The sequence below is a fragment of the Cornus florida genome, unplaced genomic scaffold (genome assembly GCF_030987335.1).
Source record: "Cornus florida cultivar Cherokee Brave unplaced genomic scaffold, ASM3098733v1 CherokeeBrave_3.0.0_Hap2_Chr06, whole genome shotgun sequence".
Classification (NCBI taxonomy): domain Eukaryota; kingdom Viridiplantae; phylum Streptophyta; class Magnoliopsida; order Cornales; family Cornaceae; genus Cornus; species Cornus florida.
In genome coordinates, this window is record NW_026775576.1 from 17,608,534 (window position 1) to 17,680,622 (window position 72,089).

The following is a 72,089-nucleotide window of genomic DNA, read 5'->3' on the forward strand; positions in this document are numbered from 1 at the left end:
AGGTGGTATGGTTTTTGGGTGGAAATGACTCATTGAGAAAAACTCACAGCTTTTGCTTGCAGGCCTTGTTGGTTTTCTGCTGAAAACCTTCGTTTAGGGCTCTGAAACGCATTTTATCATCTTATAAGAGGCTGCTAACTATTTCGGGATTTTTGTTCAAGGCATAAACGACGTTGGATTGCTCTCAAATTTTAGATGTAGTAGTTTTTGTTGATTAGGTTTCTTATTATATATTTTTTAGAATTTGAGAGAGAAATTAGTTTTAAAATTATTTTTAGGATTAGTTTCCTTATATTTTTAGTTTCCTCATAGTGTTAGTTTTCTATATTATAAATATATATGTACTGCAAGAGCATAATTTAACTTTTGATTAACAATATTTCAGACTGCTTTGCAATTCTTATTAACTTTGTGGATTCAAAGTAACCTTGTTCCTTGTGAATGAATTTTATCACTTCCGCTACGTCAGTTACGGTTAACAATGAAAATCTATTGATTTCTAGGGTTTCAAATATCTGAAAATTAGATTTCTTTTTTCTAATTGAGTATGTATGCTGAGTTGGGGTGATGAGGATGAGAAACAGGGAATATACAGGTTTTCCGGCAATGTTGAGCATATCTCTACGTGTATCTATATATCTATATATATAATCCCTTTTGTGTACTCTCTGTGTGTCGCTTCCCCTCCGTATACTCTCACTATTTGTCGCTCTATTTCTTGACTGAGACCGATTCCAACTAAAAGTTTATTTGTTATTTCAGAAAGCAGATGAAGAAGATGAACAGTGATGTGTGTGTGTGTGTGTGTGAGAGTATTGACATAAGGCGTGTTTGAGAGACAGTGGGGCATGCTTTTTATTGGGATAAAGGGATGCCAAAGGTTTGTATATAATGTCAGAGGGTATAATGGTCTAATAGTCAACATTGAATCAGGTGCAAAAGCATGGCTTGGGGCTTTTGCCTAGTTGAAAACTGATTTTGGTGGACTAATTATTAATAAATTTGAAGAAGAGAGGGAATAACGAGTTTCAAAATCTAACAGGGGTATCTGATAAAATATGAAAATCCAAAGGAGTATTTCTTGCAATTTATCCGATTATAATATGAATATAAATAATATCCCCCAATGTGTGAGAGACGAAGACGCGGCATAACAACTGTTTGCGGTATCAACTGCACCTACTAATTTGCGTCGACATTGTTGCTCACACACACTCTCTCTGTGCAGTTTAAAGACAAGGCTGGTGGCCACAGATACCTCAAATGTTGATCCTCAAACCCTTTATTTCAGCTCCATCCACTAGCAATTGGAGGTTTGTCGACTTCGAAATTTCTTCATGTTTGCAATTTCATTTCATAAACGTGTATATTTACATTTATATATGCAGTCATATATATATATATATATATATATATATATATATGTATGTTTTCGCAGGAAGGACTCTTCATCTGCTGACAAGATGGGGAAGACGAAAAGAGAAAAGCTTCGTAAACAGTTCTTACAAATTATTTAATGTAATAAAACTATGGCTGTTGTAGCAAAGAGTACCTTAGGCGAAGCCAAGTTTTTTTTTTTTTTCAAATTCTTTTTGTATTCCTACACTTTTGACAACAAATGGTGATAGAGAAAATATTAAGGAAGAAATCCACAGTGTTTCTGATGACTAATTTGAATTTATGCCGAGTAGATCCACAATGGAGGCTATTTATTTAATGAGACTGTTGAAGAGTGTAGGGGTAAGTAAAAATTCTACATATGATTTTTATTGAGTTAGATAATACATATGATAGATTGATACGGTGCCAAGAGAGATAATTGGCAAAGAGATCAAGTAAAAAGATCTACAAAGAAAACAATTTCTTATCGAAATGATAAAGATTATTCAAGGTGTGTATGTTACAGGAATTAGAGTTCACACTATATCTGATGACACTAATTTTTTATTTTTCATATATGAAACATTGTACCAAGGGTCAGCGTTCAGTCCATATTTATTTACGATAATATTAGATGAGATCACAAAAGACTTAACAAAGAAACATTTCATGGTGCATGTTGTTGGCAGATGAAATGGTGCTGTTGGACACTTCTTAACAAAATATAGTAATAAAATTAGAAATGTAGAGAAATGCATTAGAAAAAAGGTTAAAAAATTAGTAGGGCGAAAACTGAATTTATGGAATGTAAACTTAGTAAAAATTCGGATGTTAAAAATATAATGATCACGCTACTAAACCAAAGATTATCCAAAGTTACCAATTTCAAGACTTAGGGTCACTGATATAAAAGGATTGTGAGATAGATGGTGATATAATTAGTAGATTTGGAGCAGGTTGGACAAATTGGAGACATGTTACTGTGATTTTATGTGATAAAAGAGTAACAAATAAATTAAAAAGAAAAATTCATTGAATAGTTACTAAGCCATCTATTTTATACTGTTTAGAGTGTTGGGCATTAAAAAAAAAATATGAGCAACAAATTCACGTAGCAAGAACAAGGAAATTGTGATGTATGATAGGGGTGACTAGAAGAGATAAGGTTCCTAATCAAGGTGTGAGGGAAAATTTAGGAGTGGTTCCTACTAGTGATAGGAGAAATTGAGAAAATAGACTTAAGTGGTGTGGATATATCCAAAGAAGATCTATAGATGCTCCAGTAAGAAGATGGAGAATAATTTGCATAGAAGGTAGGAGGCAAAGAGGGTGACCGAAGTTAACACAATAAAATCATTAGAAATGAGCTAAAAAAGTTAACTATTACGGGTGAGATGACTTATAATAGAAAAAGAATATTGCAGAGATTTCACGTGGCCGACTCTATTCATATGGGAATAAGGCAAGGATGATGATGACAACCATCTACTGTAGATGGTTGTCAACACCTATTTATGTGAAGAAAAAAAAAAAATCTGCTCTAAAAGCTTAAGCTTTTAGAGAGGGTGTAACCTAAATATATAAATTCTTCAACAATAGGCAGAATGACAATGCTCTTAAATTATATATGGTCGTGCAAGTGTTTATTGTTGTTTGATCACTATTATTATACTGTGAATGCTGTCTGCATTTCTCATACTATTAGTTTGTTGCTCTTTTGACCATTTTTTAAAATTTCTTCTCTGTTCATTCTTTTTTATTTTCTCTAGCTTAACATGGAACTGTGTAAAAGGTCATCAATTTGCATCCAGATATTTTCTTGGATACTTCTTGAATAATTTTTTTACTTTTATCTTTGGGTGTATTCATGGTTTTGGGGGTGGAACAATAACATCACATTTCTTTACTCCAGTAAACATAATATCTATGGAGATTCAGTTGACGTCAACATGAAAGTCCATAGAAGAGTGGAGGTAGTTTGTCTTGGTATGTTGTCACCAAGAAAATTCATGCAAAAGAGGAAGAAAGTAGATGTTTTCAAAGATGCAGCTGATGAAGCAGATCAGAGGAGTTGGAGGAGACTGATGAAGGAAATTGATGAAGCAGGTTCTGCTGTTCTGATTCTCAGAAGCCAAAGGACCAAGAACCAGGCTCTTCCTAGAGACTTGGTTCTGGGTACCTTGGTTAGATTTAAGCAGCTAAAGAAGTGGAACCTTGTTAGTGAGGTATACACTTTTTTCTTTTTGAAGTCATTTCATCAATTGACGAGGAGAATCATAGGCGAACCATTAAATTATAGTATTAATATAGAATGTCCACCACATTACCAATATTCAACTGTAGATATATCTATATATTTTTAAGGTAAGCAGGGATGGAAAATTATGCGTTTTTAAACACCTCAGGACGCTAGATCCCAAGAATGTGATTTTTCACCAGAATATCTCACCAACCAAGTATTCTAGCATCTTCTTTAAAGTGTAAAAATTAAAATAGAGTTTTATACAAAGTGACTGCTCTTGGAAGTGTAACACAAAGTTGCTCTTGGATGATTAATCAATCCAAAAAATTCTACGAGGGGCATGCTCAAATGGTGTGGAAATTAATTATCTCAAGCATTAAATATAATCCAAAAGCACAAGGAGCTAAAACATGGGTGGTTGTGTATAAAAAATGTTTTTCATATCCTGGTGATCATCTAATTATGGATTGTTGCAGAACTCTGGGGTTACTGGTTGTATACAATTGGAGGCATCTCTCATCTGGGTGGCAATTTGGTTTTTGTGTTAATAATTCTTTATTTTCCATATTCAGAGAGGAAGAGATTCTGCTCCCTGAGCTCATTAGCATCTACAATTAATATAAGTTGTATTTCTCATTGCTTCTAGATTCTTGAATGGCTTCGGACTCAGCATTGGTGGGATTTTAATGAAATGGATTTTCTGATGCTTATTACGGCTTATGGAAAGCAAGGAGACTTTAACAAGGCTGAAAAGGTTTTAAGCTACATGAACAAAAAGGGTTATGCCCCAAGTGTGATATCTCACACTGCTCTTATGGATGCATATGGAAGAGGAGGTCAATACAATAAGTCGGAGGCAATATTTCGAAGGATGCAATCTTCGGGCCCTGAACCCTCTGCTTTAACATATCAAATAATTCTTAAGATATTTGTTGAGGTATGTCATCTTTGTTAGCATCTGTTTCGAGTTTTCAAGTTCCGCCAGGTTACTTATCTAATATGATTTATTCAACTCATTTTTTGTAATTTAAAGCTACAACTCTTATAAAATGACATATGCGCACCAAAGTACCCATAAGTTTGTATATTATTGTACTGATGCTCTGGAAAGAAGAAAAATGGAAATTTACGAACTCATGAGACACACACACACACACACACAAAGGGAAGAAGAACCCTATTTATAATAATTAGGACTTCGTTTTCTTCTATTGCCATTGCTTGGTTCAAAGATGAGAACATTATCTGCAAGGATGAGTATGTAAGTTTTGAGTTTGAGGGCAGCCAATTCATGAGAATAACGTTGGGAGATATATATGTAGGCAGACCACTCCTCCCAGCATGCCGCATTGGTGGAACGAACACTGTGTAATGACCTGCAGCGATTCTTTTTCTTTTATATATCAGACCCATCTATTGTAGCACGTGGCAGATGTATGATCTGCATATACCTTAGGTGTGTCTTTAGTTTTAGAGGAACACAATTGTCACCCAGGTTAAAAAAAAAAAAAAGAGAGCACAATTGTCATGATTAGGATGCCTTTTCTTCTCTATTTTATAGTTTACACATGTTCTGTTCCTTGCGAACTATAATGGGTTGAATGCTTACCCTAAGGTGCTAATTCTACTGTTTCTCTCTTCTTAGGAGAAGTTATTGTAGAATGGATATATAGAATAACTTACCAGAGCATATGTGTTAAATAACATCTTTTTTAATTGTTTGAGTTACTCTTTTATACCTTAGAATTAAATTTTAACGTGGACTGTGGTCTGGTTATAATTTGTTTGTTTCAGAAATCATGATTGGAGACTAGAACAAGATGCAGGTAAATAATAATATTACAGATGTCATAGAAGAATAAAGTTTTATTTATTGATATCCCATTAGTTTTAAACATGAAAAAAGTTGTGTTCTTAAATTATGTATTGAATTCTTTGAACTTACAACGTAATTGCAACGTCACAGTATGTACCTTGTAAGAGGATTAATCCTGCTTCCACCACCCAGCTCCGTCCCATTCCTCCTCCTCCTCATTTTTTATAAAAACTAATTCGAACGAACTGCCTTTCGCTATAATTTGAATTTTCTGTGAAACTTTACAACTATGTGTGTGTATGTGCTTGTGTGTGTGCACATTTCAGGTAATATTGTCATGCCATTTTCTCAATACATGCTTATGTCTATCATGGGACACAGGGAGGCAAGTTTAAAGAAGCTGAAGAAGTCTTTGAAAACCTTCTGAATGAGGAGATTTCACCTTTAAAGCCAGACCAGAAAATGTTCCACATGATGATTTACATGTATAAGAAGGCTGGGAGTTATGAAAAAGCTCGTAAAACTTTTTCATTGATGGCGGAGCGTGGTGTTCAGCAATCTACAGTTACTTATAATAGTTTAATGTCATTTGAATCTAATTACAAGGAGGTGGCGAATATCTATGACCAGGTAAATTAATACAGTTATATGTTTTTACTTTTGATATTCCTCAATAGCAAATTTACAATCAACTATCATTTTAGCGGAAGTACTTTTGATAATAATGTATGAGCTTACAGCAATAATTCCTTAGTCTTCTGTTTTAGAGAAGCACAAAGTGGTTTAGTTCCACTTCCTAATTTTTTACATATATATTTTTATTTTTTTTATTCTTTTGTTGTTTTGGAATTTTGATGGGAAAAATCTAGTGTCGTTTTGAGTTTGAGATATTAAATTTCATCAATTTTGACCCATTTCTGTGCAAATATTTTTGACATAAGATGAAAAAAAATTTCATCCCGTTTGATTGAGTATCTGATGGGTTTCACATATCTGTTACCACAAAAAGTCATATATTTCTATATTTATACATCATGAGTATATAAAAGTGATCCCCTGTATAAGTTATTGGGTAAATAGACTAAGCAGAAGAAAATACATAGAAAAAAGTGTGATTGGAGTGAGCGGAGAGAGCATCCCTTCAATGAGGTTAGCTCATTTATTTTAGCGAAAATTACTATCAAGTCCTACATTTCTTATTGAAGGACAAATAAGTCCTACAAACTTTCCTTTAGGACCAATAAGTCCTACTTTTGAGATATTTTTCCATTTAAATCACTAAATCTTCCATTTGTACCATTACTAAATAAAAGAAAATTTTTGTAATAAAAAATATATTCATGAATTGATATATAATCTATTATATATATATATATTCCTTCAAGTTTTAGTTACTTAATAATATTTTATTAGGAGTTTAAATAATAATTAATCTACTTTAAATTCAATTAAAAAACTCTTGTGTAGAATACACGATTTTAGTACAAAAAAATTAATTATTCTATAAAAACTTCAATAAAATGCATATATATATATATATATATATATGTTTCTTTTAATCAAATTTTGTGTCTAATTTTGTTAGGGTATACAAAACTAATTTATATCTAACTTAGCAAGAGTTTATCTAATTTAATAAGGATATCAATGGAAGATTTAGTGATTTAAGACTTAATTGGAAAAAATCAAGAGTAGGACTTATTGGTCCTGAAGGGAAATTTTTGGGACTTAGTTGTCTGTCAATGAGAAAAGTAGGACTTGGTAACAGTTTTCCCTTTATTTTATGGAAGTGATTGTAATGCCTCAATTCTTATAGTCTTATTTCTTACAGTTTGATGTGTTGACAATTCCCCTCAAGCTGTGTGTAGATATATATTATGCCTAGCTTTTTACATGAGTTAAAGAACCAACCTTTTCCAAGCCTCAACAAGCACCTTTCCTCCTAGGCTTCAACTTGACAAAAAAAATCACAATTTTTTTCTTGTCACCCTGTGCTTTACAAAATGACAAGCTGCTTCATTGTATTTTTGAGTTTTTCTCTACCATCTTTTATATCTCCAGATTGTTGAGGAACATTACATTGAAATTTTCTACATAAGAGCATTCCAGCTGATGTTTAGGGAGTTGGGATATCAATGGCTGGAGAGTCGCTAGATGGGTGTTGTTTTTATGATATTAATTTGTGTATTGACGAATTTCCTTAATAAACATGGTTGAAATATTGAAAACAAATGTCACTACAAATCTTAAATGATATGCATTCCCTGGAAGGACATTGATTGAGTGAACTGGAGATGAAGGTGGATCCCAAAGCATTTCAACTTGGATACTTCATTGGATTTAATCACATTTAGAAGTGGTAAAATGTTATTATTACTGTGTGGGGATTCATTAAGTCATTCTAGGAGAAATCAGGAATCATTAGAAGTTAAATAATATAAGGTACAGTCCTCTCTCTGCCGCAACAAGTCTTAGTCAATATAATTTTGAGATTTTTTCTGAGTAAATACTTCTCTTAAGGCTCTCATCAAATTTTCATTTAGAAATCTAGGCTCTGACATTGATTGGAGTAATTCTAGTCTTTCTTACTACTTCAAGTGGTATGAGAGATAAACACAAGTTTTCTTAGATCATTATATTGTTATTCGGTAAGCTTGGTTGGTTGGGCATAGCATTTGGATTTGGAGTTTTAATATGGCCGTGTGACAGAATAGTTCTTAGCTTTCTGGTTCTGCTTTCTTTCTGTTTCACTAGAAGATTTTGGAACTTGCTATCCTACATTGGTGGGGTTATATGCTTGCTCGCTCTTTGTATAACTCCGATGCTCTTTGCTCGGTATAACCTTATTAGGCCTTATTTGGACAGGGTGGATCTCTGGTTGGGGCTGCTTTCTGATCATTTGGGCCGGAATCGGTGGTGGGCTACCCCAACCAGAAGATTTTCACCTTGACAATTCATCAGGCCTGGTTTACTTTTTGCCTGTTGACATCATGAGGAGGCAAGGGCTTGGTACCGAAAGCAGGTCAACGATACCCTTGTCCCAACTAATTCTGTTGATTTTTTTTTGGTTTGGTTTATTATGGTGTTGCATGTATGTTCCTGTTAAGGTTGCTTGGATTTTTCATCAGCATAGTCTTGCTATTTCTGTGTTGTTTTTGCTTTTGGGCTACCAATTCAAGGTTTTATTAGTGTTCTTCCTTTCTAATAACATTGTTCTGCTCACTATCCATTTGTATTATAGTTCTATTCATTGGAACAGTTGGGTAGGGTTCTTGTACTTTGTTTGTAATGTACTAGGGACGTACGCTTCCTGAAACCATTTACATGATTGTTTTTGTTTCAATAAAATTGCTTGCTTTTTCTTTGACTAAAAAACAGTTGCATCACCTGGTTCACTTCTATTTTTTTCCCCCTACAGAGTATGTTCCTATTGTAATCAGGAGCGGAGCCATTGAGGCCCCAGTGTGGGCTGCCGCCCCCACTCAATTATTTTTTTTATATATTTTCTATACATATATTTTCATAATTCTAAAACCTCCCTTTCTTAAAATCATCAAAAACCTTAGATGCCCCTACTCAATTTTTCTTATTTTAATTTTGTATACTCATCTTTTTCAGATATCTCATGCCACCCTTTCTTTTCATATATTTTTATTGTTTCATCTTTTCTTGTCTTCTTTTTTCTTTTTCTTCTCTCTCTCTCTCAGTGCATCTCTAACTTTCTTTTCTGGGACTCTAAAACTTGCTCGCTACTTAAAAATTCAACCATGAACCAAGTCGTTTTTTCTTGGACCCTCTCACTCTTTCCTTTTTATTTATTTATTTATTTGTTGGATAGATAAGCTACTAACATATCCAAACTCAAGCACACACACATCAATTATTGCCTCTAAGAGGACTTGAACACTTAGATTTTTATTTGGAAAAAAAAAAAAAAAAAAACTACCACCGAGTCAATGGTTAAGTGGTAATTCTTTCTCTTTACAAGAAGTGTGAAGAGTAAAGTTCAGTCTATTTCTAACATTCAATCAATGCTCAAGAACAACCACCAACAGTTGTAGCCTAGTCGTATCTCATCTGCCTTCTAAAGTGGAAGACCAAGGGTTGAAGTCCCTAGTGGGACAAAAAGTTGGTGTGCGCATTACTTGCCATAATAATAATAATATTTTCCCTTCTTTAAGAAGTGACGTTATCATGCAATGCTTTCAAAACATGAAAAATTGTCAAGAATAATTGCAAATGTACGAAATGAGAATTATTAATCAATAATTAAATTTTCTATTTGTTATTGTGGTTTAAATTTTTTCTCTTATTATTGTCCAAACTTTGAATGCCCCCACTAATTCTAACTCTATGTTATCAAATGATTCATATTTATATATACGGAATATATTCCTACTGGAACAAGATAAATTTATTCTTTAGATATGACTTATATAAAATGCTTGAGTGTGCAAATAATTACCATTTTTTCTCCACCTCTACTAGTATATGGAGTAAACCTTGAGGCTGATTCGTCCAATGCAGATTATGAAGGAGGGTGAAGTATATGTATGAAGGTGTGTCCTTGACAAAGAACGAGATAGGACTCGCACGCATGAGCAACTCATGATTTGTCTCTACTTATGAAGAACGAGATATGACTCGTACGCATGAGACAAACGCGATTTGCCACTACCATTGAGAAGGGGCATGGAGAAGGGTTTTTTTTTCTTCTTATTTTGGTAATATTAAATTTTAGGGATATTTTAGGACGTTATTATTTTAGGGTTTCTTAGGGTTTGGTTATAATTTTGTACATAAAAGCTCTTATGTAACCAAAAAATGCACTTTTGATTATTGGAATACTGTCATGGTTCAAAATTATCTCTTGGGTTTTCTCCCTCCCTTATTCTTGCTCTTCTTGACCCTTTAGTGTATCTAGCCTATCTCTTCTTTTTGATTTTCATCCCTTTGCAATTTATTGGTCCTACATCAATTGGTATCCGAGCATTCCCGCCTACATCAGTTGGTTGGTCCTACTTCAATTTTGGTTGGTTCTTCATCCGTTCTACTCTCCATCCATTATCAAATTGCATATGCAACATTATCTATGCTTACTACTGCACACAATTTAAGTACACATCTTCATAATTTAAGAAAACTACCTTTATAGTTCCGTAAATGATTGTTGGATCAGCAATAACTGAAAAGTATTGAAGCTCAAGTTTGAACATTTAAACTCTATGACCTTTACAACTCAGGAAGAAGAGTTGAATTTTCCATGTATCTGAACAATATATATTTTTTATAAGTAAAAAGAATGTATCTGAACTTTATAATTTATAGATTTCTACAAATCTGTGTATATGTAACAATGTGTACATCTGTAATTCAAAACATGATGCTAATTTTTTTTAGTCGATTTTTCATAATTTGCTAAAGTTCTGCTTGGAGCTGAAGTTAATAAATACAGCCAATCTGAATTTACTAGCATTCAATATTTTATTCATGCTGCTTACATGAATGGTTTTCATGCCTGAGCTTAAACAAGTGTGGCTAACATGCACATAGCAATTCACGTACATAGTGAAAGCATAGTCCTTGAATGCTCATTTCGTAATTATCTTGGATCAGATTTTTCTGCTCTTTGGAAAGGGAGTTCTATAGAACTGCTATTAGACCAGCCTTTAGTATTCCTAGTTCCTTGAGGATCTTCTCTGTGCTTGTTTCCACAATATGGATCCTTGGCTAGCTTTTTTCCGCTGATAGATGATACTTTATGTTACTGAATGTTGGGCAGCTATGAAACAACATTTGCATAACATGAGTGACTGAAATGCGAATGTTGAGATGGATGTGCAGTAAGACTAGAAAGGATAGAATTAGAAATGATCACATACGGGAGATGGTTGAAGTAGCGTCAATTGGAGATAAAATGAGAGAAAATTGGTTAAGATGGTTTGCACATTTGCAAAGAAGACCTTTAAGTGTGCCGCTTAGGAAAAGTGACATAGTTCACATTGAGGGTAACACTACTAGGGGAAGAGGAAGAGGAAGAGGAAGACCAAAGTTAACTTGGGTAGAGTTAGTAAAGAAAGATATGATAGCATGTGGATTGACTAAGGCTATGGCCTTAAATAGAGTGGAATGGAAACATAGGATTCATGTAGCCGACCCCAAGTAATTGGGAAAAGGCTTGGTGGTGGTTGTTGTAGTAGATTTTTCTTGGAAACTTTTTCCTTTCCCTTTTCGTTTAATTTACATTGGTAATGATTTCATCAGACTTCTAAATTAAATACCATATTTTAGATGCAAAGAGCCGGTCTTCAACCTGACGTTGTGAGCTATGCCTTACTCATTAATGCTTACGGAAAAGCTAGAAAGGAAGAAGAAGCCTTAGCTGTTTTTGAGGAGATGCTCGATGCTGGTGTCAGGTGTGTAGTTTTTATTATGATTTGGCAAGTCCAAGTTTCAAAAACTTTAATTACAGAAAAAGAATTACTCTTTTATCCTGATTTGATTTCTCTCAATCGATTGCTTTAAGTTTTTTATTTTTTTTGTTTTATAGAGAAGTTGCTTTAAGATTTATTAAATGCCATGTAGATGCTTTTGTATATTAATGAATACAACATTTTGTGTCACATATTCTTTTTGTTCCATGTGCTTGTTCTTTACTTTCCTAACACTGAATTATTGAATTTAGCTTTCATGTTTTTTTCCACTGAGAATCGTGGCATGATCATTCTTTTCTTTTCTAATTTTATTTTGTTTTTGCTACACTCTAAGAGAAAGTCACCTCAGTGGCTTTGCCAAAGGTTCTTAAAAGAATTTAGTGGTGACTTTGCCAGATGTTCTTAAAAGAATTTAGTTTAACTTTTTTTTTTTAGTTGAGTTAGGAGTGTTGGCCTAAAGTATTAGATGTTGACTTTAAGAGATAATCAAATCAAGAGTAAAGTATAAGAAGAAGAAAAAGAGAAAAAATAGGATGAGAGAAATTGAGAGAGAGATCGGGAAAGAGAGAATGAATGAAAGAATACTTTCATCCTTCCACCACATTCTATTTATACTTGCAAGTTTCAGAAATCACACATAATCCCCTACATTATATAAGTAATAATAAATAAGCCCCTGACAACACTCCCCCTCAAGCTGGTGCAAAGATATCTATCATGCCCAGACTAACATGTTTTGCAAGTAAGTCTTGCTCACACCCTTAGTCTCATATGTGTTGATGTATGGAGTACAAATCAGCCCAAGACGAAGCTTTTCCTTGATTAAGTGTGTATCGACTTCAATGTGATTTGTTCATGTTGAACTGGATTGTGGACAATGCTAGTAGCAGCCTTGTTGTCACAATACAACTTCATTGATTCACGAACAGGATAACCCAACATCGTTTGTAGCTATAACAACTCACAAACTCTATTTGCCATGGATCTGAACTTAGCCTCTGCACTGGATCTAGCTACTATAGATTGTTTCTTGCTTCGCCATGAAACAAGATTACCTCCAACAAATGTGCAATATCCTGAAGTAGATCGTCGATCTATCATAGACCCTGCCCAATCAACATCAGTATAGGCTTCAACACACAAGTGGCCATGGCGGCCAAATAATATCCCCTTACCAAGTGAACTCTTGAGGCAACAAAGAACATGATGAGCTGCCTCAAGGTGAGGTGTCCGTGGCACATGCATAAACTGACTAATCACACTAACATCATAGGCAATATCCGGGTGCATGAGAGATAGGTAAATCAGCCTCCCAACCAATCACTGAAATCTTCCCACATCATCTAATGGGTCTCCATCTACATCATTAAGCCAATGGTTCTGCTCAATGGGAATATCAATAGGTCTAGCTCCAAACCTGCGTGTTTTAGCCAACAAATCTAACACATACTTCAGTTGAGAAATGAACACCCCTTTCTTTGATCTGCACACCTCGATGCCAAGAAAGTATCTCAATGATCCGAGGTCTTTAACCTCGAACTCTGTCCCCAGGAATGACTTCATTCGATGAATCTCTTCTGGTGATAACAATATCATCAACATATACAATAAGGGCAGTGGTGCAGCCCTGGTGCTTCTTGATGAAAAGAGTATGATCTGGCTGACTCCATGTGTACCCTACTCTTTCCATAGTAGCGCTGAATCTCTCAAACCAAGCACGTTCCGAATATCCTACGACCAGTGATATGCGTTCAAGCAGATTAAGCCTGCTCCATATAATTCCTCTTATCCTGCCTAATAGTTGTAATACAAAGGCCTAGATGGTGGTCACTACTACCGCCCATATTGGAGTCAGACTAGGGGAAGACCCAACTTCTTTTGAATTCACCTCTGAGCCGGACATTTTATCAAACAGTTTCTGGGTATATAATCCTCAAAAACAAAAACAACAACAAAATACGTAGAGAACCACCTTTCTAACACACAAAAACTGCAACTAGAAAGATTACCGTCTTCTGAGATGCATAAAAAAAAGACCACATAGTCACCACACAAATCCTAAAAAGCAACAAAGTAGACCATACCAAAATCGCAAATGACGAAGAAAAGGCTGTTGTTGCAGAACCACACGAACATGGAAAAAAACGTCAATCAAGACTGCAATCGATAAAAAACAAGTCCAAAAAAATGTTTTCGGGGCTTCATAGCAAAATACGTAGAGAACCACCTCTCTAACACACCGCGTGTTGTAATGCAACAAACCTGAGCAGGGGCGCGTTGCCCTGCGACCCCAGCTAACTCACCGCGGAGTTGGATCCGCGGTACGTGTGGATGTGATTAACACTACTTTCTTTCAAACAAATCCCATCTTTGAATCTCTTCAAAACCCTTCACACCCACTAAGGTTTACACAAACTTGCCCTAGGATTTCAACTACACACCTAGAGCTTTGCAAACCTTGCTCTGATACCATGTTGACTTTAAGAGATAATCAAATCAAGAATAAAGTATAAGAAGAAAAAGAGAAGAAATAGGATGAGAGAAATTGAGAGAGTGATGGGGAAAGAGAGAAAGAATGAAAGAATACTTTCATCCTTCCACCACATTCTATTTATGCTAACAAGTTTCAGAAATTACACATAAGCCCCAATATTATATAAGTAATTACAAATATGCCCCTGACAACACTAGAATTTACAGATTTTTTTTTCTCCAAAATCTATAAACTTTAATCATTATCAAGAACTTGGATATAGGTCAACTACAATCTCTCTCTTTCTCTCTCTCTCTCCCTCTCATCAATCGTATGAAGGCTCTATGTCCAAACAAAATTAGAATATTTCTTTCTTAAATTGTCAGCCCTCGCTCCTGTGATTGGTTACAAAACCATCTCGTGTTGGTATATGAATTTAAATATGTCCTAACTTTTAAAATAATTAGTGCCATTTTAAATTTAGCATATGAATAGAGTATTGCTGCTTACATTTTCAACTCTAAAAGATCACTAGATGACCAAATATGTCTCTTCCTGCTGAAGATAGAGTCCTGTTGCTTGCAAATTTTACATTTATAACAACTCCAAAACAATTAAAAAAAAAAATTAAATTAAATTTTGCATGATGACAAAAAATTACACGATTATTTTACATTCAATCATATGTTAATATGATATTTTACAAATCTTTAGAAACTTATACTTTTTTTTTTTTTTAAAAATTTTTAAAGAGAGGTAATGAGGGCCTCTCCAAACAACACGTGATAGGATAAAAAAAGAAAAAAGAAAAGAAATCAACACGTGATGATTATGTAACCAATAACATGTTTAGCCACAATCGTGCTAGTGACTGTGGCTAGCAAACCTCTTAAATTGGATAAAGAAATCCAACCTGGTCTCAACACTCAGATGAAATTGCTACAGATGGCTTCAATTAATGGTTGCATTATTGTTGCGTTGGGAGTGGTTGGAACCTTTATTAATTGTAATTTATGAAGCATGGATACAAACTCAAGATATTGATATGCCACGTCTCGGACAAGTTAGCACGAGGAATCTTAAAGTAGGACACAGGGCAAACAGGGAAACAAGTTATATTATTATATAAAATGGTTATATATAACAATTATTTCATTCTAGTAACATGAATTTTTTAAACATATTAATCATATAATTTGTAAACTATGGAACTTTTTCTAGATCTCTAATGGGAAATCTGGGAAAAGCCTGAAGAAACTGTTAAAATCTGATAATAACTCAATATATATTGATAAAGACTTGAATACAACTGATAAGAGACTCCTCCTTGTATAAGACAACAATTAATGATACTACCTTTTCCCAAGACTGACTTTCAAACTACCCAAGTGTATTAATAATAGCTTCTATGTTTTCCAATACATATTAAGATTTCCCATACCATAATTAATCCCTTGACTAGAGACTATTGACTGACACAACTGACTTTATTAATGAGACAGAACTGACTGCATCATACATGGACAAGAAATAGAAATTAAAAGGTCAAGTGAAACCTTCTCTCTTTTACAGCCTAAGATAGAGAAACCTTACAATAGCTTTACAAGCTTCCGTTGCCAAGAGCACCTCTTGGTCTTCTTCTCTCAAGAATATATATTGAAGTTTGAGAATTACGATGGGTGTCTCTCAAATAGACAATTATAAACAATTGAAATACAACAATATCCCTTAATGGATAGATATATAAATACAAGCTCAAATCCTAGAGTTAAAGATGAAGAACTCGAATGAAACCTCAACTCTAGGTTTGCAATATGAGTTTCAATGGTGATTCCTATAAAAGATTTCTATCCAAAAATGATAAACACGTTTCATACCCAAAGGGAGGTCTGTCTATAGCACTCTTGCATGCTTGCAATGTCAAAAGCATTGTGTATTTATAGCCCTTTGAAGAATATAGCCGTTGGAGGGCATAATGGTAATTATAAGTGAGGTCAAACTAGCCGTTATCTCAAATCTGGAGACTTTTGGTCGGCTAAAAGAGAGCTTCGGTCAGCTAAAACGTCTCTTTAACTTAGCATGACTACTGTCCACAGTTAAGTGCTATTTCGGTCACTTTTAGTTGGCTAAAAATATTTTCAGTCGGATGGTTTACCACTTTTGGTCGGCTGCAGTGTTGTCAAAGGCGTGCGCCTAAGCTCTAGGCTCATATAGCGCAAGACTTGTGCCTGTTGTGTGCCCAGGTGCGCCTTTGACAACATTTGCGCCTTTTATATGGAATTTGAATACTTTAATTGTAATTTAATTTTTTCCACTGTGTGCTTCACTTCACAAAGCGCCCCTCGCCTTGCGTCTAGGCTCTAGATGACCTCTAGTGCCTTGGGCCTTTGATAACACTGGACTCAACTGAAATGTTTTCAGCTTGCAGAAACTGTATTCAGTCAGCAGGAACATGCCAACTTCAAACGGTCATATCTTACTCATTTTAATTCAAATTTGTGTCCAAATTGAAGATCTCGAAGTCAGCTTTCCAATGGCACTGGTCTTACTCAAAAACTCCAACCACAGAAAAAGTTATGGCAGTTTAAGTGCAATCTGGTCATGGATTCTCTGAGCTGAAAATTACCTATTTGTAAGATAGCCATCTCTCTAGCAACTAGGACTTTGTTGGATGGTTTAATTAAGTACAAGGCCTACTGCTAAGAGTCTTGGGACCATTTAAAATGATATACACGAAGTGCATTAGGTCCCAGAGTCTTAAATCAACTCAAGGTAATTAAGGCCTTATAAAATGAATAATTAATTCCATGGCCTATTATCAAGTGGACATTAACAAGATCAATCAAATTGATTCAAGGTCCTTGACATCTCTAAGTATAAATATTGAGATTATGATGAATATTCCAATTTAGGAAATTTCTCAATATTTGACAAAGGCTTTTCAAGATTGAAACAATTAAGTTCAAAGCCTTGTACAATATTCCTAGAGACCAGTCAATGATATGATTGAAATACATGGTCCTAGTATATGTAGCTCAAGTGTTGAGTTCTTTCAAAGCTTATAGAAACTTGAACTAACTCATCTTTAGCAAGGGCCTCATATACTAATTTTGTATATAATGAAGTTCATTACCTATTGCTAATGGTTTAAGGACTCGTAAATGATGTGAATGATATGCATGGTCCTATAGTCCACAAGTCAGCACTCACCCAAATTAAGTTTTCAAATAAAGTTACTTCAAAAATAACTTCACAAATTAAGTTAGCACTCACCCAAGACTATTCTAGCCAATTCTTTTATCTTCCTTTTCTTTGAGCTTTGAGTTGATGTCTCCATCTTTGTCTTCAATGTCTTTTGAGCTTCAAGATATCATCTTTAAGCATAGGATCCTTGTTGCTTTTGCCATAGATCCACAAGCTCTCTTGAGTTCTTAGATGTATAACTTGTTAAACATAACTCAAAAAGACATTAAATTCAACACCTTCAATAGTTTGTTATCTTCAAAATATCTCGTTTACCCTTGGTTAGATACCTTGGGTCAACAATGTATTTGTACAATACAAACTTTATTCAGTGGTTCCTCTCCTACTCCGATGGCCATTCCTTCAATGAAACCTTCCTACTTTTCCTTTTTGTATTGTCAAATTCTATATGGACCATTAATTCTTATGCTTCGTTTCCATGTTAAAAGGAGTTATCCAATGTTCAAGCTTCACTGATGGCATTTTAGTTCAAAAAGTTTCGACCATGTGTCGGAAATTAAGAATTTTGTTTTCAAAATTATTGACACGTGTCGGAAAATGTGTGTCAACCATAGTTTCAAACTACTAATTTTGTTTTAAATTTTTAACAGACAAAAACAAATTGTTGTTTGTTTCACTGGATTTGTTCATATGTTGTTAGTTACTGCAAAAGATCAAGTATGTGGAAAACGAATCAACATGCTGTACTTGCGAAAAAGCCTTAAAGCTGATTTCTCATCATTGCTTGAGAAGATTAATATACACTATAATTGTTTCTCTTTTCCAGGCCAACACAAAAAGCTTATAACATCTTGCTTGATGCATTTGCAATCTCGGGAATGGTGGAACAAGCTCGGACAATCTTCAAAAGCATGCGAAGAGACAGGTAACAATTCCTTCTCTGAATAACGAGCACGCTCCATGGGCTTTGCTTTGAACTTGTTTCATACTGATAATGGAAATATGACTTTTCACCAATAATATTTCCTCATTCTTTTTTTGTTTACTCAATTTTCTCTTTTTTTCCTTTTGAGATTTATCTACCATATAGAATAGCTAATTAACAGCTTATATCCCCAAATTATTTTGTTATTTTGCATTGTCAATCTTTTAGTTTAGACAACTTAGTTATTTGGTACTAGTCTTTTGTAATGGCACCTTTCTTTCAGCTTACTTCTGAAGTCTTAGTCAATATATCTTTACATTATTAGTGATGTTTTCATAATAGTATAATAGTACTTTTAGTATGTATTTATTCATTATCTTTTTGGCTAAGGAGTATTTGGTTTTGCGTATTGCTTTGCATAGTGCTTCCAATGTTAGGTTCATGATTTGGGTGGAATGTGTGTGCATTTGTTGTTTGATGGGAGAAGCTTCAATTTTCTTTTGTAGAACTAGGTGTGTGCATTGTGTGCGTGGTTGATATGAGAGAGACAACGGAACGAGGGTATTTGGGAAAGAAATTGAGGGCGTGCAAAACAGTAGGGATATTAGTGTTGCCATTTTGCCTGTTATTTGACAAAAAGACGTCGAATAATAAAGGGGAGAGGATTAATTCATGGAAAATAACACAGGTCATCTAATAACTAGCCTTTTAAATAGAAATGTTGCTTTGCTATTTATTGTGTAGATGAATTCATCTCAACGGCTTGTTTCTTATGTATAACTCATTTCTTTCTTTATTTTTATTTTTATTTTTTTTGTTTTTTTTTTTCCCCCCCTTAACATAAGAGCTTTGTTCTTTATACAATAAATATGTAAGCTAAGAAGCACGGACACTTAATAAGTTTCGTGTCTGTGTCGGACACCAACACTTCTTGGACAATCCTGGACATGTCTCCAACACTTCATGGCTGTGTCCACAATTTAAAAATTATTTTTGTTATTTCAGACACTTGGTTGACACACCTTGGACACTGGCCAACATATCTCGGACGCTTGGTCACACATTTCAAACACACACCAACACATCCCACACCCTTCCTCTTATATAAAACAATCACATGACAGTCCTGAAAATAAATTATGAACATACATTAAAGTACCCAAATTCTTTTTCTTTAAAATTTTGATATTAAACACGTCACAGTATGTAATGAACAAAAACATAACTATAATGACAAGATAGGATAGAAATATCATATATAGTAGGATATATATATATATATATATATATATATATATTCAAATAGCTTCATCTTCTACTTATATAACTTTAGGATAGAAATTATAAATTAATTAAAGTTGTATAATTATCTTATACAACATATGTATCAATGAAAATTTATATTTATATTAACTGTGTCCACGCCATGTCTATGTCCTACTTTTTTAGAATTTGACGCTTCAGTGTATTCGTGTCCTATCGTGTCCGTGTCTCGTGTCTGTGTCCATGCTTCTTAGGCTGTAAGTCAATAAAATAGCAAATCTATGAACAGAAACATTAGTGACTAACTCCTGACATTACCGGATTAGTCATTCTATCAGAGAGAGAGAAGAAGAAAAAAAAAAAAAAAGGGTAAAAGAATGAATATTGAAAGACCAACCATTCTTCTGAGATCTCATATCTTCCTTGTAATTTTGCTTGGGGTATTGTCTATGCATTTCACTAATGCTAGACCAGCCTGAAAGCTTTACCTAGTACATGGACATCTGTGGGACAACTTAGTTTATAATTCACTGTTATAATGAAGAAAAATTCAGAAGGTTTATGATTTGGAGGGTATGTGTGATATGACAGCATGGGGTTTCTTATTGTTTTCTTTTCCCCCTTTTTTTCTTTGGTGAGTGGGGGGCATTCAAGTGTCTGTTTGAGGTGCTCTCTCCTTGCTATAACCGACCTTCCATAAATGATATTAAGCTCTTGAATATAGCACCTTGTTTGAAATAAAATTAATGTCTTTACATTAATGCAGAAGTAACTTTCTTGTTGCTGTCCTTGCTGTTGCTGCTATCTTTTGTTTTCTTCTGGAAAAAAATATAATTTCTTAATCTTTATTTTGTATGATTCACACCACATAGATGCATTTGACAAATGTGCTATATTTATGACTCAGATTTTCACCCCTTCCCCTCTCCCTCACATTAGTATCATGTTGTATTATCAATTTTTTGGTTTCCAGTTTCTTTGTTCTTCGTATATTTTCATTGATTTCAACCATTTGTCCCTCTTCCATTTTAGCAAAATGATTCTCTATTGAGTTAAAGAGAGGAAAGTGGTGGAGGTGGAATCAGATTCAGTTATGGAAAATGATTATGGAAATATAATTAATTGGGATGGAGTAGAAGGATGATGCTTGCAGAATTGTGCTTAAGTCTTACATTATTCCCCTTCCTAATTTTGTGTAATATGTATGCGTAGATTAACAAGAATCTTGGGTTGCCATGCGTGTGAATGGTTTCGAGTATAAGGAGTGTCACTTTGGCCCTTTTTTTCTCCTTGGCAAGAAACTCACTCACCCATTTGTCCCTACGGGGACTTGAACCTTCATCTTCCACTTTGGAAGGTAGAGGAGATACCACTAGGCTATAGCCATTTGTGGTCTTCTATATATGTGGAATGACAATCAGTCACTCAAGCGATGCTCATTTTCTTAATTGGGTGATATAGCTGATTGCAGAATTCTTTGAATTAATATTTGAATTCAAGAGTAATTTTTCAAACAAGTGGAGTTAGGTAGTTAATAGTGTCCAAAACATTTATCATTGCTTAAAGAAATATTACACTTGCATGTCAGCTTGAGCAGTAAAAATGAACTCAGAATCACTTTAGACTTTACTGACAAAAAGAATCCTTCCAACAGTCCAACTGATGCCTTTATGGCTCTGAAGCTTGCATGTGTTTTATTGGCACATTAGTCTGGTTCATAGGCAACCTCATGTAAGCTGCTGAGACAGTGACTTATATAGAAAAAGTTCTGTTGCATTCTATACTAATCCTCTCCAAGATAAAGAGATTAAGCTACATCTGCGCTTACCATGAAACTCACTTTTTTCACAATTGCTGCCACAAACACTCCGTTCTTATCCAAAATACAAGTGCTGTGTGGTCTTTAAACTCCAATCATCCCATGCTCTCTACATGTTTATCTTGAGCTCCAATCTTGGCAGGGCTACTCTGCTGTGCACCGTCCCCTTTACTGAATACGTTTATCTTATGCTGTGCTGCTTTGCTGGGCCGACACTGACACATCTCATGTTCTATATGTTTATCTTATGCTTTATATTAATGAGGCTATATATATATATATTTTTTCTTTTCTTTTCTTTTCCATTTTTTTTTTCTTTTGAAATTGTCTTTCTAATAAAATTTTGCCAGTCTTCCTATTCTCTTTATATGTTTGTCTTGGCGCTCCTATTTTTGTGGAGCTATGCTAAACAAAATTTTGCAATTTGTACCATTTAAAAAATAAATTTTTGATCTTTCTGGGAGACCGAACCTTTGTTTTTTGTTAACGAACTTGCTCGCATCCTCCTCCCCCTTTTATACAGGGATAGTCACCTATGCCCCTTGAAATACTAGAAAGATGAAGAAAGAGGTATCTCAGGGCGCACTGCGCCCCCTTCTTTACGCTATCTATTTCACCCACCGATGTCTAAGCCCTGTCCCATTTGGATAGGAAAGGACTTATCCCCATGCTAGTTAATAAACAGGTGGAACCCCGACAGCTGATGCTTTTTGCTAGTTTGAGAGTATCATTGATCACAAAGTGGTCGACTTTTTGTGAAGCTTTAGGATGTTTCATCTTCTTGATCCTTGATATAATGCTCAAGCAGGTGTATAATGTTGGAGTGGATATTATACCATATTTAATTCATAAGTTTCTCTCTATAATGGGGAAATTACCATTGTCTGTATTTTGCAGATGTAGTCCAGATCTTTGCTCTTATACAACCATGTTATCAGCTTATGTGAATGCATCTGACATGGAGGGTGCTGAAAAGTTCTTCACAAGAATAAAACGAGATGGATTACAACCAAATATTATCACTTACGGGACACTGGTCAAAGGGTATGCAAAGGTAAATGATCTTGAGAAGATGATAGAGAAATATGATGAAATGCGGGCTCATGGTATCAAAGCCAACCAGACCATCTTAACTACAATCATGGATGCATATGGTACAAACAGAGATTTTGATGCTGCTGTAGTTTGGTTCAAAGAGATGGAAATTTGTGGGGTTCCTCCTGATCAGAAAGCAAAGAATATTCTTTTGTCTTTAGCAAAAACCGTAGAAGAACAAATGGAAGCTAACCAGCTTGTAGGACATAGCAATCTTTATGCCAATCAGCAATTGGTTGATGGGTTACCCAAGTATGTTGATGATGATGAGGCCAATAGTGATGAAGACGATGACCAAGAGGATGATGCAGGACAGATAATCTCTTTTGAAGAAAAAGATGACTCGACGACAGCTATCTGTGGTTAGCTTCAACACAACCAAGTGTTGTGCATGCTCTAAATTTTGTATCTGGATTCTTGCATTTAGTAGTTTAGCAGTACACAGATAGTTCCTCTTTTTTTTTTTCTTTTTTTTTTTTGGTTTTTTGGGTAGTTGTTTCGATGAATTTAGTTGCAAAACGTTGTCTGGAAGTTCTGTAAAGATGAAATCACTCAAATGTGCTATAGCATTTGGAAATAGATCAATCCTACTTTTCATTGTCTGTGAAATGAGTAAAAAATGCTGTTGCACATATGGGGTATTGACGCTTTTTTTGATAGCTTAAGTTGTTCCTATCTTGCATGTACAGCTTTGTTCGGATTGATGGATATCGTTCAAACTTTTCATGGAAAACAAAATACAGTTCTCTCTGGGCAATAAAACATCTTTTCATCTTTTACAGACGGAGTATTAGAGTTTAAAAATTTTCTAGTTTGAGTAAATTCTCTTTTGCTGTAAGTTGAAGAAGAAGATGTCATGATGGTATGTTCTGTAACACCCGACTTTCCTCATATGTTGTCCAAAAGGTCCAAGGCTTCTTCGTTTGCAGATTGCTTCAAGCGTTCAGCGGCTTTTGTGACCTGCAATTACAGCATGAATGGTGACCACACAATCCATGACAAACTTGTTGAATCAAAAGATAGGATTACCTCTGCATTCCAGTTTGTTCTTGCAGTTAAAACAATTAGAGTTACTGTTTGTAAGAGAACTCCAACTATCATCCCCCACCAAATACCCTGAACAAAGTCAACATAAGAATGTGTGTCTATATATACACATACATATATATATATATATATAGATCATTCATTGTACTTACTGCTACTCCTAAGTTTGTTTTGAAGCCAAGAAGACATCCAATGGGGAGACCAATAACATAGTAAGTGGCCAGGTTAACATATGCCACTACAGCTTGCCATCCACTCCCAATGGCAACACCTGAAATTAAAAAAAGAAAAAGAAAAAAAATATTATAATGCCTTTCAAGAATGACTCTTGGACAAAAGAAGTCTCTCTCTGGTTTACTAATCTACACTGCTAAGACAAATTAGAATAAAATATTTTACCTGATAGTATGGGTTGAATGCCATTCAACAAAACAGAGATGGCAAGCAGTGGGGTCAAATTGGAGACAGCCTCAATAACTTCAGTGTCAGTTGTAAAGAGTTTGCTCAATCCAACCTTGAATATTAGTACAATTGCACTGAAAATTATACTGATGATGATACTGGTGGTGGTCACCACCAGCACTGAAAACTTGGCAACCATCGGATGACCAGCACCAAGCTCATTACTGACTCGAACGCTGCAATGTTTCCGGCAAACCAATCAGTTTCACATCATCATTACTTCGGTTTAACGATGAGAAGATAAAAGACTGTTTACTTACCTTGTTCCTGCTGCAAGCCCCAACATAAACTGCATGTCCCAGTTCAAGTAATTCATGCTGAAATGAAATGAAATTCATCACATTAGCAGTTATGACGAGCTAGTGTAAGTACAATAGAAACAGGGCTGTTATCTACATACCAAATGGAAATGGAGTCCAGTGCGATGGTAGGGTTTGATAGAAGGCCTGATATAAGCACAAGTCCTTGACTGTACCATATCTCCAAGCTACAAATTATATGAATAGGGTCAGAATTGAAGGGAAATAATCCATTTTTTCTTTTCTTTTCTTTTCTTGTGGAACAAACACACATACCACAACATAACAGCAGAAGCAACAGTTAGCTTGAAATACGGCCAAATCCCTCGAAATGCTTTAACAGAGAAACCGGTCCATGTTTGGTTGCAATTCGGACTGAAGAGTATGTAAAGGCCTTGAATGAGGACCAGAAGCCACCAAGAGAGACTAAGTGTGAGGGCAGCGCCGATGAGGCCATAGTTCAACACAAACACAGCTACCCATGTGAGAAGAACGTGCAAAAGGAATACCCCAACAGCAATGTAAGCCAGAGGGTTGACAATGTTTTGTGCCTGAAGGAACCTCTGCTGCGGGCAGCTTATTGCAAATGCATAGAGTTGAGGGATCAAACCGCGAGCGAAAATTTGGCCTTGCTCTGCTATGCTCTCTGATTGTCCCATGGCTTCCAGGGCCGCCCCGGAATACCAGTAGAGGAAGCTTATCAGAATTGCTGCCCCAATGTGGAGCACAATTGCTCTCTGGCAAATCACACCCATTGCCTCATATTTTCTGGCTCCATATGACTGCCCACACACAGTTTGAACAGCACTTGCCATGCCCAACTGTAAATTAAACATAAACTAATTACAACATCAATCGTGTTTACCTTTGGCCTAACCGTACAACCTGAAAGAGGAGGGGAGGGTTTGGTCCCGGACGTGGGCAAAAGGGTGTGTGATTACTTTATCATTCGTAGACAAAAAATAAATAAATAAATGCTGCTAAAATTGAGTGAAATTAATTACAACATCAATCGTGTTTACCGAAGGACCATTGGCCTAACCATACAACCTGAAAGAGGAGGGGAGGGTTTGATCCGAGCGGGGGCAAAAGGGTGTGTGTGATTACTTTACCATTTGTAGACAAAAATAATAATAATAATAATAATAATAATAATAATAATAATAAATGGTGCTTAAATTGAGTGAAATTAATTTCCTATTTGAACAAAACTAGCACTCTGTGAGCAGCAAACCAAAGTACACACAAAGTGAGTTTAATGGAAGAGGTAGGTAGAGGTACCATGATCCCATAAGCGAGGCCTTGAATTCCGACGCTGGCAATGGAGGCTCCGGCAAGCTCCAGCGCGCCTAAATGGCCGGTAAACATGAGGGTGACAAAGCTGAGCATGTAGTTGAAAATGGAAACGATGATGGAAGCTCCCGAAAGGAGCCAGAGGAGCCTGGACTCCCAACCCACGAGGCGAGGATACCATCGGAGAGCCACCGGCCTGTGTGACAAGAACTCCTCCACGGCGGCCGACGACAAACCTGGAATCTGAGCGTGAGAGTCCAGTCCCAGCAGCAGAGTCTGGTACACTTCATCGTGATTTTCTTCCACTGACCCCATCTTTTTGCTACCAATTTAAATCAATGCACTACTTCACTAAATGTGTATGTGTGATACTTACTATATATATATATGTATATATAGTAATTGACTTGTCTATGCAATTTGACGCGTTGTGGGAAGCGGAGGAGATTAAAAGGATTTGAGTTGTAACTACCATTCTTAATTTGAGAGTTCACAAAAGTCTTAAGTGACTGTAATGAAGCTGTTAGAGGGAGAAGAGTAGTTAGTTAATCACGTGTACATCTTACCACAAGTAGTTCACATTTTCTTTTATTTTTTTATTAAAAAAAAAGGGTCAAAACGTGCCCGTTGTATTTAATTTATTTAATCTAACATTATTCTTTCAAGCGGAATTTTCCAACAAAAATCAGCTACCTCCTCCTACCAATCCGGGTCAACCCACTACCTCCTCCTACCAATCCGGGTCAACCCACATGGGGGGTTAGTTAGGAACCAAAGACTGAAAGGGGTTTGTTGGAGTGATAATCACTTCAAGGTTCGGAGGAGTTATGGAACTACTTACCTTTTGTGCGTGTATAAACACCACTGTGTGTGTAGTATACACCTGGGATATCCCATCCTTTATTTTGTGTTTGTCAGGTATATTGAGCTTGAAAATGGTTCCTGGTGGTGAGCTGACGTAAATTCATATGCAATTTAACACCTATTGGTGTCAATGTCCTACTTGATATTGAAAAAATAACTAAACTAAGGAATAGATAAATAACATTCATCAGAAGATAGTGAAGACAAAATCTGTGTAGAAAGCAACACGAATTTTGTGATGACATCATATATTTAAGGAACAGATAAATAAATCTCAGATTGTTAGAAAAAGAGGACACAACATGCAACACAACACACAACACAACACACAACAATAACCTTTTCTCGTTAAAATAGGATGTATCACGAAATTTGAGAATTAAAGTTCGATTTCAACTTTCACTATGCAACCGTAATGGGGTAGGCATACAAGTTACCAAAGCGGGTCAACCCACATAAGGGGTTAGTTAAGAACCAAAGACTGAAAGGGGTTTGTTGGAGTAATAATAACTTCAAGGTTCGGAGGAGTTATGGGAATAGCTACTTACCTTTTGTGCGTATGTGAATAAACACCACTGTGTGTGTAGTATACACCTGGGATATCCCATCCTTCATTTTGTGTTTGCAGATATCTTGAGCTTGAAAATGGTTCCTGGTGATGAGCTGACCAATTTGGTCAGGATGTAAAACTTTAAGCCATTCATATGCACTTAACACCTATTGGTATTGAAAAAATAACTAAACTAAGAAATAGATAAATAACCTTCATCAAAGATAGTGACTACAAAATCTGTGCAGAAATGTTTAATAGATAAGTGAATTGACGTAGATTGACTTTCCCAAAATATATATATATATATATGCGTGCAGAAAGCAACACAAATTTTGTGTATATTTAAGGAATAGCTAAATAAATCTCAGATTGTTGGGATTAGAGGACCCAACATGCAATAACCTTTTCTCATTAAAATATGATGTATCATGAAATTTGAGAACTAGAATCCAATTTTAACTTTCACTATGCAACTGTAATGGGATACACGTGGGGGTGGCAAATGGGCAGGTTGGACCGGGTTTGAATTAGATTGAAAATGAGCAGGTCAAATATGGATTAAAACCCATATTTAACTTGTTCAGAACGGGTTGAAAATGAGTGGGTCAAAAATGTATAGGGTCAACCCTTTATGACCTGTAGACCCATTAATTATTATTTTTTAATTTTTTTTTAAATTTTTAAATTTTATTTTATTTTAAATTTTTTTAATACTTTTTTTAATATTTAAATATTTTTATTTTTTTTATTTTAATTTTTCTTCGGAAGGTTTTAAAATTTTATTTAATAACAAATAAAAAAAAAAAAATCCCAAACTCAACAATATTTATGGATTCGTTTTAGAGAGAAAGAAGTGAAGGAAAGAGAAGAAATTTCTAAAAAGAGAAACTTAGAGAGAGGGGATTGATGAGAGACAAATTTAGAGCGGGAGAATCGTGAGTGAGAGAATTTTAGAGAAAGAGAAATGAGTTGAGTGTAATATGGAATAGATGTGTGTTGTGTTTATTATGTGATGGGTGAAATATGGGTTGAATATAGGTTATTTTGGCCATCGAATTAAGTGATTAAAAATTATCCAACCCATTTAAAATATGATTCACCCAAAATCATTAAAAAAACGGGCAGGTTGATGGGTTGTGACCCATTTCGGAGTTGAATTTTTTCGAATCGTATTTTTCTTCAACACTTGGCTTTTTTTCTTAAATTTTATGATTTGTGCTCGAGCACAGAAAGGTGTGGTCGAGCTCTGGGAGTTGAATTTTATCAAATCTTCTCTTTTGAATCTCAAACTGACCCAGAAGGCCCCGAACATCTCCTTAAGCACCGGGAACATCGCAATAAGATTTAAATACATAGAATTGACCGTCTCTTTGGGTAAAACCCTTTGAAAAGCAAATAAACAAAAATAAACATAAAAATTAAGATAAAAGTATCACTAAGGCATTTACACATGCAATATTTAGTGCTTATCAAAAGCTCTAGCTTTAACCGAGGTTAAAACTCCTCCAATTTGAAGTCTAACACCACCAATATAAAGAGCAAGGTGAGTAGGACAATGTTTTCTTCTAGAGCCACCTCAAAATCTACCCCGTGAGCTTGACCCAAAATTTCAAAATGAGAAAATAGTGTTAATTTTTGTATCAATAGATAGATCTCGAGAAGTAGGTTGAACTTTCCTCTTTGCACTTTGCCAAAATCACTCATGAAAGGGTTCAAAAATAAGTTTGAAATATGTAACAATGGTGTACTAAAGGAAAAAACGAAGAAAGAAGAATAAGAAGAGGGAGCTAGTTGTAGGGAGTGGAGTGTGCAGATTTCTGCATTTTGGTCCCTATATCACATATATGGTCAAATTGTGGGGTCTACCTTTGACCACCAAAATGACTAAAATGCCCTCCTATGTGAAATAAACTACATATATGCCACATTGATATAAATTTCCACATCTACCCTATAATGATCCTATTATTTTTCTTCTTTCCCTTTTTCTCAAATTTTGACGGATGAATTTTTTTCGTTGAATTTTCTTTTCTGAGTTCGGTTACTCAACACTTAGTGTCGTCTTGAGTGCTTGGAAATGGTTTCTGAAACTCTTTCCTTTGGATTGACAACTTCTTTTAAGGATCGAGTCATTTCCACATTTTCATTTTTTGGACACTATTCACTTTTCGTCTCTTTCTCGTTTGTCACTTTGTTGGCACAACCTCACTTTTCATGTTTAGAGTTGAATTTTGACTTCACAAGTTTTCATTTCAGTTGATTTCCTCGAAACGCGTAACTTTACTTTTGGAAAAAAGCTCGCCAGTTTTTTCTTTCTCTTGTAGGAGCATGGATGAAAGGATTCTTCAGAAACATTGATGTTTTTTTGGGTATATTTCATAAATATCTTTTGGAGATATTTTGATTAGGGGTTCTTAAGAAAATATCTTTTGGAAGATATTTTCATTTTGGGCAGTTTTGCAGTTATCCCTTTTTGTAGGGGCGATTGTGCAATTAACGAAAGTTATTACAAAGTGCCTCATTTTAAGCCTGGATCCTCGTAAGAGATTCATTTTCACATTTCATCGAGTCGTGAACTCTTAGAATTTCTTTCCGGACGTTTTCCCCAGTTTTAGGGTTTTCGGCCCAGTTAGCGCCGAACTTGTTCGGGGCATATCTCTCTGCACGGGACTCAATTTTAGATGTCATTTCTTTTGTTGTTCATTTTTTTTTTTTTTTTTTCGGTTCTTTTTCGTTCACGGTGTTTTACCATTTGAGCGCGTCTACGCAAATTCCACTTTTCTGGACCGGGCGAGACACTTTTAGAGTTTTACTATAAATAGGGGATTATAAAATTAAAAAGTTATCTTCTCCTCTTCTCACACTACTGTAGATCAGCCATGGCAGCCCAAGGGGGCTGCCACCCTTCTTCTCTCAATTTAACCCTCTTCCCCTTTGTAAAATGACGTGATGCCTCAGGCTTTATTGTAGGCCTTGTCGAGACAGTCCTTTCTCCCTTATTAGAAGTTGATTTTGACTATTTTTGAGTTCGGGTTTGGATTTTCATGTGTCTCAAGGGTTAAAGTTGCTTCCCTTGTAGTCCCCGACATAACTTAAAAGTATCATCGGATTCAGAGCGATTTCCTTCCGGTGGGGATTTGAGATTTCATCACAAAGTGAGGTAGGGGATGTCCTAGGTTTATATAATTGTTGTATTGATTGTTTTATAAACTTATACAACTTGAATGCATGCCTAGATATTTTATCTAGAATTTAATTTAATTATTTTCTTTGTGTAAGATTTAATTCTCATGGTTGTATATATGTTAGAATTAAATTGTGACATGCTATTAAATTAGACCTTGATATGTTTATTAACATATATTAAATTGGGAGGATTTGAATAAGTATTGCAACTTTTATTTAATCTTTCACTTTTATGAAAATTTAACTAGCATGGAATCAACTTGTAATGTAATATTAAATTAGGCCTTAGTATGTTCTTTAACATATGTGAATTTGAGAATATTCGGAATTGTTTTAAAATCTATAGAAAATTAATTAATTAGGTTAATTAATTTTATTTTAAGTGTTCTACTCACTTAATTAGATTTTTAACTTGATATTGTTAATGAGCTTGGCATGTTCTATCATATATATTAATTTGAGAATAATTGAATTGGTTTGAGACTTTTATTTAATTATTTTCTTTGTATGAAATTTAATTCGCATGGTTATACCTAGATTGGAGTGAACTTACAATGTGATATTAAATTAGGCCTTAATATGTTTATTAACATATATGAAAATGAAAATATTTGAATGAGCGTGGAGAACTTTATTTAATTATTTTCTTGTATGAAGTTTAATTTACCTAGATGTGAGTTAGGTAGAAATAACTTGTAAAGTGTTATTAAACTAGGCATTGCCATAACCTTTGACTTATATTAGTTTTAGAATATTTGAAGTTTCTATGTAATCTTGAGAATTTAGTTATTTAATTTAATTAAATTCCATTATATGCTTCCATTGAAGTAGTTAGGTATTGAAGTTGTTTTCATACTTAACTTGTAAATTTGGAACTTGTTGTATGATTACATTATAGTATTCCATGAGTAGAAGTTATACTTTAACTTACTTATATACACATTATATATTTGACATGTCGTATGCCATTGTAGCTTGAAGACATAGGATGAATATTGTGTGTTTTACTTGACTTGTTTGTGCATGATAGTTAACTAATATATTGTGTATATGTATTACACCTAGATGCACAACTTGATGATTTTAGGAAAACTTACAAGGACATTGTAATATGTTACGGCTAGGGCATGGCTCTAGTACGGGGGATGAGAGCTTCCCCTTCAACATATAGTGCACACTGGGTGATTCCCTGAGGGCTAGTAACCCTAAAAAACCAATATGCAGTTTGATTCCAGGTTTAGTGCGCACTAGGTAGTACCTTGCGAGCTAGTAACCCGAGATCAGCTTGCTTGGTCATTGAGACCGTACGTTCTTGTCTTTCCGCCACTACTTGATTTCGTATTCAATTCTAAGTTGTTTTATATGGATTAATTTATAACTTGCAATGTGGTGTTTAGCATTTCAATTAGGTGTAGTATACATGTGCTTAGTATACTTGCATGCCTTACTTTTCAATACAAGTTAATAGCACTAAATTGTCATAACTTATTGTTTCCGTATTTTAGATTTCAAGTTGTTAACTTTGATAATCTATGCTTTGATGTGTTGTATTAAAAGTTCTATTGTTAGTTAAAATTGCATTGAAATTGTAATTTGTGTTTTAATTGTTCAATGTAGCCTATGATGATTTCTTAGACTCATTTGAAACATAGACGTTAGGTAGCATGAACCGTTTCGGTTGTTTTATGCATTTTAGGTTCCAACTTGATAACTTTGAATACCTGTGTCTTGTTACGTTGCACTATATGCTCCTATGTTGTTAAATTGCATGAATGAAGTGATTTGTGCTAGAAATGCTCTAAGGTATCTTAAGATGCTCCATGAGTCTCACCTTTGACATAGACGCTAGGTGGCATGACCGTATGAATGGATTTGTATCAACTTAATAAGTTTGTAAAACGCTAGGTCTATGTATGTTCATCTCCTACAAGTAGCTTTATGTTACTCACCACGTAGTGGGGACATTTTTCAGGTACAAGAATCAGGATTCGAGATTCACATTATGCTTGGGATGATTTGTAGACTTGAAGTTTATAATTCATGCAAATGTTAGCATGAAATGTTATTTGTAGCTGTATATGTCAAAACTTGTATATTTGATTCTAAATATGTAATATGTACATAAGTACACCTTTTATGATGTATTTGACATGTATGAGATGAGGCCATAGGCCATAGACATTTATTTTGCATTCTAAGTACTTCCACTTTCAAACCTATTTTGTTGAAAAATAAAAAAATGCAATGCTTTAACTCCATTACATTTGCATGGGTGGTGGGAAGTGGGCTTTAGCACTTCCATAGGGTCTCTTTATTTATGCGTGAAGTGTGGACAAGGGCCAAACGGTCATTTGAAACCATTTAATAATTTTTAGTTTCAAGTTTCTCTTTTAAAAGTCATTTTAGGCAAAATTTGAGGTTTAATAGGTGATATTTTGTTTTTAGCGACCATTGGGACTATAGGCTATTGGAACGCGTGTAAATATGTATATTACGTTTGCATAAATGCTCACCTTGCAGAAAATACCACATTTGTATGAAATGGATGCTTGCTGGTCTCAAGTTTTCCATTTAAAGCATTTTCTTTGCATTTTGAGGTTCGGATAGGTCGTATTTTGCATCTGGCATTTTTGGGAGCCGCGGACCATTCCCGTGCGCTTAAAATTAGTATTTACGTTTGCGTGTATGATCGTTTTAGCACAAAACACCATTTAGGGTCAAATGAGCACTTGGTGCAAAAGTGATTTTAGAGGGGGGGGGGGGGGGGTTACTCCACAACATTTTTTCAGAAAATGCCGTCACGGTCTCGAAAACCCCGCGTCAAATCTGATTTTCTGTACGCACATGCATTTTTTGAAAAAGTCTGTTATAAGGGCATTTTGGGGATTTCACGTCAAAAATAAAATTTTATTTCAACATAGTCAACTTGGAAAAATTATTTTGAGGGGGGTTTTTTCTTTGTGTTTTTCCAAAAAATGTCGCTTAATACCTCAAAACGGCACACGAATTTCAGTATTTTGCACAAGTCACTGTTCATTACTGTCAAAACACTATTCACGGCTGCGGCGACGTCAAAACTTTGTTTTGACTTTTTCCTTCCATATGGACTCCAAATCAAGTGATTCTTGAGTCTAACTTCATTAATTTTTTGCTATCTTTCCAATGGTGTACTTGGTAGCACTCAGATCTTGCTGAAAATCACTATTTTGCCCTTAGGGCTAAACTTGTCCCATTTTTTTATTTTTTATTTTTAAAATTGCTTCCGCTAGACTTTTTTTATGAGTTTCGTGACTTCATGGGAAGTCACAGATGTGTCTTGGGAATGATGTACATTTCCAGAGACTTTGCTTCAATGAAAAAAGACTGTTTTGCCCTTAAGGGCTTCTTTTGGTCTTTTTCTGATCTTTTATTCCACGTCGGTTCTCGTGGAGTTCAGTGGCCTCATGGAAGGTCACTTTAGCGTCTTAGGGATGTTATATATCCCTAGAAACCTTGTTTCTGTTTTTGCTTTCGCATTTCAGATCCGTTATCGGGTTAAACTTCGGTTTATCACAGGACACACTGGCTTGAAAAATTAGGGCCGTCACATACCCTTATATAAACACCAAACAACATATATGAAGTTCAAATGAACCCGGAATAATTTTCCAAGCACGAAAAATCAAGGCGTGGGTGGGGCCCACACGGGACCTCTCGGCCCAAAAACTCAAAAATGCTAAAATATACCAAAATACATTTCCAAGAGTTCTAAACTAAAAGAAATGTCCCAAATGACTACCAGGACCCACGTGACCTAAAAATCGATGCACCAGGGAAAAATAGATGCGAAAAATCTAAAAAAAAATTCTAGAGGTAACATAAATCGAACGTAGTTCAGAAAAATATTTGATGGAAAGATATGATGAGTGTAGATGGAGGAAGTGATAATGGAAATGGAGTGGGGGATTGATTGAACTTAGGGTTGCCTAAGTTACATGTGTGTCCCATTGTTGGGGAATCAAGTTAAATTTAGTTCAATAAAGATTCGAGACTGAGTTTTAAAGACCTCGTCCCGTTAATGATTGGATGGGTTGTATGTGACTTAAGTTGAGTTTAAGGACCTCTGTCCTTGATTTGGAATGAGTGAGTCATAAATGAATCAATATGAATTTAAGGACCTCCGTCCATGATTTGAAATGAGTTAGTTGGATGTGACTCGAGTTGAGATGAGTCATGGTTGACTCAAGATGAGTTTAAAGAGACGATGTGAGAACATTCGTGTTCTCACAAAACAAAATGGAATGAGAGTGTTCAAACTCTTGAGATTACATGATAGGAGAACGTATGTTGTAATGACCCTGTCATTTTTCTTCTTTTTATTTTTCTCAAATTTTGCGGATGAATTTTTTCCGTTGAATTTTCTTTTCTGAGTTCGGTTAGTCATCACTTAGTATCGTCTCAAGTGCTCGGAAATGGTTTCCGAGACTCTTTCCTTTGGATTGACAACTTCCTTAAAGGACCAAGTCATTTTCACATTTTTATTTTTTTGGACACTATTCACTTTTCATCTTTTCCCCGTTTGTCACTTTATTGGTACAACCTCACTTTTCGTGTGTTCAGAGTTGAGTTTTGACTTCACGAGTTTTTATTTCAATTGATTTTCTCGAAATGCGTAACTTTACTTTTAGATGAAATGATTCTTCAGAAACATTGATGTTTCTTAGGGTATTTTTCATAAATATCTTTTGAAAATATTTATTACAAAGTGCCTCATTTTGAGCCTAAATCCTCATACGGGATTTATTTTCATATTTCGTCGAGTCGTTAACTCTTAAAATATCTTTTCGGATGTTTTCCCAAGTTTTAGGATTTTCGGCCCCGGTTAGCGCTGAACTTGTTCGGGGTATATCTTTCAGTACGGGACTCAGTTTTTGACGTCGTTTCTTCCGTTGTTCATTTTTTTTCATTTTGGTTCTTTTTCATTCATGGTGTTTTACCGTTTGAGCGTGTTTGCGCAAATTCCACTTTTCTGGACCTGGCAAGGCCTGTTCGGGGCACTTTTAGGGTTTTTCTATAAATAGGAGGACTTCAATGAAAAATTAGATTTTTCTCATCTCTTTCCCCTCTTGACCGGCAGCCATGACAGCCTAAGGGGCTGCCACCCTTCTTCCTTCTTTTCCGGCCACTTTCCCCTTGTAAAATGCCGTGATACTTTAGGCTTTATCGTAAGCCTTGGCGAGGCGGTCCTTTCCCCCTTATTAGAAGCTGGTTCTGATCATTTTTTAGCTCGGGTTTTTAGTTCAGGTTTGAATTTTCATGGTGCCTCAAGGGTTATTGTTACTTCCCTCATTGTCCCCGACAAAACCTAGGAGTATCGTTGGATTCAGAGCGGTTTCCTTTTGGTGGGGATTTGAGATTTCATTTTAAAGTGAGGTAGGGGATGTCTTAGGTTTATATATTTGTTGTATTGAATGTATTTCATGCTTATACAACTTGTATGCATGCCTTTGTATTAATTGTAGAATTTAATTTAATTTAATTATTTTCTTTGTATAAAATTTAATTCTCATGATTGTATATAACTTGGAACTAAATTGTGGCATGCAATTAAATTAGGTCTTGATATGTTTATTAACATAAATTAAATTGGGAGCATTCGAATAAGTAATGAAACTTTTTTTTTTAATTTTTCACTTGTATGAAAATTTAATTCACATGGTTGTAATTAGTATGAAATCAACTTGTAATATGATATTAAATTAGGCATTAGTATGTTCTTTAACATAAGTGAATTTGAGAATATTTAGAATTGTTTTAAAATTTAGAGAGATATTAATTAATTTTATTTTAAGTGTTCTATTCACATGAATGAATTTTTAACTTGATATTGTTGATAAGCATGCTATGTTCTTTCATATATATTAAATTGAGAGTATTTGAATAAGTATTGAAATTTTTATTTAATCTTTCACTTAAATGAAAGTTTAATTCTCATGGTTGTATCTTGCATGGAAGTAAATTGTAATGTGATGTTAAATTAAGCCTTGACATGTTCCTTAACATAGCTTAATTTAAGAGCATTTTTGATGAATTTTAAAATCTAGAGATTTTAATTAAATAAATTAATTAATTAAAATTTATTTAATTGTTCTAATGACCTAATTAAGTTTTTGAGTTGATATATGTAATGATCATGTTTAGTTGTTTAACATATGTTAATTAGAGATTATTTGGATGAGATTGAAATCTAGGGAAATTAATTAGGTTATGTGATTAATTTCCGATTTTATTGCATTAGTGACTTAATCATGTATTTGACGTTGATTGAATGTTTAAATCATGATTTTAAACTTGTATTATATTCATGAGATTATGTTTTTGATATTGGAACAATATTGCTATAGCAACGAATCGCACATTGAAGATTCGACATTTTAAATGTCATTGTAGACTTGAAACTCTAGGACAAGACTTGTGTGGTTTCATCTCTACTTGTGCGTGGATGGTGGTTTCTATGCATTATTTGATTTTGCATAAGTTTTGAACTTATTTTGAAAACACTTGGGACATCACACAATTTAATATGGCTAGGGAAAGGTCTTAGTAAGGGGGATGAGAGTTCCCTCTAAATATATAGTGCACACTTGGGTTGTTCCCGGGGGTTAGTAGCTCGAAGTAATTGTTGACGTCTAGTGTACACTTGGGTTGTTCCTGTGAGTTAGTAGTCCGATCAACTGCCACGTCTTGGTTCTACTCTGGGATTTGATGTCCAAGATATTTCGCTATTTGATTTCTCGTTTAATTACAAGTTGGCAACCAATGCTTAATTGTGACTTGTGATTTTTGTTTATAAAGTTCTAAAATTGCTTTAGAGACTTGTTTTTTTTTTTATTTTTTTATATTTCATTTCAACCATTTAAGTAGTTGAGATGATCCCTTAGTTTGCTTTGGAACATAGACGCTAAGTGGCATGAACCACTTTAGTTGATTTCGTATTTTAGATTTCAAGTTGATGACTTTGAGAATCTATATCTTGTTTCTTTGTATAACATGTTTCTATGTTGTTTGAATTGCATGAATGATGCGATTTATGCTAGAAATGATCTAAGATAGCTTAGGATGTTCCCTGAGTCTCACCTTTGACATAGATGCTAGGTGGCATGACCGTTTGAATTAAATTATAGCAATTTAATAAGTTTGTAAAACGTTAGGTCTTTGCATGCTTATCTTTTACGAGTAGCTTTATGTTACTCACCCACGTAGTGGGGGCATTTTTCAGGTACATGAATCAAAATTTGGGGATCCATATTATGCTTGGATGATTTGTAGATTTGAAGTTCATAATTCATGCAAATGTTGACATGAAATGCTATTTGTAGCTTTATATGTCAAAACTTGTATATTTGGTTCTAAATATGTAATGTGTACTTAAGTACACCTTTTATGATGTATTTGACATTTATGAGATGAGGCTATAGGCCGAGGACATTTATTTTACATTCTAAGTACTTTTACCTTCTAGGCTATTTTATGAAAAAATAGAAAAATGTCATACTTTAACGACACTACATTTGCATGGGTGGTGGGAAGTGGGTTTTAACACTTCCATAGGATCTCTTTAATTATGTATGAAGTATGGCCAATGGTCAAACAGTCTTTTGAAATCATTTTATTATTTTAAGTTTCAAATTTCTCTTTTAAAGTCCATTTTTGACATTTTGCGGTTTAGATAGGTCGTATTTTGTATCGAACCTTTATGGTGCCCACAGGCCATTCCCGCGCTCTTTAAATCACTAAATACGTTTGCGTGCATAATCATTTTAGCATAGAAATGCATTTATGGTCAAATGAGTACTTGGTGCAAAGTTGTATTTTCATCGTTTTTGACCTAAATTGATCTAGGGGCATACTGGGCATTTCACAGCGTGTTTTAAAATTTCTTTTGACATGGTCGGGTAGAAAACTTGATTTTAGGGGGGGGAGGGGGGTTTCTTTGTGTTTTTTTAAATACGTCCATTTAGATGCCCAAAATTGCTCTCAATTGCAACAAAGTGCTGACAAGCTGTTGTTAGCACTTTGCTGTCAAGGCTTGTGCTGCGTGCATGGGCGCGTGCGCGGGCGCACAAGAGGGGCTGCTTGTTGCCCCTTTGCCTCTTTGACGTCAAATTTTCAAACGATTGTTTCTCCCTCATCCGGACTCTGTTTTTGGTGATTTTTGAGCCTAACTTAACTGATTTTTCGTCGTCTATCCAACGGTGTACTTGTTTACACTTGGATCTTGCTGGATAATTACCAGTTTACCCCTAAGCCTTTTATTGTCCATTTTTCGTCATTAGGCCATAACTTCTTCGTCCGGATTCCGAATCAAGCGATTTTTGAGTCTAACTTGATTAATTTTTCATTGTATATCCATTGGTGTACTAAGTTACACTTGAATCTTTCTAAAAAATTACCATTTGCCCTTGGGGCTAAGCTTGTCCAGTTTTCTTTTTAAATTGCTTCCGTTTGCTTTCTTTTGGGTTCCGTCACTTCATGGGAACTCATGCTTGTGTCTTGGGAATAATGTACATTTCTAGAGATGTTGCTTCAATGTAAAAAGACCATTTTGCCCTTGAGGACTTATTTAGTCTTTTTCTGACCTTTTTATTCCATGTTGATCTCGTTGAGTTTCGTGGCCTCATGGAAGGCCACTTTGGTGTCTTAGAGATGCTTTGTATATCTTGAGACTTGTTTTCTATTTTCACTTCCGCATTTCGGATCCGTTATCAGCTCAAACTTTGATTCATTATAAAACGCACTAGCTTGAAAATCCAGGGTCGTCACATCTGTGTTCTTATGAAATGAAATAAAATGAAAGTGTTCAAAACTCTTGAGATGAAATGATAGGAGAACGTTCATGTTTTCACAAAATAAAATGGAATGAGAATGTTCAAACTCTCGAGATAAAATGGTATAAGAATATTCATGTTATCATGAATAAAATGGATTGAGAGAGTTCGACCTCTCAAGATGAATGTTGCAGAAGCGTATGAAAAGTTTAGAAGGATGCTGCTTCTAAAGGGGTGTGTTATGAAGTTGAAAGATTGTGACTATTAGGGACGGTGTATTTTGGTCTTGATTGAAGGTGTGTTTGGAAAGAATGTTTCCAAATTGTCAATCACAACCCGTCAATAACACAGGCATGTAAGTTCCCATGAAAATTTGGAGGGGTCACAATGGTCCCACTCAAAATCCAATTTCCTTACACAACAATATTATCATTTTTATAGAACTTTCTTAGACATTGTAAAATTGAAGGAGTGGTTGATGACAATGATGATCTTTCTACCGAGAACCTTCATATGTGGGATGTAATGAGAACTTATGGGCTCTCGAGATTGAGAATGTATGAATTCTCAAAAACATGATTATTTTGGAATAATTTGATGTTTTTGAGTTTAAAATGGAAAGGAGGATCGATTTTCATGATGGAAAATGGTCAATCTCTAAAAGTGGGTTTTTAGGAGTTGAAAAATGAGCACTTCAAGAGAAGTGAGTTTTGAAGTTGAAATTGTAGTAGAAAATGACCATTTTGAGATAAATGGGTTTTGAGGTCGAACATGTAGTAAGAAATGACCATTTCGAGAGAAATTGGTTTTGAATACAAAAATGTAGTAGAAACTGACCATTTCAAGAGAAATTGGTTTTTGAGATTGAAAATGTAGTGGAAAATGTCCATTTCGAGTGAAGTGGGTTTCGAGATTGAAAATGTAGTAAAAAAATGACCACTTTGAGAAAAGTGGGTTTTGAGGTCGAAAATGTAGTAGAAAATGACCACTTTGTGAAAAGTGGGTTTTCATCTTGAAAATGTAGTAAAAATGACTGCTTTAGAAAATGACCATTCCAACATAAATGTATTTTAGAGAAAAAGATTGGTAGATATTGAAAAATGTGTTTGTTTTTGTTAGAGGGGCATGTTTAGTGTATGCTAAACAAAGTAACGACCTTAAAACTGGACAAATGACCTTGGCGGCGCGGTAATATGCCAAAGGATCGCAATAATCCTACAAGAGCCGTTTTTGCATATAGAGATTATAACGTCATGACAAGAATGTCATTCCACCATAATGATTATGATTGTGAGCATGCTTGTCCGATTTTAATATATGTATTTGAATGAATAATCACACGATAAGTAATATAAAGGGTTTTGCATGAATATAAAGCCTAAGGGTTCCAAAGGTTTTTGCAATGGGTAGGTCAAGGATGCTCATCTCTATGGCTTTGGTTTTTTAAAGTTTGCAACTTCCCAAATACCATTTCATCAAACACCCGTTTACCTCTACCGTACTGGTTTTACAACCTGATACGTCCAGTAATGACCCGAAAGTTGACCCGAAAACGGATCCTGAATGCAGAAGCGAAAACAAAACTGAGGTCTTTAGAGATATAACATATCTCTAAGATGCCAAAGTGACCTTCCATGAGGTCACGGAACTCAACGGGAACGAAAACGAAAGTTAGGGTTGAAAATAGACCAAGTATGGCCCTAAGGGCAAAATGATCTTTTCACCTATAAACAAAGTCTCTAGAGATGCATGTCATCCCTAAGATGCCAACGTAACTTCCCACGAACCTACGAAACTCAAAAGATAACAAAATGCGGAAGCGACATTTTAAAAACGGGCAATTGCAACCTTGGGGTAAAATGGTCATTTCAAAACAAAAGTGGGTGCTATCGTACACACCATTGGAAAGATAACGAAAAATTAATGAAGTTAGACTCAAGAATCACTTGATTCGCAGTTCGGACGAAGGAGTTATGATCAAATGAAAACAAGGGCATCAAGGCTGTCAAGAAGGGCACCATGGGCGCTCGCGAGAACGCGCTGTACACGCGGACAACACCCTGACAAGCTACAGGGCCTGCACCAGATTTTGGAATTTCAAATTGGATTTTAAAGGCTTAAATGACATTTTTTTAAAAAAAAGTTGTAAAGTAACCCACCCCAAAAATCATATTTTCTGAGTAACCATGTTAAGAGAAATTCTTATTTTTAAAGTGAAATACCCAAAATACCCTTTAGATCAGATTTTTGCAAAAAAGCAAAATGTATGAGACACGAAGTATTCATTTCATCCAAATGTGGTATTTTATGCAAAGTGAATATGCACGCAAACGTAATATGCATATTAAGACGCACTACAATAGCCCACGGCCCCCAAATACGTCCAATGCAAAATATCACATATCAAACCTCAAATATTCATAAAATTGCTTTTAAAAGTAAAATACAATACCAAAGCACTTAAATGAAAACAAAAAAGTGTTCGGCCCTTGGCCACACCTTGTACACATAAAAAGAGTCCTAAAGAGTGTGTTTAGGCACACTTTACATATTTCGAATTGAAAATGATATGTTAAAACCTAGTTAAGTATTACAACTCCAAAGACAAAATAAACCATGCGAACACTTGCATGTTTACAAAAAATACATCAAAGCACTCCAAATGAACATGTCAACCTAGGGATGTTGTACATCCCAAAACAAAGTCTCCATACCTGAAAAATATCTTAAACAAGTAGGGTGAGTAAATAAGTTACTCGTAGGAAATGAACATGCGTATAACCTAAAGTTTTAATAGTTTTTACAAGTTAATTTAAATCAATCCATGTGGTTTATGCCACCTAACATCTATGTTCAAAATGAGTCTATAGGATCATTCTTAGGCTACTCTAGAACAATATAACATAAACCACAATATTTATGCAATTTAACAACATTGGAACATCCAATACAACACAACAAGTTATAAATTCTTAAGGCTATCAACTTGAAATTTAAAATGTGAAATCAACCAAATATGGACATACTTGGACATCACGTCAGATCAAACTGAACAATAATAGCTATTTTGGGTTACTAGCTCGTCGGGAATTACCCTAGTGCGCACGTGTGGGGAGAACTCATATCTCCCACATTAGAGTCAAACTCTAACCTTAGTCACAACAACGACATCCCAAGTTTCCAAAATCAATAAGTTATGCAACAACGTATTTATCCATATATATATACAATGCAATAAGCCAACTACCAAGCACAACCAAATTTGGAAACACACAATAAATGCCTTAAGTCCTCAACTACAATGGCATGTAAGATGTCGAATCTTCAATGTGCGATTCGTTACACTAAGTAACCATAGCATAAACAACTTCGAATCTTCAATGTACGATTCGTTACAATTAACCACAATATTATCAATGCTTATAATTCAATTTTTTTTTTTTTTTTTTTTTTTTTTTTTATGAATATAGAAGAAGTCCAAATTCATGGTTTAAACATCAATATGCTCTCAATTATACAAGAAGTCCAAGTCCATGATTTAAGCATAAAAACAACTCCAAATAAATGATTAAATCAATGGAACAGTTAAATAGAAATTAATTAACTCATTTAATTAAAATCACATGATTTCAAAACTCATCCAAATAACTCTAAATTTATATATGTTACAATTCAAGTCTAAGCCATTAACCACTACAAGTTTTAATTGGATTTCATGCAAGGTACAACAATATTATCCAATATTAAAAACATATTCATATGAATATCCAACAAGTCCAAATCCATTATTTAAATATGAAAACAACTTCAAATAAATAATTAAATCAATGGAACAATTAAATATAATTTAATTAAAATAAAATAATTAAATTCTCTAGATTTCAAAACTCCTCTAAATGACTTCAAATTCATATATGTTAAAGATCAAGTCAATGCCTAATTTAATAACATGTCTTAAATTAATTCCATACAAGGTATAACTATGTAAATTAAATTCATGTAAAAAATTACTATATCTAATTCTAGAATTTATATAAAGACATGCATACAAGTTATATAAACCCCAAGAACACATAAAACACTAAGAGTATAAACATGAAAACATCCCCTACCTCAATTTGAGATGAAAATCTCAAATGACGCCAAAACAAAACCTTTCCGAAAGCGACAAAACTTCGGGGTTACGACAAGGACAATGAGGAGAACGTTAAGTTCTCTTGCGGCAACACCCAGATCCAAACCTGAGCTTAAAATGGTCGAAACCGAATTCTAGTTGGATGGAAATGAAGGCCTCGTTAAGGCCAACGATAAAGCCTTCATCGACGAGGGAAGAATAAAAGGTTAAGGAGGTTAAATGGAGGAGAGAAGGTGAAATGAAGAAGAAGAAAGAGAGGGGTGGCTGTTCAGCCGTGGGGGAGAGAGAAAACATCTAAAATTTTCTCTCTCCTCCCCTTATTTATAGTATTTCTAAAATAACCACCAAACAGGCCCCGAGTAGCCCTGAAAAGTGAAAACTGTCCAGACGCACTCAAACGAAAAAATACCGTGAACGTAAAAGAACCGATAGGAGAAAAAAATGAATAATGGAATAAACGGTGTTGAAAACTGAGTCCCTAGCAGAAAGATATGCCCCGACCAAGTTCGGCGACAACCGGGATCAAAAACCCTAAAACTGGCGAAGAAGTCTGGAATGAATTTCTATGAGTACGCGACTCGAGGAAATGTGAAAATGAATCCCGTACAAGGATCCAAGCCCAAAACGAGACACTTGACATTAACTTTCGTTAATTGCACAAAAGCCCCTCCACAAAATATCTCAAAAGATAATCGCACAAATGATCCAAAATGAAAATATCTTTCAAAAGATACTTTCTTAAAAACCCCTGAAGCAAAATAGCTTGAAAAGATATTTACGAAAAACTCCCCAAGAAAAGAAAATGTTTTCGAAGAAACTCTACATCCATAACCCTATGGACACAATGAACAACCATCGTGCTTTTCCACAAAGGTAAAGATATGCATTTCATGGAAATCAAATGAGGTGGATGCACGTGAAGTCGGAAATCAAATCCGAGCACAAATCATGAGGTTATGCAAATGGAAACGATAAACGGGAAAAAGACGAAAAAAGAAAAATGTCGGGAAAAGTGAAAAGATGACACGGTCCTCACAAAACAAAGTAAAACCTCAATTGGGAAGAGTGTCGGAGACTATTCCCAAACACTCAAAACAACCCGAAAGGACAAAACTTGAACTCAGAAAAGAAAACATCAACGGAAAAAGAAAATCCGTATAAACAGTGAAAAAATGAAGGAAAATGACAGGGTCATTACAATCACACAAACATGGCTATGCAAAATAAAAATAAAAATAAGGAGTATAGAATGCAAAATATTAAGGGTTTGTTTGGAGGGGATTCCCACTCCCTCAAAATGGGCTTCTAAAACCACAAAGCCTGTTTGACAATAACTTAAGTTTTTGGTAAAAATTTTGAAATGGACTTTAAGAAAGTTTGGACTCCTTGAAAGCCCGCTTAGCGGAAGCCACTAATACTTGCTTTTATGACCCACTTCCTGCAATGTGAGATATGGTGATAGTAAAATACCATCTAATCCTTATACAAGTTCTGTCTCTCTCTAGATTATCTCTCAGTCAAACTCCATGGCTTACACCAGAGAGATGGTTGATGACAAAACAAAAAAAAAAAAAAACAAAACTGACCACTGGCGACCCAGCGCCAACAGGTGGCCTCGGCTAACCCCATTTTCCACTGTCCTCCACCAATTTCACACCCACCTCCTGCATTCCTTCCTTTGCCGCCTCATATATGGGATCGCTGATGCATCTCCCAATATCAATTATGTTTTGCTTCTGATATATTCTTTAGTCACGATAGATTTGACCATTAGAAAAAAAGAGACAAAATAGGTCTACAACTAATCTGGGTTTATAATTTTTTGTCAAATTTCTCTTTTTAATGTATTTCTCCTAGCAATTGAAACGCAGTGAAAACGAGTCTACAAACTTCTTCTATTAAGTTTCTCTCTCTAAATGGATTTCTATTATAGATTAAAATGGCTATGAAAATGGGACTACAAACTTCTTTCAACCCTCTTTCAAGTTTCTCTCTAATGGATTTTTCTTAGAGATCAAATTGGGAGTAAAAACGGGTATACAAACTTTTGTTAAGTTTGGATTTTTTTTAGAGATTGAAATAGAGATGAAAATGGGTCTACAAACTTTGGTACAGTTTCTCTCTCTAATATGTAGTTCATTTTCATTTTGTCGATTAATAAAAAAAATTTAGAAATTTTCTATTTGTATTTTCTCTGTCTCAATCTTTCACAGTGCAAACTGTTGGTCTTTTATGGAAGTGGTAGTATATAAGAGATGGGTTTCAATGGAAATAGGGTATGGAAGAGATGGGAAATATTGTTAGGTAAAAATTAATTTAATTTGCAAAAGAATTTTATGAAATGCACCATCCAAACATCTATTTTTCCATAAATTCCTTCCACCAAAATTCCTTATATGAAGGAATTGCCCATAAAGGACTTTTGATGTCAAGAAGCTCCCACAAACACCACCTAAATTTTAGAAAACCCTCTTTTTACCATACCCATTTCGTTACCTTCACTTGAAATGTATGACCTCCTCTTTTTAACACACCATTTTCTTCTTTGGACTAGCTTCCTTCTTGAATGGCGTGCAAGCTTGAAAATGGTAGAATGGGTTCCTCCCTATGATTGTAGAGAGAGAGAGAAATTACGTAGGAATGTTGATTCAGAGTGGAAAAAAGTAGATAATATATGTAAGAGTAAGAATCTTAAGAGAGAAATTGTGTATATAGGAGTGTATATATAGATCGAGAAAGTGTAGAGCAAGAGTGTTGGCTATATAAGCTTATGGGGGAAGGGTTTGTGTGTATGTATATGAAAAGTGAAAAGAAATGTCCTATTTATTGGTAAGAAGAGAGCATTCTTGAATTCCTGGTGGCCAAGCATGAAATGAAGGGATATGATTCTTTCTTGGAGGTCAAGAATAATCAATCCACTGGATTTTGATCAGACATATAAGGTGTCGTATCTAAAGATGTGATAGACACTAAATCTTATATAAAATTACAACTTTGCCCCTCTTTTGCACTGAAATTGCATTTTTGCTATTTTCAGGATATTTAGAATTTTTGACATCATTAATGACATCAGCTATGTGACATCACCTATTTTGTCATCTCACAAATTCCAGACAACTCAACACAATGTAAAATGACTATTTTGCCACTATGAGTGGGATTTTGGCCAAATGTGTGTGGAATGGAATATGGTTAATATTAGAATATTTGTTAAGGTTTCTAGACCTTTTGAATGCAATAGTGAAGTCTACTTTTTAGTTTGACCATTGGTTGAAAATTCAAACTATGAGTTGACCATGTGGTCCCCTATTCAAGGGTTTTGGTCAAATTTGAGTCTGGACTAGAAAGTGGGCAATATCACAATGCCTTTTAAGGTTTTTGGACCTTTTGAGCATGATGGTGACGTTTATTGGTCAGTTCTACTATTGATTGGAAAATTTAAACTTTGAGTTGATCGTTTTTCCCCTACCAAAGGGTTTGGGTCAATCGGGTGTTGGAGAAGGGTGATGACCCTGAAAAAGGTGTACCCAAGAGATTTGGGATGTTATGAGTGAAATGGTGAAGCCTAACTTTTGATATGACGATCATATCTTAGTTTTTTGTTTTTGGCTGCATATGGGCCTTATTGGTTTTCAGACTTGAGAAATGGAAACGCCATCACTCTCCCTGACTAAGGGGATTTAGGATGTCTGGAGGGAAGACAAAAATAGGAAGTCTACTTATATAATAAATTACCACCAAAATGTATCGATGTTTGATAAGTGCTAAAATGTGACGCATTTTAGCACCTAAGCTAGGGTATTTTAGTCCATTCATCTATCTTACCTTTATGTCTTAGATACTTTTTATGTTTTTACCCATTTCTGGTTAATAAAGTTCAAACAGACTAACAAGAGCCATTTAGCACAATTTTGGAGCTAAGGAGCAAAGTTGGAAAGAAGCCAAGAAAAATACACCAGGGGAACTTCGATCGATTGAAGGGGAATCCCGATCGATCGAAGAGATCTTCAATCGATCAAAATGAGGCGGTGCCATCTCAGCCAATCGGATAAGGCTAAAGAAGATATTTTCGAGCCACGTCAACTTTGATCGATTGAAGCTAAGTGTTTGATCGATCGAAATGCCTGCTGGCAGTGAGCTGTCTAAATCCCGAGCGTGCTGATTTCTACCTAACTGATGTAGTTGCGAATTTCCTACAATGAGAGGCTGTAATTTTGACTTGGTCCTTACTCAAAGAAGTATGTAATTGATTTATTGAACAATGATTGTATCATAGAAGATAGATAGAGATATTACCAATTATAGAAATTTTCCCTCTCTCTAGAACTAGGGTTTGGGAGAAGAAAGCAAGGATGAAGATGATGATGCCAACCTCCAAGCTAGCCCTTGAAGGTTCCATGTCCACTACAATGAGTGGCTAAATCCTTCTCTTGGGGCTAGAGATAGCCCCTAGGCTTGCTTCTCAAACCTAGCTTTTGTGTATTTTTGGGAATTTTAATTGTAATAGATGTTTTGACCATGAATTAATATAGATCTTGTAATTTCTACTTGATTTGTATAGATTAATGCTTTCAATTGATCATTTGGCTCTAGTCATATGTCTATGTGTGCTAGAATTGATGTTCATGTTTTTGTCTCTAGATTTAATGAAATTGATGCATGTCTATATGTGTTGATGATGTTAATCTAGTGATGGTCAAGGCATGGTACTTAATGGAACACTCTTGTGACTTATTTGATGGTTCACACTTGTTTCTTGATGGATTGTATCACATCTCTAGTTTAATTAGTTTAATTTCATGTCTCTAGCCTGGTTATAGTGTAATTGCTTTAATTTCTTAGGTAGGTGAATAATCCATTCTTGTTTCTTGATGTTCCATACTTGTGAATGCAAAGAGTGCATACCTCTAGATATTTGTGTGTGCATAAATTGTGATTTAATTGAATGGATTTTGGTCTCATTTGATAAGTTGTGTTATTCATTAAATTGGCTAAATAATCTATACTTATTTGCCATCCATGCATAGTTTCAATTGATGTCACACACACACGAATTACAATTTAAATTTCCCCATTAATGTACAATTGCTAGTGTTTGATGAAGTGAAGCTTAGTGGTGACTCTAAGCCCCAAGACCTCTATCCTATATTTTTTCCCTACTTTCTAGATTGCTATTTACTTGCATTAGTTTTAATTGCATTGTAGTTTAATTAAACAATCACCAACCATCTTTGATCATTCGACTTACTAATCCGACATTAGTTTCTATCACAAATACGCCTTACTTCCCTTGGGACAATCCATACTCACTCTAGCTATATTTTTAGTTGGAAGTGGTAGTGGCATTTTCTAAATTTAAGCTTGGCCACACTACACACATTTGCATGCAATTTGGTGCACGAGGCGACACCACACCAAGTTTTGGCACCGTGGCCAGGGATTGGCACCGTCTTATTTGGAAATTAATTAGGAATTAGTACTCTTTTGATCTTGTTTTTATTTTTATTTTATTTTGGTTACTTATTGTGTTTGTTCTTCATTGACTAGGTGAGTTGAGTAAAAAGGAGTGAAGCAAAAGAACTCTAGAGTAAAGAAGCAAAAGAAGCCAAGCAAAGCTAAGCATGAGCATAAAAAGCTCGAAAATAAAAATAAAAAAAATTTGCAAAGCAAAGCAAGGCAAAGAAAAAAAATTGAAAAATCAATTGAAGTTGCTTAAGGACCTTTTGTGAGTTTCTCTAAACTCTATCTCTAATTAAATCGTAAGCCCGTGTGGTGGCAAGTCTTTACTTTCATAGATAAATCGTGAGCCTGCATGGAGGCAATTTAATTTTTCTTGCATATTGTTTAAAGCATGGGAGCATGGGATCATTGTACGTGGAGGATTGTTGATTATTGATTTGTTGCGGAGGAGAAGTGATTGCTACTTGCTTGTTGCTTGTTTGTGTTTTGTTTGTGCACGCATGGTCATAGGTCATTAAATCATACTCTTGTCCCGCTTAATTTGAATCTTGAATCCATTGTTCGTAATTCTAAGGGAAGGGGTAATTCTAGTCATTCCATTTCATCAATGGAAGACATCAATGAGGATCGTGTGGATGACCTTGGTCACATAGACCAACAAGGCATCCTTCACCTTAATGTGTATCATGACAACATTCAAGTACCATTAGGAATGCCAAGACCTTTCATTCCACCACAACAACAAGGCCAAGTTCCATTGGGAATGCCTCGGCCAATTTTTGCTCTATAACCTCCCATTATTCAAGGCAATCAAAGTGCTTATGTAGCACCTCCAATTGTGAATCCTCCTCTTGCTTTGCGTGATCATTATGTGCCAAATGAATATAATGCACCCACATGCAATCAATTGCCCCCATTTAGACCACATCACTATGAAATTAAACCGCACACTATTCAAATGCTTCCTAACTATCATAGACTTCCAAGTGAAGAACTTTATAAGCATTTGGATGAGTTTCTTGAAGTATGCTCCATCGTGAAATACACGGACATGCCAGAAGATGTTTTGAGATTAAAACTTTTTCCATTCACCCTTAAAGATAAGGCCAAATATTGGTTCAATAATCTTAGGCCTTTTTTGATAACTTCTTGGGCGGAAATGCAACGAGAGTTCTTAAAAAAGTACTATCCGGTTTCAAAGACCAATGCAATAAGAACTTCAATTAGAGAATTTTCTTAAGGGGATGGAGAATTGTTTCACGAGGCATAAGAAAGATTTAATGATTTGCTTAGGAAGTGTCCACATCATGACATGCCTAAGTGGCAATTAGTTCAATACTTCTTTAAAATTTTGCCGGATAATCACAAGGGTATGATTGATGCATCTATGGTTGGTTCTTATCTTGATAAGCATGAAAATGATGTTTGGCGTTTTTATGAAAGAATGAGTGAAAATTCAATGCATCGATCCTTGTCTTCCAAAAATGGTAGAAATTTAGGTGGAAGGAAGAATGTCGGCATGTATCAAGTTGATAATTTTAATGACATAGCCGCTGAAGTCAAGTCTTTATCTCAAAGGTTTGATCAATTTTTTATTAACCAAAATTCAATGAATCAAGTGTCTTCCTCCCCTAATCATGTTCATCATCATAATTCTAATGAATCATGCATGACTTGTTCTAGTGTCCTACATTCTACTTCCAATTGTCCCCATGGATATGTGCAAAGTGAGCATCATAAACAAGTAAATGCCACATTTGTTAACCAAGGGAATAATCCCTATGGCATACATTACAATCCCGGGTGGAAAAACCATCCAAACTCTTCTTGGAAAAGCCAAGGGGAAGGCTCAAACCCTCCCCAAGGTGGTTTTCAAGGCAAGTATTGATGAGCGCTGAAAAATGCGCATTTAAACCCTTTAAGTTTAGGTGTTCTAGGACCATTATCTATCTTATTTTCCCGCTTTAGATTGATTTCGTATTTTTTCCATTTTCAGGTACTTATCCTCAAAATAAGCTAACTCAGCCAAATAATAGCAGAAATGAAGCAATTCTGGGATGAAGCAAAGAAAGGAACAAAGTAGAGCAAATGGTGGAATTTCAGCAACTTCGACTGATCTCAAGAAAAGTTCAATCGATCTAACTTTCATCGATCTCAGCACTTCAAGATGGATCTGAGCCATGTTTGTCCCTATTCAAAGATCTCAAAGTTCGATCGATCCAACTTGATTCTCTGATCGATTGAACTTTCTTGTCCTTATCCACATGCTAGATCTTATCCAGCTGTACCATCCTACCAACCACTTTTGTCCTTTTCCCAAAAATATCTCAGATTTGTTTTTATCCAAAAAGACGCCGCCATAGAGGATCGATCTAGCTTCAATTCGATAGATTTCAGCCATGTTCGATCGATCTCACCACAAGTTCGATCGATCGAACTTCCCAAATCTCGAGAAAATCCAAATTCTAGCTCATTAAAAGTTGTCTCATATCCAATCATTAAAGGAATATTTGGTGTACGAGCCCAGCTCATTTGGGGTGATATTGACCTACCTATATAAGGAATATGAGCCACTTTTTGAGGGGAGAGAACGAGAGACTTTGGATATACTTGAGAGGCACAATTTTCATATCTTAGTGATGAAGAAAAGAAAGGAGGAGGCTAGAGACACAAGCTTGGAGTTCTTCCATCAACCAAGAAGAGGAGCAATCTCTACCATGGAGTTAGCCCTTGAGGGTTAGAGGACACCATCCATGAATGGCTAGACATCCTCTTGGGGCTAGAGTTAGCCCTAAGCATGCTTTCTACATCTTGATTTATGTATTTTTGAGGGAATTTGTATTATGATACATGTTTTGACACTTTTATATATATAGATCTTGTTTATTCAATGACTTATATGGTTTAATGCTTCCAATTGATCATTTCATTTTATCCATATGTATATGTATGCTAGAATAAATGTTCATGTGTTTGTCTCTAATTCTTATGTTGTTGATGCATGTCTATGTGTATTAATGCTATAGATCTAGAGATTGTCAAGACATAGTGCTTAATGGAATGCTCTTGTGTTTTGTTTGATGGTTCATACTCATTTCTTGATGGATTGTACCTCTCCCTTAGTTTAATTAGTTTAATTTCATTTCAATAGCTTAATTGTAGTGTAGTTATAGTTTAGATGTTAAATGGGAGGACAATCCATGCTTGTTGTTTGATGTTCCATACTTATGAAAGCAAGTAACATATATCTCTAACCTTGTAATGCGTTTGGTTGTGAGCTTAAAGGAAGGATTAATGGCTTAATTTGATATGTTGTGCTATCCACGATGTTGCTTAGACAATATATGCTTAATTTGTCATCCATGCTTATTGAAACAACCACACACACACTTTTTGTTGCAATACATATTTTTTCCCCTCATTAATCATTCATTAAGGGTGTAGAAAAGCTATGCTTAGTGGTGATCTCTAAACCCCAAGTTCTCTCTCTTATTTCTCTCCATTACATTTAATTGCCTACTTTAGTTTAAATTGCATCTTAGTGTAATTCAATCACCAACCAATCTTTTGATCACTCAACCTACTAACCCTAATCTTGATTCCTCAACCTAGTACAACCCACCAATCCCTTAGGATGATCCCTACTTGCCCTAGCTATATTTTTAGTGAAAGGTAGTAGTGGCAATTTCTAAATGTAAAACTTGGCCACATGCATCATAGTTCTACACCACTATCTTTTGGTGTACAAACTTTGGGTCGGAGTGCGACAAACCGCCAAGGTTTTGCTGCTGTTGCCGGGGATTGATTGGCAACATCGTATTTGTGGAATCAATTAGGAATTAGTACTCTTTTGATCGTGTTTTTACTTCGTTTTCATTTTCATTTTGATTACTTATTGTGTTGGTTCTTGTTTGACTAGGTGCATTGAGCAAGAAGGTGAGCAAAGGAGCATCCAAGCAAATGAGCTAAGCAAAAGCAACGGAAAAGGCAAAATTCTAAAAATTTGCAAGGCTAAAAAATGAAATTAAATTTAAGTGCTAAAGGACCCTTTGTGAGCTCTTTCTTAACTTAATCTCTAGTTAAATCGTCGACCCGCGTGGAGGCTTGTATTTTAATTCTTTGATAAATCGTGAGCCCACCTGAAGGCAACTTATTTTTCCTTGCATATTGTTGATAGCATGGGAGTATGGGATCATTGTATGTGGAGATTTGTTGATTGATTTGTTACGGGGGCGAAGTGTTTGCTTAGTTGTTTCATAGTTGTTGTTCCTTGAATTTCATGCAGTCTTAACCAACCCCATCACAACCAATGGAAAATCTAGAGGGTCATCTTGGTTATTTAGACCCAAACTTCATGGAGCATCCTCCTTTCAATCAATTTCCTACCGGAATTCAAGCCCCAATTCCTCCAATGATCCTTCGTGATCATTATAATCTTTATGAATACCATGCACCAACTTGCATCATGCTTCCTAATTTTGAGGCTAATCAATATGAAATTAAGCCCGAGACCATTCAAATGTGTCCACTATTTTATGGCTTAGATGGTGAGGAGCTGTATAAACATCTCAATGAATTTCTAGAAATATGCTCCATCGTGAAGTATATGAATGTCCCGAAAGAAGTTCTTAGACTACTTCTCTTCCCTTTTACATTAAAAAACAAAGCAAAGCATTGGTTCAACACTTTGGGGACAAATTTAATAACATCTTAGATGCAAATGCAAAATGAGTTCTTAAGAAAATTTTACCCGGTAAGCTTGACCAATGTAATGCGAGCTTCGATTAGAGAATTTTCTCAAAGGGAAGGGGAGTTATTGCATGAGGCTTGGGAGAGATTGAACGACTTGCTAAGAAAATGTCCACATCATGGTATTCCAAAATGGCAAGTCGTCCAATATTTCTATGAAAGCCTATCCGACATGCATAAGGACATAGTTGATACATCATGTGGAGGCTCATATTTTGGAAAACATGAAGATGATATTTGACACCTTTTTGAGAAAATGAGTGAAAATTCTTTGCACAAATATCACATTTCTCGGTTTGATCATGATTCTAATAAAAATGAGAAAAATGTAAAAGTGAGTCAAATTGAAGACTCAAAAGAAATTATAGCCGAGGTTAAGACTCTTTCTAAAAAACTTGATCAATTTTTGTTGAGTCAAAGACCGGCTATCAACTCATCTTCTCTTCATCATGTTTCTCATCCTTGTGAGCCTTGCATGACATGCTCAAGTGTTCTACATACTACTTCCAATTGTCCCCGTGGACATGTGTTTAATGAACATTTTGAACAAGTCAATGCTACATTTGCTTATCATTCAAGTGCATATGTTCCAATATGGAATGAAAATTCAAGTCCTTATCAAGCTAAAAACTTTCGAAGCAAATACATTCTATCTCATAAAAGGAATGGAAATTCTCAAGGATTTGCTTCTTCTTCTCATCACCAAAGAATGAATCACTTCTCACATCCTCAAATGTATGATTCCCAAGTTTGTTCTCATCATCCTCATGCACCTTCTAGCAATCCTACATTCGAAGATAAAGTTTTGGTGGCTTTGGGTAGTTTAGAAATGAACACAAATTTGTTGCATTCTCATTCTCAATCCGTATCAAAGCTTGAATCCCAAATTGGGACCATAGCTAATGCATTGAATGCAAGAGAAGTGGGTAGATTACCTAGTCAACCCGAAAGGAATCCAAAAGCTCAACATTTTGTTGAAGCAAACTCCACATCGGGGTGTTCTTCCCAGGCACAAGTGCAAGCCATCACCACTTTGAGAAGTGGTAGATAAGTTGATAATAGGGTTGAACAACCAAAGGAAGACAGTAAACTGGTGTAACCAAAAGTTGTCACCCGTCCCGTTTCCAATCCTACTCCTACTTCCTTGGATGAAAATGTCCCTAATCGGAAATCTCAAGCTTCTTCATCAATTCCTTTAGTTGCAAGGTCCTATGAGCCAAAAGTTCCCTTCCCTTATGCTTTAAAAGAGACTTCGCCTTTTGGGAGGCAAGAAGGAAAAATTCATGACATGATGGAAATTTTTAAGCAAGTCAACATAAATCTTCCTCTCTTGGATGCAATTAGGCAAATTCCGCCTTATGCAAAAAATTTGAAAGATCTTTCCACACAAAAGAGGAAGAGCAGGGGACAAAGCCTTAAAAAAGTGTTTCTCACAGAGCAAGTAAGCTCCATCATTCAACATAACACTCCACCTAAGTTCAAAGATCCCGTTGCTCCGACCATTTCTTGTGTGATTGGAAACCATAAAGTTCGTAGAACTCTTCTTGACTTAGGAGCGAGTGTTAATTTGATTCCTCACTCCGTGTATGTCCAACTAGGTTTGAATGAGTTGAAGCCAACTTCGGTGGTGCTTTAATTGGCCGATAGATCCGTCAAAACACCTAGGGGCATGGTTGAGGATATTCTCATCAAAGTTGATAAGTTCTACTTCCCGGTTGATTTTGTAGTTCTTGACACCAAACCGGTTGCCAATCCTACCAACCACATCCCAATTATCTTGGGAAGGCTATTTCTTGCCACCGCAATTGCAACCATCAATTGCAGATACGGGGTTATGGACCTTTATTTTGGTAATATGATGGTCAAGCTTAATGTTTTCAACACAAGTCGACATCCCATAGATGAAGACGAGTGTTGTCTTGTAGATGTGTTGGATAAGGTTGTTGAAGAATTAATTCCAACCATGGTTATGAAACAACCAATTGAGGATAACCTTTCATTTCTCCTATTCAATGATCCTCTTGCTTCTTGTCTTCTTGAAATGTATGGCAATTGTGGGCTTGATGATGAAAAATCAATGAATGAAGTAAGCAATCTCATGGAATCTGTTGCAAGCTTAGATTTTCCACCTTGGAAAACTCCAATAGAACCTCTTCCCCAACTCTCTAGTACTCCACTAGTCCCATCTCTAGTATCTCCACCAATCCTTGACCTTAGAAATCTACCTTCCAATCTTAAGTATACATTCATAGGCCCAAAAGACACTCTTCCGGTCATCATCTCTTCAAGTCTTGAAAAGGACCAAGAAGATGCTCTCTTAAATGTGCTTAAAGAGAATAAAGAAGCCATAGGACGGAGTGTGGCGGATCTTAAGGGAATTGATCCTTCTATTTGCATGTATCGCATACTTATGGAAGAGGATGCAAAACCCTTTAGAGATGCCCAAAGGAGACTTAATCCAAACATGAAAGAAGTGGTTAAAAAAGAGGTAGTTAAGCTCTTAGATGCCAGTATTATTTATCCAATCTCTGATAGCAAATGGGTGAGTCCAACTCAAGTAATTCCTAAGAAATCGGGAATTACGGTGGTTGAAAATGCAAAAGGTGAGGCAATTTCTAAGCATACCGCTAATTCAGGGCGAGTATGCATTGATTACTGAAAATTGAATGCCGCCACTAGGAAAGATCACTTCCCTTTGCCATTTATTGATCAAATCCTAGAAAGATTAGCTGGGCAACAATTCTATTGCTTTCTTGATGGCTATTCGGGTTACAATCAAGTAGCCCTTGACCCCTTAGACCAAGAGAAAACCACATTTACTTGTCCCTTCGGCACATTTGCTTATAGACGGATACCATTTGGTTTGTGCAATGCTCCTGCCACATTTCAAAGGTGTATGATGTCAATTTTCTCGGACATGGTGGAAGAGTATCTAGAGGTCTTTATGGACGATTTTTCTGTCTTTGGGTCTTCATTTGATGCATGCCTCAAGAATCTTAATTTGGTACTTAAAAGATGTCGTGAAACAAACCATGTTCTTAGTTGGGAAAAGAGCCTTTTCATAGTTCAAGAAGGTATTGTTTTGGGTTACGTCATCTCAAAAAGGGGAATTGAGGTGGATAAAGCGAAAGTTAAACTCATTTCTAAATTACCTCCACCTTCTACGGTGAGAGAAGTTCGCTCCATTCTAGGTCATGCCGGCTTCTATCGCCATGTCATCAAAGATTTTAGCAAAATTGCTAGACCCTTGTGCAACCTTCTCGCCAAGGAAACTCCTTTTGTCTTTGATCAAGCATGCCTTAACGCTTTTCATAAATTGCGTGACATGTTATCATCCGCCCCTATTATGCAGCCTCCCAATTGGTCATTACCATTTGAAATAATGTGTGATGCTTCAGATTATGCCATGGGAGCAGTTTTAGGACAAAGAGTAGGAAAGCTTCCATGTGCCATATACTATGCAAGCAAAACTTTCTCGGGAGCTCAATTGAACTACTCCACTACCGAGAAAGAATTACTTATCATAGTATATGCCCTTGATAAATTTTGGTCCTATCTGTTAAGGTTTAAGGTTGTTGTCTACTCTAATCATGCTACCTTGAGACATCTTTTGACAAAAAAGGAAACAAAACCTAGATTGATTAAATGGATTTTACTTCTTCAGGAATTCGATTTTGAAATCAAGGACAAGAAAGGCACTGAAAATATGGTTGCCGATCATCTTTCAAGGTTATTGATAGAACCTTCCCTTAGCCCACCTATTCATGACTCTTTTTCGGATGAACAGCTTTTTCAAATCTCCAATGGGCAAATGCCTTGGTTTGCCGATATTGTGAATTATTTGGAAATTGGCAAGCTTCCAACTTCTTGGTCAAAGAACAAGAAGAATCGTTTCTTTGCCAATATCCAGAATTATTATTGGGAAGACCCTGTCTTGTACTGTTATTGTCCAGATCAAATCGTGAGGAGATGCATTCCGGAGAGCGAAATTCCAAGTGTTCTTATGTTTTATCATACACTTGTATGTGGTGGGCATTTTAGTGCAAAGAAGACCGCCTTGAAAATTCTTCAAAGTGGGCTCTTTTAGCCCACTATCCATAGAGATACTTACAACTTTTGTAAGTCGTGTGAGAGATGTCAAAAGATAGGATAAATGTCGAAGAGAGATATGATGTCCTTGACCAATATCCTTGTTATAGAAATCTTTGACATATGGGGCATTGATTTTATGGGTTCATTTCCTATGTCTTATTGTTTTCAATATATTCTCCTTGCCATTGATTATGTTTCCAAGTGAATGGAAGCATGTGCTACCAAAACAAATGACCATTCCGTGGTTATTCAATTCATCAAATCCAATATCTTTGCTCGTTTTGGTATGCCTAGGGCTATGATAAGTGACAGAGGAAAACACTTTTTGTAACCAATTCTTAAGGCATTTATTTCTTAAGTACTGTGTTACTCATAAAGTGGCCACTCCTTACCAACCTCAAACAAGTGGGCAAGTAGAAGTGTCTAACCGGGAAATTAAGCATATTCTTGGGAAGACGGTTAACACCACCCGGAAAGATTGGTCACGGAAGTTAAATGATGTTTTGTGGGCTTATCGGACGGCATATAAGACTCCCATTGGCATGTGTCCCTATAGACTTGTATATGAAAAACCTTGCCATCTTTTGATTGAGTTGGAACATAAAGCCTTGTGGGCGGTTCAAAAGCTCAATCTTGACCTTGATAAAGCTGGAGAGAACCGGTTATTACAATTGAGTGAGTTGGAAGAGTTGAGACATAATGCTTATGATAATGCCAAACTTTACAAAGAAAGAACTAAAGTTTTCCATGATAAGCATATTGTGAAGAAGTCTTTCAAACCCGGTCGAAAAGTTTGGCTCTTCAACTCTAGATTGAAACTCTTTCCAGGGAAGTTGAGAACCAAATGGGAGGGTCCTTATAAAGTCATCTCTGTTGCACCGCATAGGGCGGTTGAAATTCAAAATTTGAAAAAAGGAGAACATTTTCAAGGTTAATGGACAAAGATTAAAACCCTACATTGAGGGACAGGTCTTCTAAAGACATTTGGAAGCTGCACATCTAACAGACCCTGTGTATGAAGACATCTAGGGATGCAATGCAAAATGGAAGAGTTTTTGCATGTTCGATCGATCTCAATGGAAGTTTGATCGAACTTCCCGCCTGCATCAAACCTGCATCCAAATCATTCTCTGTTCAATCGTTCAAACAAAACCTGCATATTTCAGCTCTCTATCCCATCGTTCGAACTTGTTCCCAGATCGATCTTTAGTTCTTCGATCGATCTAACTTCATCTTGGATCGATCTATAGTCTCAACACTTAGAAAAATTTTGAACCTGCATCCACTTGGATCCAAAGACCTCTCTGTCTCATCGTTCGAACATATCTGTAGGTTCATGCATGTTCGATCGATCGAATTTTTTTTGAGATCGATCTGAACTTGATCGATCTGAGCATCTTTGGTTTGACCTTTTTCTTTCCTTTTTGGATTTCAAGCTTATTTATTCAAAGCAGCATTACGTCTAGCTAGAGACGTTAAACTTAGCAATCATTGTTCATACTTTCTTTTCTTCTTGTTTATTCATTAAAAAAAAAAAAAAATTCTCTCTTGTGCCCTTATGTGTAGTCATGCTACTTTTCTATCGGGCTTGATCTCATATCTCTCTTTCATCTTGTGTTGTATTACTTTAGAATGTATAATTTGATCATTCTTATCCCATTTGAGATTTAATGTGAATTTGCTAAAGTGGTTATTCAAGTAGGTTGTTGATTCCAAGTTTGGGGGAGACGTCTTTCGAATTGGGTCACTGCCAGGCTTCATGTTTTTGCCACCCTAGTATACTCTTTCTATCTTTTTCATTCTTCTCATGGCATATTGATGACAATGTAAGGTTTAAGTTTGGGGGTAAGGTGTCTTGTTGCATTCTACTTAAGTTGAGCTTTAATTGCATGATTGAGATTGGAGATCCATACTAGCAATGATTTTGATCTTTTGAGGACTATATTGCTTAAAATTTAAAAATTGCTTGACTTGAGAGTCCAGTACTCCTTGTATGCCTTATGGATGCCATTTAGGAGTAAATTTTTCGAAAGATTGATATCATGCTTGCACTTGTGGTCCACATCATCCTGATTTTGTGATTGTTTTGAGATTCACTCTAGTATTCTATACTAGCACAGGCGCACACTAACATTCATTTGTAGGGTACATACTTTGTTGATTATTGAATTGGTTATATCTCAATTGGGCTAGTAGTGCATTGAAAGCTTTCATTATTGATAAAGGTGGATAACAACCCCTTTTCACTAAGTAGCCGGGATTCTAGCCTCATCAAGCACTGAACTTTCGCACCGAAAGGTGGAGGGCCCAAACTCTAGGTTAACAAATGTATTCAAAAAAAAAAAAATGTTGCAAAAGCAATAAAAAGTGAGGACTTCTCCCAAAAGGTGAAAAGTGGGAAATGATTAGATGGAGATTGTCTTGATTTGTAGCCTAATTGATTTGAGCTTATAAGTCCTTAGGGGTGTTTGAACGCCTAGTGCCCTAAAGCCGTCTGGTTTAGGAGTCATTGACCTAACGACCTCATAGATCGCTAGAAAGCTTAATAGATCAACACATTGCACCATGCTTCCATCTTTGATCCTAAAAAATAAATAAATAAATAAAATAAAATAAAATAAAAAAATATCAAGTGAAAAGAATAAGCGCACCTAGAACAATAAAGCTTTAATAAAATGTCCAATTTTTGTCTTGATGATCAGTACTAGATTTGTGTGCTAGTTTGAGGGTAAGGATGTGATCATTTCTTTAGTTGGCTAAGATAGCAACATATTTGATGCCGGTCCACTCAAAAAGGATTCTAATGTTGTTTTAATTTGCATGATCATTTTCTTGATGTGTGGAGGACCATACTTGCTTACTTGATGTTGAAATTTTGGGAGATTGCTTGGAAATGTTTGAAAAATTACATACTTGAGGTAGTTTTCTCCCAATGCTTGTTTGCAATATTGGTGCCTCTTTTGAAAGAATGAGCTTAATGTTTATGGGAAATATTTCTGGAAACCCTCGAGACTTCACTCATCCACTCGGGGTAACTTAGGGGTTTAAAAGGCTTGTTGCATATGCTAAATGTAATCGTGTTCCCTACGAAAGTGGCGTTATCCATTTATTGATTTCTAGTTCATAGTTGTATAGTTGTTCATTTCATTCCTTTACTTTCTAGTTCATTGCTAGGAACTAGCAATATTTAAGTTTGGGGGTGTGATGAACGCTGAAAAGTGCGCATTTAAACCCCTTAAGCTTAAGTGTTCTAGGATCTTATCTATCTTATTTTCCCGCTTTAGATTGATTTCGTATTATTTCCATTTTCAGGTACTTATCCCCAAAATAAGCTAACTCAGCCAAATAAGAGCAGAAATGAAGCAATTCTGGGATGAAGCAAAGAAAGGAGCAAAGTAGATTAAAAGGAAGCAAAGGGTGGAATTTCAGCAACTTCAATCGATCTCAAGAAAAGTTCGATCGATCCAACTTTCATGGATCTTAGCACTTCAAGATGGATCTGAGCCATGTTTGTCCCTATTCAAAGATCTCAAAGTTTGATCGATCTAACTTGATTCTTTGATCGATCGAACTTTCTTGTCCTTATCCACATGCTAGATTTTATTCAGCTGTACCACCCTACCAACCACTTTTGTCCTTTTCCCAAAAATATCTTCAAAATATCTCAGATTTGTTTTTATCCAAAAAGGCGCCGCCGTAGAAGATCGATCGAGCTTCAATTCGATAGATCTCAGCCATGTTCGATCGATCTCACCACAAGTTCGATCGATCGAACTTCCCAAATCCCGAGAAAATCAAAATTCCATCTCATTAAAAGTTGTCTCATATCCAATCATTGGAGGAATATTTAGTGTATGACCCCAGCTCATTTGGGGTGATATTTGACCTACCTATATAAGGAATATGAGCCACTTTTTGAGGGGAGATAATGAGAGACTTTGGATATACTGGAGAGGCACAATTTTCATATCTTAGTGAAGAAGAAAAGAAAGGAGGAGGCTAGAGACACAAGTTTGGAGTTCTTCCATCAACCAAGAAGAAGAGTAATCTCTACCATGGAGTTAGCCCTTGAGGGTTGGAGGACACCATCCATGAGTGGCTAGACATCCTCTTGGGGGTAGAGTTAGCCCTAAGCATGTTTTCTACATCTTGATTTATGTATTTTTGAGGGAATTTGTATTGTGATACATGTTTTGACACTTTTATATATATAGATATTATTTATTCAATGATTTATATGGTTTAATGCTTCCAATTGATCATTTCATTGTATCGATATGTCTATGTATGCTAGAATAGATGTTCATGTGTTTGTCTCTAATTCTTGTGTTGTTGATGCATGTCTATGTGTATTAATGCTATAGATCTATAGATTGTCAAGACATAGTACTTAATGGAATGCTCTTGTGTATTGTTTGATGGTTCATACTAATTTCTTGATGGATTGTACCTCTCCCTTAGTTTAATTAGTTTAATTTCATGTCAATAGCTTAATTGTAGTGTAGTTGTAGTTTAGATGTTAAATAGGAGGACAATTCATGCTTGTTGTTTGATGTTCCATGCTTATGAAAGCAAGTAACATATATCTCTAACCTTGTGATGTGTTTGGTTGTGAGCTTAAAGAAATGATTAATGGCTTAATTTGATATGTTGTGTTATCCACGATGTTGCTTAGACAATATATGCTTAATTTGTCATCCATGCTTGTTGAAACAACCACACACACACACTTTGTTGCAATACATGTTTTTCCCCCTCATTAATCATTCATTAAGGGTATAGAAAAGCTATGCTTAGTGGTGATCTCTAAACCCCAAGATCTCTCTCTTATTTTCTCTCCATTACGTTTAATTGCCTACTTTAGTTTAAATTGCATCTTAGTGTAATTCAACCACCAACCAATCTTTTGATCACTCGACTTACTAACCCTAATCTTGATTCCTCAACCTAGTACAACCCACTAATCCCTTGGGATGATCCCTACTTGCCCTAGCTATATTTTTAATGAAAGGTAGTAGTGGCAATTTCTAAATGTAAAACTTGGCCACATTCATAATAGCTCTACACCACTATCTTTTGGTGCACAAACTTTGGGTCGGAGTATGACAAGCCACCAAGTATGTTCCACCCCCAATGCAAAGCCAAGGTTATAGATTATCTTTTCAATCATCACATGGAAACCAATTTTCTAACTCTCATTTTCCTAATCAATTATCTTATTCTCAAGGAAATTCTAGGAGTCCCACTTTTGAGGAAAAAGTATTGACTGCTTTACTTTAGAGGCAAACACTCAATTGATTCATTCTCATTCTCAATCCATTGCTAAGCTAGAAACCCAAGTCAGGAAAATAACAAGCATATTGAATGCTAGGGAAAAAGGGAAAACGCCTTTGAAACCACCAAAGCAACAATTTGTTGTGGAGACCAATTCCTCATTGGAAAGTCCCACAATTGAGCATGTCAATGCGGTGACGACCTTGCGAAGTGGAAAAGTTGTTGACATTAAGTTGGAGTTCACAATGAAGAGAGTGAACTGTTGCAACCAAAAGTTGACACCCGTCCCGTTTCATATTCTATTCTTACTTCATTGCATGTGCATGAGCCATTTGTTGAAAAAGTTTTGAAAGATGATTTGAAAAATTCTTATGTTAAAAGTGATTTTGAAAAAGGTTTTATAAAAGATTTTGTGCCAAAAGCTTCATTTCCAGATGCCTTAAAAGGATCCATTTCTCTTGAAAAGCAAAAGACCAAGGCCAATGAAATAATTGAAATTTTTAGGCAAGTGAAGATAAATCTTCCGCTCTTGGATGCAATCAAACAAATTTCGGCTTATGCCAAATTTTTAAAAGATCTTTGCAGCCAAAAAAGGAAGAACAAAAGCCAATCACCAAAGAAAGTGGTATTGACTGAGCAAGTAAGCTCCATTTTGCAACATAACACTCTTCCAAAATTTAAAAACCCCGGTTCACCTACTACTTCTTGCATTATTGGTGACCATGTCATTAACCGGGCTCTTCTAGATTTAGGAGCAAATGTTAACCTTTTTCCATATTCGGTGTATGTTCAATTGGGCTTAGGAGACTTGAAACCAACGTCGGTAGTTTTGCAACTAGCTGACCGATCCATCAAAAAGCCCCAGGGTATTATTGAGGATATGTTGATTAAAATTGATAAATTCTTTTTCTCGGTTGATTTCATTGTCATTGACATGGAACCAGTCCCAAATCCCAAGAGCCAAATTCCCGTTGTCCTTGGTCGTCCCTTTTTGGCAACCGCAAATGCCTACATCAATTGTAAGATGGGGATAATGAAAATTTCATTTAGGCATATGAAGGTGAAATTGAACATATTTAATCTAACCCCAAGTTCAATGGACAAGCATGAAGAAGTGTGTGTTGTGGAAAAATGTCTTGACAATAAAATTGAAAAATTTGAGTCTTTGTTTGAGGTTAAAAACTTCAAAGGTTTGTCTTCCAAAATGATTTCAAGGAAGAAAGTTTTAAAACCAAGTGTTGAAAGGGCATGGAAGCCCAAGAGTTGCATTGATAAAGGACCATCAATCTCCTTTGAATCAAATCCAACAAGTTCTTTAGGGAACAATTTGTTGGGTGGGATTCAAAAGGCCATTCTCCCCGTCAAGGAAGGAATGCATAATACGATTTCTGATCTGGGCTAAAAGAGCCCAACGTCTTGCTAGAGACGTTAATGACTAGTGCATTTTGTAGGGTTTAATAACCCTTGTAACGACCCGGTCATTTTACTTCTTTTCTTTTTTTCGGTAATTTTCTTTTTTCGTCTTTTCCTTATTTCGTCCTTTTCTCATTTTTCACTTTTACTTGCATAGCCTCACTTTTGTGCTCAGATTTGATTCCAACCTTGCACACATCCATGATATTTAATTTGCAAGATATCTACATTTTTACTTTTGTAGAAATGCATGTTAATTGTTTACTTTCCTTGTAAAGGGCATAGATGCATGATTTTTTTTGGTAAATATTCATAACTTGAGGGGTTTTAGCGTAATTATGCAAAGTAATTATTTTTCATCTTAGGGACCACTTTGCAATTTAATTTGGAAGATATTTTCAAAAAGGACTTATTTGCAATTTTTGAAAAGTGTGACAAGTGTCACACTCTCATTGGTCCACTTGTTGACATTTGTGTGGAAACACTTTGATACCTTGGATGATGACATGTGGAGGGTGGAGATTCACCCACTTGTTGGTCTAGGATTGGTGCACTTGTTGGCATGGATGGTTGACAAATGTAGGTTCAATATTAAGTCTTGGAAGTTTACATAGGATGGTGACAAGTGTAGGCTTGAGATTAAGCCTAGAAATGAACCATAGATTTATGACAAGTGTAGGTTCACCATTTAGTCTTGCATTGTGTGTGTGTGAAAGGTAGTGTAAGAGCACATAGTGAGTGGAGGATTTCTAGCCCTTCCACTCACCATTTTACACTTTATCATTTTCATTTTCACTTGTCTTCAAGAACCCTAACCTAGCCACCATTGGAGAAAAGCTTGGTTAATAGCTTTAACTTCATTTTTGGCTTCCTTCCATTCACCCTAGACTTAAAACCTTGGAACACAAAAGTTTCCTCTCACTCTCCTCTTCACTAACCCTAAACTTGTTTTCCATTTTGAGCTTGGATACTTGGATTATAGAGATTCAATTCTCTATTGAGGTAGGGGTGGTTGTATGTTTATCCACTTTGGGTTTTATATATATTGGAGCTTAATATATATCTTGATTACATGCCTTTTTAAATTCTTGTACTAGCATGTAAATAAAGATTTTATATGCTTGACTTAGGATTTGTGGATTAAAGCATGTATATGACTATTAAATTGTATAGGTAGGCTATTGTCTAATAAATTGCCTAATACTTATGATTCCATTGAGGTTTTATTATGGATATCTTGAGATTACATTTATGATGTTAAGTAATATAGATTTCATTGAAAGCTTAGTATGAAAATCTTGTGTGTGGCACTTATAATTACTTGTAGATAGATTACTATATTTCATGATTTGTAATTATGGCCTATATTAAATGTAAATTGATATAACATGATGTGTAATATCATTAACTTGCCACTTTAGATATGTAACCTTAAGACATGGGTTATGTGGTTTTACCCACTTGTGCTTGGTAGGTAGTTTCATGCATTGAGATTGTATAAATGTCATGAACTTGTTGATTTTTGGAAGCTTGTAAGGATATGAGATGTTGATGGCTAGGGTTTGGCTCTAGTACGGAGGATAGGAATTCTTCTAAGTCATAATGCGCACTAGGTAGTACCTTGTGGGTCATAATTATCCAAAATAACTTGTATGGTCTCGTGGCCACATATCCTAGTCTTTCTATTATTTGATTTCGCATTATATTCCAAGTCGTAAATCATGGATTTCTTGTAGCTTGTGATTTGGTGATTTTGGTTTCAATGTGGTTAGTGTACTTGTTCATGTATACTTGGATGTTATGTGGTTGTCATTTCAAATATTTTTATAGCTCAAGATGATCCCTTAGAGTACCTTGAAAACATAGACGTTAGGTGGAATGCACCCTTGTGATGATCTATGTTTGGTTCGCATTATACTTGAGACTATAGGGTATGCGCATGCACCACATCCTACGAGTAACTTGATTACTCACCCTAGTTGTGTGGGTTATTTTACAGGTAAGGAGATGATATTTGTGGATGCTCATCATCCATAGGGGCTCATGAGTCCTTGAAGCATTTTTGTATATGGACATGCACTTGTTTAGCATGTTTTATCTTTTGGATGTTATATTTTGTATGCATTTTTGTCATTTTGGCCGTTGGGGGGGGGGGGGGTAGGATTTTGCATCGGCTGTATTTTTAAGTCGTGGATCATTGTAGCACGTTCAAATAGATAAGTTACATCTACATGCTTAATCGTTTCTGAGAAAAACCCTTTCGTTTGTGTTTTGAACCTCCTATGGATTCATTTCACCCTTTTGTTGAAAAATCTTGTTCAAGGGCATTTTGGGGATTTCCTTTGAGAAATAAATTCTGTTCTCAATCTGTCACATAGAAAATGTGATTTTAGGGGGAGTTTCTTCTTTGTGTTTTTCCGAAAAATGTCATCTTGACCTCGAAAACCGTATTGCAAACTCAAAAATATGTTAAAAACACTGTTCTTGCATTTTTTGAGGTTCAGACCACCCCACTGCCCCATTTGGCGGACTCCCACAGCCATTTGGCGGGCGCCTGTGGCTTTCTACCGCATTTGGTAGGCCCCCGCCAGTACTATTCCTGCTCCAGACATTTTTTTTCAATGGGCCATATCTCACTCGTTTTAACTCCCTTGTTTTAACTTCGAATTGGTCCGTTCTTGAGTTTAAATTGACCGCGTCAAAATAAGCTTTCCAATGGTACCAATTAGAGCTTCAGATTCCATTTTTAACTCAAGTTATTCATGTTTTAGTGAAGTAGTGTCAGGATTTGGTTCGAACCGGGATAGGGTTTCCCTTTCTTTGACTTCAGGACTTAACATCTTTTCCGTCCGGATTCCGAATTAGGTGATTCTTGAGTCTAACTTCATTAAATTTTCGTTTTCTTTCCAATGGTACTATTTTTAGTTCCAGATTTTTCTCCTAGCTCAGGATATCTTTGTTTTAGTGAGAGGGTGTCGGTTTTGGTTTGAACCGGGATAGGGTTCATCTGGGATTTCTCTTCCTTTGGCCTTCGGACTTCATGTGAAGTTACCAAAGGATGTTTTAGGATGTTTTAGATCTAATTTGACTTATTGAAAGTTAAATTCCTTTCTCTTAGGGTAAAATGACCATTTTACCCCTGGCTCTTCTCTTGTAGGGTTTTGATGCCCTTCTCTTCATTTTGTTTCCGTTGAATCTCAAAACTCTTTAAGAGTCCATTCTTGTGCCCTAGGGATAACGTATATCTCTAACGACTTGTCTTTGTTGTGCTTTCGCATCTTGGATCCGGTTCGGGTCATCACAAGACACACTGGGTTGAAAAATCCAGGGTTGTTATAACCCTATTCCTCCCTTATTTCTATTTTTACATGTTCTTGTGTCGTCTAGATATTAGTTGCGTTGAAAAATCCGGCTCGAGAGCCATTTTGTACATTTTAAGTACTGCTAGTGAGGTTTTGATCGATCGAACTCTAGTTCGATGGATCGAAATCCCACTTCGATCGATCGAATCACCTGGGTTGAGGACCTTTCAAATTCCATTTTGATTAATCGAAAGTTAAGTTCAATCGATCGAAATCCATTTTGGATCGATCGAAGTTAAGGGTTCAATCGATCGAAGTACTTCGATCGATCGAAAATGCGTCATTTGAATTTTTTGGAAATCCCTTTGGCCGTTCAAGTTCCAGACTTTATTTTTATTTTTTTATTTTTCTTTTTATTTTTATTTTTCTCCCTATTTTCCTTTTCTTTTTCTTTTCTTTTTCCTTTTCTTTTTCTTTTTCTCTCTCCTATTCATCTTCTCTACCAAACCCCCTCTCTCTCAACTAAACCCTAGCCCCCATCTTAATCTCCATTACCCGAATCTCTCTCTTCCTCCACTCTCTCCTTCTCTCAATCTCCCTCAACATCTCTCTCACTCTCCAAGCCGCTGCCACCCATATCTCTTTCTCTTCAAGCCGCGGCAACCAAGAAGCCCAAGCGAAGTAGCCGTCGAACCTCCATAGTCGCCGGCGAAGCTTTTGGCCATTCGACCAAGCTTCCTCTCTTCAATCCCTCTTTTCTCCTTTGTATTACATCATACCCATCATCTCCGGCCGATTTAGGCCAAGGAAATCCATTTTCAAGCTCCGGTGAGCTTCTGAAAATTCCGGCGAGGCTCCAGTCATCTTCTCCTACGCCGGCAAGGTTGAAAAACCCCCGTTTTTGCTCCAAATCTCTTCCTCTACTCTTCTCTACTCTCTAAGTTGTCGAATAAGTTCCAAATTTTTAAATTTTCATTTTTACATCATTTTATTTTATTTTTATTTTTATTTTTATCTTGTTTATTGCTTTCTTTCTATTTTTGCATTTTAGTTTTGAATGTTAATTGCCATCTTGTACATATTCTTGTGTACATATGCAAATTGAAAATAAATAAAAATTGAAAAGCAACCAAAACAAAAAAAAAAAATCAAAAAAAAAAAAATGCAAAATAACAAAATAAAATAAAATAAAAATTTTGTTGACAATAGTTTCTAAAAAAAAAAAATTGGACACAATTGATTTGAGCTGAATTCTGATGTTTGTTGAAAGTTGATGGGAACAAAATAAAAATGAATGATGGACTTTGGTTGGTATAGTTTATAGAAGGAGAATGGGCAAAAATTAAATTGGTTTTGTGAATTGATTGTGAGCGGTGTCCCTTGTTGAGTATTGAGATTGATTCTTGATTGTGTTGAATTCTATATGGATGTTTATTGTGTTTGAAAATTTTGGAATGTCCATTTTTAATGGGAAACCATGCCCGGATTTTCGAAAAATTTCTACACTTTGATTTTAAAATCTCAAACGGCATGTGGTTTGATTTTTGGACTTTGAGATGGAATTTGGAAAGAAATTTAAAAATTGATTTTGGATTAAAAAAGAAAGAAGTGTTTGACTTGTTTTCAAAGAAGAAAAGTTAGATGTTGAAGTTAATTGCAAAAGAAGATAAAATTTTAGACTTGATATATTTTTGCAAATGAAATGGCATTGCAAAGTATTGATTGAAGTGAGCATGGTTCCGTCCTGTCTCATTTACTTGACTTAAATGTGAAATACATGGATGTGATTTCAAATGCCTCAATTGATTGCAAGCGTGCTTTGATTTGATTTTGTGCTTTAGTGTTGAAAATGAAAAGCCTTGTTTTAAATGCATAAAAAAATGTTTCAAATGAACCTCTTTGAAAAGTTTTGATTGGATTAAGTGCATTATTTTGGTAAAATGAGCTTTCATTGTTAAAATGATTTATGATCACACTTGATAGGTTCCAAATATTTAAAAAGGGAAATTTTTAAACTTTGTTTGAAAAATGTGAAGTTGAGTTGCATGATTCCTTCATTTGGTTTTCATTCATTGCATGATTCTTGTCATAAAGCTTTTCTACAATGCAATTGAATGTCTTGACCCCAAAGTTTTCAAAAATTCCAATTTTGCCCCAATAGTGTTGAGAAATTCCAAAGTTGACCAAAATGCTTTTCTTTAAATTGAAGCTTGTTCTATTTGATTCTTTTGCATCCATTTGAAAATGCTAAGTGCCTTTGAACTTGTTTGTGATATAATTCTTGACTCTTGCCATGCTAGGGCACAGTTTGATATCTTTTCACCTTTTTTTTTATCATGTTTTTTATCTTCTTGTGCTTCATGACTTTGAAACTTATCAAATATGATTTCTTTTGAATAACTGTGTGCCCTTTGGAATAATTGCAACTTGTTGCTCATATATACACCATGTTGCACACACTTATATCACATTGACAGTTTTTGAGATTTCATGTGCATCCTTTGACCCTATCTTCTTGGAAATTATTTCTGACTAAGTTTGGGGGTGTCTTATAGATTCTTGGAAGTTTAAAATGCATGATTTGGATGTTGTTTCTGTTCTTTAGCCTTAGTATCAATTATTGAGCTTAATTTGAATTCTGACATGCACATTGAACCAAGTTTGGGAATATATTTGCTTGATCTTGATATTTATCTATTGAATGCCATTTGCTTGATATCTGTTCTTAATGACCGAGGTTCTTTCCTGTCCAGATTTTGACTTCCCGATGGTAAACTTCTTATATTCTCATAATTTAACCATTCTCTGCTTCATTTAAGTGTTAAAAGAGGTTACGAGCTATGAGTGATCATAGGATGTTGATTTTCTTGCTTGCAGTATAAGATATTTCTTTCTCTGGAGTTCTTGTTATTTGTACATCATTCTAATATATGCCATCTAGTTGCATACCATGTTCAGTATTCTTTATTGAACTTGCTTATCATAACATGCCTTGGATTGTCGTGTTTTACAGCCGTGCATTTCACTTAGTTATTATTGCATGACATGCCTGTTTCTTGAGTCCTAGGTTGACAGTTGCCATGCTTATATGCTCCATGTTATCCTGCTTATTGTATTTGATCTTCACTATTGCACTTGTAGACATTCTTGTTAGGAATTGATACGATGTCATCCTAGGGTCTAGTTGTCATGTCATTGCAACATCTACTTCAGCTTTAGGTTTGTGAATACACGTTACATCCTGTATGCACATCACAATCTATACTTATCCTATTGATTATATTTCTGCTCCAAATGTTCCATAGGTGACTTTTCTGCCCTCTATACCAACACTGCTTTATTGTTATTGCTGATTGTGTTTTGACTTATTTTGTTTAGTTAAAGCATGTTGAATGCTAATTCTAAAGCTTTCTTGTTCACTGATTTATCAGTTGCTTACCTTATCCTTTACCTGTGCACTGATTTATACTTGTGTTTTGGCAGATGCAGCATAGAAGAAAGACTCTTGCCAGGAAGCGAGTTCACCGAGTTCCACAGCCTCCAGCTCCAGTTCCAGAGCCTTCTTCTTCATCTTCTTCATCTTCGGCCTCAGTCCAGTCCGAGACATCTACCATGGACACCAACCATGCTATTATCCGAGAGGTTCTCGCTGAGTCTTACGCCAGTAAGACACGGGAGACCGAGTACAGATTTGATATAGAGCTATTCGCTACACTGGACCAGACTAGGTGGTCATATGATGAGCTTGTGAGGCGGGGCATTGCTGCTATTATGACTCCAGCAGACACAGTCGTCTACCCCCGGTTGGTTGCTCTGTTCTACCAACACCTCCGGATGGATGAGGATGACAGACTTCTTCTACACATTACTATTAACGGTCAGGAGATCGATATTTCTCTCCTGACCAAAGCTGTTGCCTTGAGAGTCCAATACTCCTTGTATGCTTTGTGAATGCCATTTAGGAGTAACTTTTTCGAAAGATCGATATCTTGTTTGCATTTGTGGTCCATATCATCCTGATCTTGTGATTGTTTTCAGATTCACTCTAGGATTCTACACTAGCACAGGCGCACACTAGCATTTATTTGTGGGGTACATGCTTTGTTGACTATTGAATTGGTTATATCCCAATTAGGCTAATAGTGTATTAAAAGCTTTCATTTTGACAAAAGTGGATAACAATCCCTTTTCATTGAGTAGCCAGGATTCTAGCCTCATCAAGCACTGAATTTCTCGCGCTGAAAGGTGGAGGGCCCAAACTCTAGGTTAATAACTTGAAAAAAAATAATAAAAAATAAAAAAAATAAAAGAAGAAGTTGCAAAAGTAATAAAAAGTGAAGACTTCTCCCAAAAGGTGAGAAGTGGGAAATGATTAGATAGAAGTTATTTTAATTAGTAGCCTAGTTGATTTGAGCTTGTAAGTCCTTAGGGGTGTTTAAACACCTAATGCCCTAAAGCCGTCCGATTTAGGAGTCATTGACCAAACGCTCGACCTCATGGAT

At 35.6% G+C, this 72,089-nt stretch overlaps 2 protein-coding genes across 3 annotated transcripts; one reads left to right on the top strand and one right to left on the bottom strand.

Annotated features, from left to right (window-relative positions):
- Positions 1-1,123: 1,123 nt before the first annotated feature.
- LOC132311141 (pentatricopeptide repeat-containing protein At3g59040) lies at positions 1,124-23,253 on the top strand. Of its 2 annotated transcripts, XM_059808882.1 has the most exons (8): positions 1,124-1,313; positions 1,439-1,740; positions 3,293-3,605; positions 4,269-4,559; positions 5,820-6,068; positions 11,730-11,854; positions 18,376-18,474; positions 22,454-23,253. In XM_059808882.1, the coding sequence occupies exons 3-8, from the start codon at positions 3,330-3,332 to the stop codon at positions 23,016-23,018; spliced, it is 1,605 nt and encodes a 534-aa protein (XP_059664865.1). In that variant the 5' UTR covers positions 1,124-1,313; positions 1,439-1,740; positions 3,293-3,329; the 3' UTR covers positions 23,019-23,253. The 2 variants fall into 2 exon arrangements, with proteins under 2 accessions (XP_059664865.1, XP_059664864.1); XM_059808881.1 differs by lacking the exon at positions 1,439-1,740.
- Positions 23,214-26,158, bottom strand: LOC132311142 (protein DETOXIFICATION 41). Its single transcript, XM_059808884.1, has 8 exons — positions 25,741-26,158; positions 24,736-25,280; positions 24,561-24,647; positions 24,421-24,477; positions 24,098-24,336; positions 23,851-23,969; positions 23,681-23,767; positions 23,214-23,611 (listed from the first exon to the last, which is right to left on the bottom strand). The coding sequence occupies exons 1-8, from the start codon at positions 26,065-26,067 to the stop codon at positions 23,540-23,542; spliced, it is 1,533 nt and encodes a 510-aa protein (XP_059664867.1). The 5' UTR covers positions 26,068-26,158; the 3' UTR covers positions 23,214-23,539.
- Between the last annotated feature and the right edge of the window lie 45,931 nt (positions 26,159-72,089).

Excerpts from the sequence above, each read along its gene's own strand:
- LOC132311141 (XM_059808881.1), top strand. The coding sequence starts at position 1,264 with ATGTTGATCCTCAAACCCTTTATTTCAGCTCCATCCACTAGCAATTGG. Across the intron at positions 3,606-4,268 it reads AGTGGAACCTTGTTAGTGAG|ATTCTTGAATGGCTTCGGAC; the intron begins GTATACACTTTT and ends CATTGCTTCTAG. Across the intron at positions 11,855-18,375 it reads ATGCTCGATGCTGGTGTCAG|GCCAACACAAAAAGCTTATA; the intron begins GTGTGTAGTTTT and ends TCTCTTTTCCAG.
- LOC132311142 (XM_059808884.1), bottom strand. The coding sequence starts at position 26,067 with ATGGGGTCAGTGGAAGAAAATCACGATGAAGTGTACCAGACTCTGCTG. Across the intron at positions 24,648-24,735 it reads GCTTCTGCTGTTATGTTGTG|CTTGGAGATATGGTACAGTC; the intron begins GTATGTGTGTTT and ends TATAATTTGTAG. Across the intron at positions 24,337-24,420 it reads GGGCTTGCAGCAGGAACAAG|CGTTCGAGTCAGTAATGAGC; the intron begins GTAAGTAAACAG and ends GAAACATTGCAG.